This window comes from Colobus angolensis, unplaced genomic scaffold (assembly GCF_000951035.1).
Source record: "Colobus angolensis palliatus isolate OR3802 unplaced genomic scaffold, Cang.pa_1.0 Scaffold447, whole genome shotgun sequence".
Classification (NCBI taxonomy): Eukaryota; Metazoa; Chordata; class Mammalia; order Primates; family Cercopithecidae; genus Colobus; species Colobus angolensis.
Window position 1 is genome coordinate 804,936 of NW_012117899.1, and position 52,783 is coordinate 857,718.

A 52,783-nucleotide genomic window follows, 5' to 3' on the forward strand; every position below is an offset into this window, starting at 1 on the left:
ATGCTCATCATGAGCTCCATGTGGCCAGGTGATCTGGCCTTAGTGGCCCTTCTCTGTGGGGTCAGTTCATTCTATAGGGGACCTCTGGTCAGAGGAATTCTGTATTTTCATTTTGGTTTTGCAGGTTTTTTTTTTTTTTTTTTTTTTCTTATCCAGATAAATATGCTCATCATGAGCTCCATGTGGCCAGGTGATCTGGCCTTAGTGGCCCTTCTCTGTGGGGTCAGTTCATTCTATAGGGGACCTCTGGTCAGAGGCTATGATGATGATGACCATTGGCTGGGAAGCCAAGACACTCAGGAACAGTCCAGCCCAGACACTGTCAGGCAGGTGATATTGGCACCCATAGCCATAGTGTCAGGAGAGAGAGTGGCAAGTCTTAGGGACACATTTAAGAGTATAAGAGGTAGGAGATGTCTTCGATGGATAACCCATTTGAGGTTTTTGGGGGAAGGCTATTTTCCACAGAAAAGTAGTCCTCCTCACTCTCAGGGTGGGGCTCTGCATCGCCAAAGGGAAAGAATGGTGCTGAGCCACAGACATGGGAGGCTAGGACAGGAAACAGTGCTCACCTAGGATTCTCCTATTGCCCACGCTGTGGCCTGTGCCAGAAGGAATGTTTCACAGATAATGAGCCATTGGCCTACACGAGCCTGAAGACTGGCTAAGATTCTTGCTCGGTATAATGCAAGTGGTATGGTGAATGTATAGAGCACAGACTCTAGAGTCAGATAATCCAGGGTTTGAATCCAACTCTTGCTTTTTTTGGCTCTGAGCCATTGAGCCATTGAGCAAGTTATTTGGCAGCACTATACTTCAATTTGTAAAATGAGGATAATTATTCCTGCTTCTTACTGCTACCAAGATTAATGAAATAACACATGTGGAAACCCCAGGCATCCAGGGAGTTCAATTAGCAAGCTTTCCTTCCTCCTTATCCTCTTGAGTATTCATGGTGATAAATACTCACCAGGAAAAAGGAAAGAGCTCTGATCAGTGTCAGGATTCCTAAGTTTGGTCCAGATCCTGCCTTACAAATGCCACTAGCTCCTTAGTAGGGCTGTTAGGAGGATCAAATAAGGCCGTGAATGTGAAGGCTTTTGAAAACGACTTTGTAACTACAAGGCACTATCATCTGTGTATCTTCTGTTGTTGGTCTATTGACATCTGCTCTTAATAGCTGAAGGAAGCAGCTCAGTATACTAGATGTACTAACTGCAAATCTCTGGTCAGTCACATTGTCCCTCAGATCCTGTATTAGTTTCCTGTGACTGCTGTAACAAATTATCACAAACCTGATGACTTAAAACAACAGAAATTCATTCTCCTACCATTCTGTAGGCCCAAGATCTAAAAATAACATATTGGCAGGGCATGGCTCCTTCTGAAAGCTCCAGGGGAGAATCTTTCTGTGCCTCTTCCAGCGTCTGGTTGTCTCTGGTGTTCCTTGGATTGTGGCTGCATAGGTCTAGTCTCTGTTCTGTCTTTTCACATGGCCATCTTCTTTGTGTCTCTGTGTGTCCTTTTTCTATTTCTTATAAAGATGCACTACTCTCACTGGATTTGGGGGTCACTCTAATTCACCCAACATAATCTCATCTCAATTCTTTCCTTAATTACATCTGAAAGATCCTTATTCCAAATAAGGCCACATTCAGACGTTCCAGGTGAAGAAGAATTTGGGGGCAGGGAGGACTCTATAGAATCCACTCTAGAATCTCAGAACCTTCAGCTAAACCATTTCTGACCCTCATTCAATGTATGTTTTTATTGAGTTCTAGATTGCACCAAACAGGAAAACTCTTCAGATAGTGCTTAGCATTAGCTCAGTTTTCTGTGCAGAGGGGATCCCGGAGGTCAGAGTGAAGATGCCTCATGGTGAGGCTGGAGTAGGGCCAATTCTGGAAATGAGAGGAAGGGCAAAGTAAACAAGAGAATAAGTGTCTGTCTTTGAGAGGGAATGGTTTGAAATGAATAGACAGCAGGCATTCCAGGAGCCGTGCAGCTTGAGGAGAGAACACCAGTCTTGAAATCAGATCTGGATCATTAGTTTCCCATTTTTACAGGATCCTAGTATTCTCACATCATTTAGTTATTTCAACTGATATTTTATGAATATGTAGACAGTATGCCATTCACTATTTGGATTCTCAGTTATTGTAACAGTGGTGCGTTGGTAAATGGTTAACTATAATGAAAAATAATGTATGCATATATGTAAATGAGTTTGTTATAAATTTTGCTTATATGAAGAATGTGTAACATGCAATTTATAAAGTACAATTTATTGTATTTTAGTAAAATGTACAATCCCCTTTATTGTAAATTCTATATAGCCACTGATTTCACAGGCTGCTTGCTTTCATATTGGCTTAATTCATATCCACAGCCGAACTGTGGTTACAATTGACAAAGGAATGTAGTTCCAAGATGAATGTTGGTTAATGTCTTTTTTGAAGTTAAAGAAATGTGAAACAACAAAAATATATGTTGGAACATCACTTGCTCATCAGTGACACTAGTGACTTTTTGCTGAATCAGATGATAGTTTCTGAATACTGGAAAAATGTTTCCTCAATTTTTTATGCTAATCCCAATGTAAGGGCCACAGTCATAGCACACATTTAAGTGTACTCTGCATCATTATGTTTTCTCTATTATTTCTTACATTTAGACAATCAACAAAACAATAAAGTTCTGATTTATATTGCTTGCTGATTTCCGTGGCACAAACTCTCATCATGGCCAGTTTCAAGTTCCCAACATAACGCCGTTGAATGCAGAGTGGGGAAGACAGGTCCAGAAGCACCAATGATCCAGTGTTTAATTTCCACTCTAGACACATAAGAGATGTCAATTACCTCAACAACATAGATATCAGTAATGTCATAAAATAATTAAGAAACAATGAGCTTTGAGATTTTATTCCCTCTGTTTAGTATAATTTATTTAGTTGTAAAGTTTCTTTTAAAGTCAGGGTTTTGCTCTGTTGCCCAGGCTGGAGTGCAGTGGCTATTCACAGGTGTATTAGTCCATTCTCACACTGCTCTAAAGATACTATCCAAGACTGGGTAATTTATAAAGGAAAAAGGTTTAATTGACTCACAGTTCCACATGGCTAAGGAGGTCCCAGGAAACTTACAATCATGGCAGAAGGCAAAGGAGAGCAAGGACTTTCTTCACATCACAGTAGGAGAGAGAAGTGCAGCCAAGAGCAGAAAATATTGCCTTCTAAAACCATTCGATCTTGTGAGAACCCACTCACTGTCTTAAGACCAGCATGGAGAGGAAACTGCCCCCATGATCCAAAACCTCCCACCTTGTCCCTTTCTCAACACTTGGGGATTATGGGGATTACAATTCGAGATAAGATTTGGGTGGGGATACAGCGGCAAACCACGCCAACAGGCATGATCATGATAGTCCATTCTCACACTGCTGTAAAGATGCTACAGCCTCAAACTCTTGGACTCAAGGGATCCTCATGCTTCAGTCTCCCAACTAGCTGGGACTACAGGCATGTACCACCACACCCAGCTTAACTGTAAGTTTATATAATTTAATTTAATTTTATATGTTTAATAATGGCCATGTTCATCAAGCACCTCACAAGCTTTCTGAAAATCTATTTTTTTATTTTTATTTTAAAAATATTTTTGTAGACATGAGGTCTCACTATATTGCCCAGACTGTTTTCAAACTCTTGGCCTCAAAGGTTCTCCCACCTAGGCCTCCACAAGTGGTGGGGTTACAGGCATGCCACTGTGCCCATCCAGATTCCTGAAAATGTAACAGTTCTATTAATTGGTACATGCTGGTTCAAGCACACACCACTGGGAATAGTTGTGAGGAGGACAGTTGAGTGCTGGGGAAAGGAAGGAAGAAAAGAGTGAGGATAAAGAACAAGTTCACATATCCCACCAACTTTTATTACCTGATCCCCATGGGGAGGCCCATCAGAGAGTGCCTATGACCTGTTACAATGAACTCTAAAAACACTTCCCTACTCTTTCAAGTCTCCCTGTGAGCATTGGTTACACTTCCAGTATCCCATTCTTATAGTTTAACTCATGAAAGAGGGCGGGATCTTCCTTCTGCCAATACGAGTTCCTTCTCCTCAATGAAAAGTTAGACACAAACTCTAAAATAAAGGCAACTCCCAGAATACAACATAGCCCCAGTTAAATTAAAAAGGCTTTTATCCAAAAGACAGGCAATAACAAATGCTGACAAGGATGTGGAGACAAGGGAACCCTTGTACACTGTTGGTGGGACTATAAGTTAGTACGACCACTGCGGAGAATGGTTTGAAGGTTCCTCAAAAAACTAAAAATAGAGCTACCATATGATCCACAATCTCACTGCTCGGTGTACACCTAAAAGAAAAGAAATCAGTATGTTGAAGAGATATCTGTATTCTCATGTTTATTACAGCACTATTCACAATAGCCAAGGTTGGAAACAACCTAAGTGTCTATCACAGATGAGTGAATAAAGAAAATGTGGTACATATACACAATGGAGTACTATTCAGCTAAAAAAGAATTAGATCCTGTCATTTGCAACGACGTGGATGGAACTGAAGATCATTATGTTAAGTGAAATAAGGCAGGCACAGACAGACAAACTTCACACGTTCCCACTTGCTTGTGGGAGATAAAAATTAAAACAATTGAACTTGTGGACATAGAGAGTAGAAGGATGGTAACCAGAGGCTGAAGGGTAGTAGGGGTTGGTGAAGAAGTGGGGATGGTTAATGGGTACAAAAACATAGAAAGAATGAATAAGAACTAGTATTTGATAACATGACTGTGTGACTATAGTCAATAATAATTTAATTGCACATTTAAAAATAACTAAAAGTATAATTGCATTGTTTGTAACACAAAGGATAAATGTTTGAGGTGATGGATACCCCGCTTACCCTATGTGTCTAATAATCACACATTGTAATAATACCCAATGTGTGATTATTACACATTGCATGCCTCTATCAACATATCTCATATACCCCATACATCTATACATATATACCTACAATGTACACACAGACGTTAAAAATTAGGAAAAAACAAACACAACAATGAGACTGAGCCGGAAGGATGGAGCTCTGGGATAGATTTGTCCTACATCCCTGCCTGGGAGGGAATCCACACACATGCGAGAAGACAAACTAGGAGCACGGGACACTAAATTATACCACATTGCACTCACTGGGGTCACAGGGTTTCTTCCAAGTGACCCGCACTTGCCCATCCCATCTCTCTGTGACAGTGGCACCCGCACCAGACTACATGTTGAGGTGTTATCTGAAATTATGAAATAAAACAGAAGTAAGAGGTCTATGAGCTCATCAAAATGCAGTCATTTAGGTTCAGCTGTGAACTGTCAAATTTGAGGAGTGATCTGACAAAACATCTTTTCTTTGCAATCCAAGAAGACTTACCGGAGAGAAGTGCTCAGATAATCTGCAACATCCGGTTCCTGGGGACAGCTAAGGAAAGAAGCAGGGGTGCACGTTTCTGCCCAAAGCTGGGGTTTGGCCAAGATGACTACACACCCCCTTTCCTGACTCCCATAGGCTAAGTGCCTGGCTTCTTGAGAAGCCTGCTTCTTGGGAACAAAAAAGTGATTTAAAGCCTCATGGGAGATGAGCAATCCTCAAGACACAAGCAGAAAAAGTCCCGGTGATACAGGAAGCGGGTTCAGGAACCTGCTGGTTCCTGATACATAAATTAGACAGCAGAGGCAGCACTGCATGACACGAAGCTTGCTTCTGCCTAGCATCTGTGAGCAGCTGCCAGGCTCTGACCAGGACCCTTTCCTTCTCATCACTGGCTGATGGATCCCAAGGGGCTCCTCACCTTGACCTTCGTGCTATTTCTCTCCCTGGCTTTTGGGGCAAGCTACGGAACAGGTGAGTGTTCATCTGCCTGATGGTTTGAGTCCCACATTAGCTGCCTGGAATCAGCATATCTTTGTGGATGGAGAGAAGGTGCAGGGCTGGGGATTGTGTTTGGTCATTCTTCCTTAGGGACTGGCTGTCAGTTTCAACTGCCTCTTTCAAAGAGGAAGGAACATTATGAGTTCCTGGGCCCTTGGGTTTCCAAGACTCAACCCCACCAACCCCAGTTTCCAAGGAAATGAGGAGCTCTAAGCCAAAGGCTCCAGTCACTTTTCTGACCAGTCTTAGGGTGACAGGCTCTGGTAGAAGTCCTGGTTGAGTGGTTGGTTTTACATGGGCATTCTTCTGACAAAGATCCAGCCTAGAGAGACTGAGCTGGATGGAGTGAGCTCTGGGAGATGATTTACTCTACATCCCTGCCCTAGGAGGGAATCTGTGCCCATGCAGGCTGACAGACCAGGAGCATAGGTCAACAGAAAGCATTGGCTAGAGTTGGAAGAGAGAGTAGAAGTGAAAACTACAGGCTTTTGGCTAATAACCAGCAGTGACCACAGTGCGGTCATACTGGTGTGTATTTTCTTGGAAGAGAAGGTCCAAGAAAGCAAGAGGGAAGAAGTTGGGATTTCTGGAGCCTAGGGCTGGTTACAGTATGTGGGAAATGCAAATTGGGGACCCTCAGAGAGTAGCTCCAGCAGGAAGGCCAGATAAGGGCTACCTTTGGATCTGGACTCTGTTCCTGTCTTTCTGGATATCTTCTTCCCAAGGCAGGCTCTTGCTTTCTGTTTAGAAGTATCAGGGCTATGAGAAAAGGTATTTGAGAAAGAAAAAGCCAAGCAAGAAGTGGACTTTGGACTGCCTGTGTGAGTGGGGTGAGAATCTCTTTCTGCTTATTTGTTTAGACTGTGGGAGGTAGCCTGGAGTAGAAGAGGTGGCATTACGGACAGGGGGGGAAATCCTGAGGCCCAGGGTGTTTTAAGCTTGGGGTTTTCAAGACCGCAAATCCAATATGGACTTTTCCAGGAAAAGCACCGAGATATACCAGGGATGTGGGGGTGCTGCACAATGGATGTGTCTTTTACCAGACAGCCAGAGGAACAGGGCTTGCTCAGCCACTTTCTTTTGGAATCTGCAGACCCATGGGTCATACTTCCCAAGGTCTAGGAGAGACAGAACTGAGCTCAGGGCTCAGAAAACCAAACTGAACCACTTTAAGTGGTCACAGGGAAAGCCAAGCTTCCCTTGTTGCAACCAATTTGTGACTGCACCATTTTTGGAGCACTTCTTGGTGACTGTAAGGAGTGATGGTGCTGAACTGTGAGCTGGACTATTCCATCTCTGTGCTTGCTAGCCTCTTGGCCAGCCTGGCCCATAGCATCTTAGGCACTGCTGACCAATAGCTGGTCCTACTGAGGCTTTGGAAGTCACTGGTCAGGGAGAAGCAGCCCAGCCTCACAAGGCAAGTCTATCCAATCGGAGGCTGCTCACTTCATTGCATGTTTTCTTCTTTGAATCTTCACAAAAGCTTTTCAGTGATTTTATTTTTAAATACACACCCTTTTGTGAAGCCCCAATAAAACCCAGGCAGAAATGCTTTGCAAATGGGGCAGGTTAGTCATGACAGATTTGCCCAAGCAAGAAGCTTGATACTTGTAAAACTGGCACCCACTCCCATTCTCATTTCTACTCAGCTCAACTTCTAATTCCCAGTCAGAATTGTAAAAATCAAAAAGTCCACATGTCCCTTCCCCAAGTAAAGTGAATTTTTCATTTTCCCCAATGAGATTTGTTTTAATAGACTTTACTTTTTAGAGCAGTTTTAGGTTCACAGCAAAGTTGTGCAGAAAGAACAGAGATTTCCCATATACCCTCTGCCCCATACATGCATAGCCTCCCCTGTTATCAATATCCCCCCCCAGGGTGGTACATTTGTTATAATTGATGACCTTACCTCAGTGAGTTTTTTTATTCCTCCATGCAGGTCCTCCACACCCCCTTCACACACTTTGGGGGAAGGTGAGGGACAAGTGCTTGGGTTCTAGACTTGGCCTAACCTTGTATGTTCAGTGGCCCATTCTATCCCAAGATGTCAATCTAGGCACTTCTATTTCTCAAAAATGTTAATACTGTGATGCGATGCGATGCTGTCACTTTCATTGTCTCCCTCACTGGACTGGAAATCAGAGTATCAGGGCTAATTGTTTTTATCCATAGATTGACTTTGAATGATCCCATTCAGCAGCTATTAAGGACAAATTATGTGGCAGCCACATCATTTGTTAAGGGTGCAAGGGTGCATGGTGTGGGGAAAACAAAATGAACAACAGCCACTGCGCAGCACCTGACACTGTTTCTGTACTGAAAGCCTGTACACAAATGTTTGTTGAGTGAATAATATTAGCATATACTGCATACTTGCTTTATACCAGGCACTGTTCTAAATGCTTTATGTGTGTCAGTCATTTCATTTTCACACCAACCCTATAAGATATGTATGTATTATTGGTACCATTAAAACTTTATAAATGAGGAAAGGGGCACAGAGTAGTTTAGCAATTTCTCTGTGCTCACATAGCCATCTGACTCCAGAGGCCTCAATGAGTGAAACCGGACAAGCCCATGTTCGGGAAGCAGGGTGGGGAGAATGCCACAATTTGTATCCAGATCCCATGGTAAAAATTAGAATGTGCTATCTATAATTGAAAAATATGAGTGGAATTGAATTGAAATAAATTGAAGTATAGAAATGTTCAAAAGGTGAGAGACTGATAAAAATCATAGAAGAATGTAGAGGGCATATAAGAAGTATTTGACCTGTAATTTGGAAAATGAAAACGTTTTTTCATCATGCAAACATTCATTTAATTTTTTTGTTAACTAGTTTGTTTATTGATTATCACATCTGTAAAACATGTCATGTCTATGAAACTTCAACAGTACACAAGAGTATTTAGTGAAGACTAATCTGCCTTCCATACCTCATGCTGGAGGCAACCACTGTGACCAGTTTCTTGTGTGTCTTTCCAAATGTATAGGTCTTCGTGTTTGATAGATCAGTAGGGTGACTATAGTTAACAATAATCTATTGTACATATCAAAATAACTGGAAGAGAATAATTCAAATGTTCTTAGCATAAAGGAAAGAGAAATACTCTAGGTGATACATATCCCAATTACCCCGATTTGATCTTTACACAACATGTGAATGTATCAGACAGCACATGTAAATATGTACATCTATTATGTATCAATTTTTTGAGAGAAGAAATCAGAGACTTAAGGATAAAGGGGGTGGGGAAATAAAACTTTTCTGGACTTTTCAGTGTCCTGGTGAAGAACACTAGCTTCCTGACACTTTTTTCATACCATGAGAATTAAATCCATAGTCATTTGTGTAGGTAATTGCTCTGATCCAAATGAATAATAAAACTTTTCCCGAGAGGACCAAATGGTTACAGCCTGAACAACATCCCTAGGTAGAGCACCCAAGGTGCCATGAAGCCTGGAGTCGCTATCTTCCTAAGCAGGCTAGCATAAGCTTGTGCCTTCATTTTGCAATATGCAAGAAGGAATGAGCCCCAGAACTTGGAGACAAGTCCCAGGACTTGCCATAAAAGCCAAGACATGTAAGGGACTATCTGGCTCCTGGAGAGATTTATTTACCTATCAAAGTGTTGGAATAAGGTGCAGACCTTTAAGAAGGGCAGGGGGGATAACTGTCTCCTTCCCCTTTTATAGGTAGAGAAAATAATTTGTCCTTGTTTCTTACCTATGGAGTGTCTGGTTACTCACATAAAACTCTTATCACATCATCCTAGGGGGAAGCAGGGGCCAAAGCATTTACTATTTACTGTGAGTCATTTAATAAGAAATTTGAATCTAATCCAGAATATCTCATGTGCACATTTGGGATAAAGTTAATAAAAATGAATATTAAAAACTTAGCTCCAAATAAATAGGTCTGATGGGTTTGATTTTTATGGAACTTGAGAAGGAGTATTCCAGAAGGAGGCACAAATGCAGAGGTAAAGGGTTTCAAGTGTTCAGGGGAAATGGCAAGTTGTCTGTTGTACCTGAAACCTAGGGTTTATATTTAAGGCACTTCCGTGTCCTCAGCTGGCAAGTGGGAAAAAGGGTCCCCACCACTTTCCTCCATAACATACCTCTTAGGGATGTTATAAAGGCAAATCAGAGTACATTACAATTTTGGTGGGAGGAGGACTTGGACTCTGTGTTGTCATTTGCTCATTCGTTCATTCATCCATTTTTTTTATTAATTCACTTGGGCAACAAGGATTTACTGAGCCCCTACTATGTCCCAGGTGGGTGTTAGGGATACTGCAGTGAATAAAACAGACACGGTCCGTATTCTTGGAAGCTTATAAGAGTAAGGGATTACAGGCATTGAACCAGAGTGGAACACATGATGAATGATATGAAGGAGTGCATTCATCGTCCATTGGAAGCCTGTGGCTGGACAACCCAACCTAAGTCAGGAGTCAGGAAAGTCTTCCCTATGAAAGAGATGTCAAAATGGAGACCAGAAAGATGGAAGTTGTTAGCTAGGCAAATAAAGAGTGGTTCTAGGCTCTAAGGCTAGGGAAGGTACATGCTAATAGTATACGATAGAATGACCCAGAAGTGCCAAAGAATAAAAATAGGACTTCGACTGATGGGGATACAGTTTAAAAAGCAAACACAGACAAGTTGTCTTTTTTTTCTGAGCCTAAATTTACCAAAACAACTGTGGAGTCCATAAGTTCTGTTCCTTCTGTTCCTGAAAGAATGCTGTAGTAAGGTGCTAAAAGCACATATGAAAGTATCAGGGCTAGGCAAAAAAATATGATACAATAAAACAAAAAGGGTTATCATTAGGTAGAAGCCCATGTTGTGAGAGGGTTGGCTAAATCATACTATTAATAATTTTTGACCAAACTCCATAGGCCCATGTGAATCACTCATTTTTCGAAGTAGAATTGCCCGCGAAGGAAAGTGAGTTGGTGTTAACAGCTACAAATGTTTCCTCCCAGACTCTTTTAGCAAACAAGGGCTGGCTGAATCACAGACACACTGGAAAACACTCATCAGGCAGCAGGATGTTTCAGGAGCAGGGACGCCACTTGAGGGGTTTTATGAACCACTTTAAAGCCCCCACTTATTTTTCCACCTTATGCTTAGGTGAGGGTGATCTCAAGTACCCCCTCCAGACCCCGACACACACACATTCAGGTGTTGCGTCATCATTCTTTATGTGGGTTGTGGGGTATAAGGGTCTCTTCCTGATGAAGTTTTGGTTCCACTCCTCATGACTGAGTGTGCATAAGCCACTCAGTCTCTCTCATCTACCCCTTCCCCTTTCCTCTTCCTCTTTCTCCTTCTATTTTCTTTCTTTGATTTTTTCTTTGATTTCTTTGATTTTTTTGGTTATTCACTACCTCTCTTATATCCCTCTTTCTCCTCCCCCAACCAACTCCAAGTTCTGAAAGCAATCATGGTGCAAAGAGTGTGCAGGGTTACGGGGGAAGGGGTGTGTGGGAGCCATTTTGGGGAGTGGTGGCGATGGGTTATGGTCTGAAAATGGAATTTTTAAATTCTTTTTTTCTCCCCTATCAAAGTTGGTCTTTAAAAATCAACACTATGCTAGCAATTCTTAATCTTGTTTTGAATCTCAGATCCCTTTAAGAGATGGCATTTATGGATGAGCTCCCAGAAAAATATACATATGCTCATCTACACAACTTTTTATACAGAAGTTTGGAAGTTCATTCTTGCACATATGGCTCTAAATTTTTTCCCATTTCTTTATACTTAGAAGTTTAGGTTCAGGACTCAAGTTACTCTCTTAAGTACTGTGCCTACAATTCAGGTATGCGGCCACCAAAGGGGTCACATTATCTAGACAGTCAGGCATCCACAAGTGTGGTTGGAAGAAAATCCAACATGCTTCCCAGTTTATTGATGTAAAAACAACCACCACCACAATAACTATAATGTTCCTCATGTCATCAAGCAGCAGGGGAGAGCACTCTGTTTTAAGCTTAATATATTAGCAATATTTTAAAGAACAAGTGCCTAATTGCCTTTCTCACTTTTCCTCAACAATTATGAATTTCAATCACTCTAATCCAGATTTTAGCCCAGATAGACTACTTTTTCTTCTTCCCCAGTCACTGAATCTCCAGTCCAATATTAGCTGAGCCCTTTACTGAATGACATTGGGATTTCAGGGTATTTTGGTAACAAGAATATTTGGGCCAGTGTGTCCAATTTTCCAATATCTCATCTTAGCCACAAGTCAGTTGTGAAAGAGTCTCTTCTAGGTAGCTGCATTACTTAAGCTGATGGTTCTATTTTACTCTCTGACTTTCTTATCAGCTAGAACAATCTATGCTCTCTGAGTCATGGACTCCTTCTTTTACGAACACTAGCTTATGGTTAAGTTCAGATATATATATATATCTGAACTTATAAACTTATATGTATCTGAACCTAAATAAGAGGCTTTGGTCAGGTAATACGGTTTTCAGCATTCATAAATTGAACAGATATTTATTAAATGCCTCCTATGTGCTAAGCACATAGTACCTGTTTTTAGGTCCTGGGGTCAAAATAGTGAACAAAATAAAGTTCCTCCTCTTGAGGCTTTTGCATTCTAGTGGGAGAGACAAAAATAAAACAAAAAAATATATACAGTATCATATAACGCAGTGATAAGTGCAGAAAGAAACAGAAAGCTATTTTAGATATATGGTCAGAGGAGGCCTCTCGGAGGAGAAACTGTTTGGAGCAGATACCTAAAATAAAGTGAAATAATGAGCTATCCAGGTATGGAAGGGAAGAAATTCTCCAGCGAGAGGAACAGCAAAAGCAAAAGTTCTGAGACAGGAATGTTTTTGGTGGGTTTAAGAAACAGCCAGGAGCCAGCGTGACCGTAGCACAGTGAGCAAAGAGGAGGGCAGGAAATGGAGTTGGAACAGTGCCAGGGACTGGGTATGCAGGGCCTTTGAAGCCATATCAATAGTGGACTATGGTTTTATTCTATCAGTGCTAGAAAGCCATAGAAATTTAAAAGCAGGAGAGAGACAAAATAGGACATGGGTTTTAAAGATTACTGTATCAGGGAGATCAGCTGGAAGAAGATGGCAGTACCAGGCCTGGGATGATGGTGGTGGAAATGCAGGAGGTGCAAAGGGTTCAGATACCAGACATATTTTGAAGTCAGAGCCAGGAGGATTTGCTGATAAATTGAATGTGGAGTATGGCTGGGCACAGTGGCTCATGCCTGTAATCCTAGCACTTTGGGAGACGGAGGCGGGCAGATCACTTGAGGTCAGGAGTTCGAAATCAGCCTGGCCAACATGGTGAAACCCCATCTCTACTAAAATTACAAAAAAATTAGCCGGGCGGTGGCAGGCGCCTGTAATCCCAGCTACGCAGGAGGCTGAGGCAGGAGACTTGCTTGAGCCTGGGAGGCAGAGGTTGCAGTGAGCCAAGATTGCAACATTGTACTCCAGCCTGGGCGACAGAGCAAGACTTGGACTCAAAGAAAAAAAAATTGAGTTTGGAGTATGCAAGAACGAAAGGAGTCAAGGATGTTTCCAATGTTTTGGCCTGAGAAATTGGCTGAATTATAATGTTTGCAGAAGGTGTTTTGGAACCAAGAGTTTGTTTGCTAAGTTTGAAATGTCCTTTAGACCTCCAAGTCCTATCTTGTGTAGGCAGTTGGGAGTGCAGTGAAGTGTTTGGTTGGGAGATATAATTCTGTAGCATTCCAGAAATATGTCAGACTGTGCAATTGGGTGAGAAACTGGATTGGTGTGGATAAGAATGAGAACTCTGAGAACTGGGATGCTCCAGTATTTAGAGGTCCAGAAGAACAGAAGGCTCCTGCCAAGAAGACTGAGCAGAGGCAGCTTATAGGATAGGTGAAAAATCGGGAGAGTATGGTGTTCCCTGAGCCAAATGATGACAGTGTTTCAAGGAGGGATGGATGTCAAGTACCCCTGAGAAAGCAAGTAAGATAAGAACCTTTGACTTGGCTTAGTGGAGTAGACAGTGACCTTGACAAAGGTGGTTCCAGCGAGCGGTAGGAAAGAACACCTGTTTATAGTGGGTCCAAGGAAAAATGGGTCTGGAAATGGGAAAATAAACTATAAACACACATTAAAGCACTTTACTGAAAAGGAAAATGGAGAAATGGAGAGGTAGCTGGGGATGGACCTGGGATCAGGGAAGATATTTTTAATATAAAGGAAACTACAAGTTTATATGTTGTGTATTGATGGAAATAACCTAGTAAAAAAAACCTGATAATGTGAGGGATGGAGGCAATTGCCGAAACAAAGCCTTGAAGTAGGTGAGTGCTCCATGGAGGAAGAGGCTCCACTTGCGTGGGAATGTAGACCATCCATCCAAGTAGGTAAGTTGAGTTAGTGGTGGTAATAAATGGAAGTTCTCTTTTCGTTTCTTCATTTTATTTTTCAGTGAAACAAAAAGCAAAGTCGTCACATGAGAGAGGAGGGGGAAAGGCAGGTTGTGGGTTTGAGGAGAGAGGAGGTGTGAAATAATCAGCAGTAGGATCCCTTATAGTGGTTTGAAGGGCTCTTTTTTTTTTTTTTTAATCTTGTTGGCTCAGCTTTTTTGAAAAAGAAAAATACAGTAATAACTCACTGTCGACATTATTAACTATCTCAGGGTGCTTTAGAGAGAGAGGATTCCACAGTTTGAACACTGGGCTTACCCCTTCTTGACTCCACATTCCTCAGATTTTTCTGTTTTCCTCATGATCCGAAATGGTTCCTGGGCTCATGAGCTCAGATTCACTTTCATTCGCTTTCCGTCCTTCATCCTGTATATTCAATGCTGGAATAAAACCCTGGTAGAGGAATTAACAGACCTGAATTCTAGTCCTGACTCTCACTGACTAGTCAGGGAAGTCGTTTAACTTCTCTGTGCTTTTTGGATGCCTGAACCTTAAATCTGAGTTGATAAAGACCCAGTGCTCTAGTTACTCTATACAACTCTATCCTAAGTAATTTTAAGAAGTCTACTGACAGTTTTGAAATATTGAGAATATAGTGGGGATCCTCATGGCAGTCCTCATAGACCATGAAGGACTTGGCAGCCCCAGGGATAGCCCAAGAGGAAGGGGGAGAGCCTCCAGTCTGTCCTTCCTGTTCTGCTGACACGATGTTATCTAAAGGCCTTAATAATAAGGGACTCTCTTCTCCTCCCTCCCACAGGTGGGCGCATGATGAACTGCCCAAAGATTCTCCGGCAGTTGGGAAGCAAAGTGCTGCTGCCCCTGACACATGAAAGGATAAATAAGAGCATGAACAAAAGCATCCACATTGTCGTCACAATGGCAAAATCACTGGAGAACAGTGTCGAGAACAAAATAGTGTCTCTTGATCCATCTGAAGCAGGCCCTCCACGTTACCTAGGAGATCGCTACAAGTTTTATCTGGAGAATCTCACCCTGGGGATCCGGGAAAGCAGGAAGGAGGATGAGGGATGGTACCTTATGACCCTGGAGAAAAATGTTTCAGTTCAGCGCTTTTGCTTGCAGTTGAGGCTTTATGGTAATAATGGCGGCTTCCCCAGTCCACACTAAAGGGCCAAGGTGCTCCTTTGACCAGTAATTCAGGTCTCTCTTAAAAGCAAAGGTGCTCAGAATTGGAAGTAACTATAATGATCTTCTAGTTCGGGGGTATGTAAACCTGCTGCATGGAAGACGTTTTAAAGGTTGAAATTGTTTTTTTTTTTTCCAAATTGCACATTGATGATAGCTGATTAAGCATTAGTTACTCTTACTCCCATTTCCCAAAGGAAAGGGGCCCAGCTACCTGTGGGCTGGAGGGCCTATAGCCCCAAGAATCTTGATTTGCAAGTAATATTTTATTTGAAAACAGAATTTTTTTCTGATTAAAAGAAATTGGATACCACAGATCAAACCCAGTCTCTCATACATGAGGACAGTGAAATCTAACCAGAAGCGGTTAGCCCATTTACACACATTTGCGTAGGTGTTTCACTGCCCTGGGGGTTCTGGATAAAGAAGGCTAAAATTCAGCCCACATACCACTTGTTAAGCCCTGCCTTCTGGCACCAGATCACACCTACCTGGTGGAAGAAGTGCCTTTTGGCATTTAAACAAAGGCTTTGGTTATAAAGTCTCTTAGTTGCTGTACTTAAACTAGGAACCAAGTCCACCTGAATCCAAGGCCAGTGCTTTTTTGAGCCTCTTTAACTACCAGTCCCTCTTGAGTGCACCCAGGGATTGCATCTCTTAGGCCCAGAGGCTCATCTGAATTCCCAGGGATCCTGATAGCCACATGAGGCTTTCCTGCTTCTTCAAAATGACTTCCTTATCTCTGGGGATGGGACAGGAATTCCCAGCTAACCAACATTTCTTTGAAATTCTCAAATTTCTAGAGGGAAGGCAGCAATACTTTCACCAATCCTCCCTCGCCCCAGCATTCCCTTTCCTTCAGACAGTGCCTGTGGAATTCCCATGGCCCTCCCCCAGGTACCTGAGAGTCACTTCCAGCAGTGACTCCAGGGTGAGACTGCCATGAGCGTGGAGGCTGCACAGGATGCATTTTCCAAAACGGTGTGGATTCCAGACATTCCATCCTTTGGTTCCTATGTTACCTGTTTTTGTCACATTTTGTGATCAAATTCTTACTTTGGAAAATGTGGTCTCTGCAACCATGGCATTGTTCTCAAGCCAAAGGAAGAGTTTGGGTTTTGAAGTCAGATAGACCTAGGTTCAGATCTTAACTGGGCCACTTAGAAGCTGTGAGATGTAAGACATTCCACCTCCCTGGGACTTGGCTTTCTCATCTATAAAATGGGAATAATTACAACTAGAGTTATAATTGTTGAGAAGACTAAAAAAGATCATGAATGTGAAAACCAGCACTGCGCTTGTCCTATAATAGTTGCTAAATAAGCAAGAGTTTACCTTTTATCTGGCCTATTTCATGGCCTTAGAGTGGGATAGGTTGATGAGGCCTATGGTTATACTTGAGGACCTATCCCTATCTCAGACACACAAAAGCACTTACTACACACCCACGCACTCACTCACCCATGCGCATGTGTGCGAGCACACACACACACACACACACCCTCCCACACACATCAGTATAGATGAAATCCCACCACTAAAAAGTCATTCTTTTAGGTCTAGGAAGTAACAACATAAGCCAACTAAAAACCATGGTGGATTAGTTGACAGCAAACTCCACTGATAGGAGACAGGAGAATAGCAACCTAGGTCAAGAACAGCAGGAAGGGCGAGTGAAGCCCTAACAATATTGGTAGAAGGGGCCTAAAAAGCAGATTCTTATTTTATCCCAAGGTGGTCTTAGAAAGGATGTAGTGGTGCATGATGGACAGTGTGAAGCAGTAGATTCCCCACTAGAAATAAATCACACTGAGGGGGAGGGAAAATGCCATTAGGCTGTACTTTGTTCTAACAAAAAGGTCAAGTGAGAATTCCCAGGGGTTCATTTCAGTGATGGCTCCCTTCCTCCCACTCCTGACAGAGCAGGTCTCTACTCCAGAAATTAAAGTGTTAAACAAGACCCAGGAGAACGGGACCTGCACCTTGATACTGGGCTGCACAGCGGAGAAGGGGGACCATGTGGCTTACAGCTGGAGTGAAAAGGCAGGCACCCACCCGCTGCACCCAGCCAACAGCTCCCACCTCCTGTCCCTCACCCTCGGCCCCCAGCATGCTGACAATATCTATATCTGCACTGTGAGCAACGCCATCAGCAACAATTCCCAGACCTTCAGCCCGTGGCCCAGATGCAGGACAGACCACTCAGGTGAGTACACTGGTGGCAGCCTATGTGCCACCTTAATGAGCATGGGCTCAGTCTTCACCTGACCCAATTGCTCCCCAGTCATGGCATTCACCTTAGTAATAATACTTCACATTTTCTTTATAGTTTGCAAAAGTTTACCATGTGCATTTAGTGAGCTCACTCTCATATTGACTAGGGTGGCATTATTATGCTCATTTCACAGTTGATGAAACCAACAGGAGGTGATAGAGCCAGACCCAGCGCCTAAGTCTCCAAGGCGTTGCCTTCTCTGCCTCTTGCCTTGGCTCCAACCTGCAAGGTTGGCTGGGTGAGGGAGTGCAGGTGGGCGGGCCTGGCTCCCAAGTCTATGCTCCACTAATGCTGGGGCAGTTCTACACCATCAATTAGTATTTATTGATCACCTACCTAGTTAGAAATTGTGAATAAATATGATATGTGATCTCTCCTCTCTAACAATTCATTGTAAAGATAAGATGTAGAACATGTGCTTAATAATGAAACACAGGATATAGTGAAGGGCCTCGTTTTATGGAATGGACTGTGAATCCCATAGCAGGATCAGGGGAGTCAGAAAGAGAGACTAAGACCTGGACTGTGAAGTTTGAAGAATAATGATAAGTTGCATAGCGCTTCATCATTAGCAAAACACTTTCAACTGTATAATCTCTTTTTATCCTCACAATAACCTTGCCAGATAGGTGTTATTCTACTTTCATTTTGCAGATAAGGAAAGTGACATTCATAGCATTTAAGTACCCTCTTCAAGTTTCTTTGGCTTGTAAATAGTGCAGTTAACCCCTAAACCTACATCTTCTGACTGTTCTTTCTCTAGAAAGAAAAGCATCATTATTCTGTCAGCAAAAGGAAGACAGAACTTATTAAGTAAGCCCATTTAACCACTTGGACACAGAACAGAACACAGGCCCTTTTTACTAACAGATCTTGTGTCCCTGCCTCAGGCAGGTTCAGGGACTGTAGGACCTAGGACCAGGGTGCTTGCTCTGCAAGGCATTTCTTAAACCCTGACATTCTCCGCTCTGCAGCCACTGGGAGGTACATGGGAATCGTTCCAATGGGTCTTCTGTCTACAGTAGCCGTGGCGTCCATGTGGAGGGCTTTCCCAGGTGGTCGTGGTCTAGGGACAGGGGAATTCAGCCAAGTAATGCCCTTCCACATAGCACTGCCTGTCACAGAGACTCCCCCGGAGTATTTCCAGATGGGCTGCTGGGAAAATCTCACCTGGCCTCCAGTGTGCCCCTGGGAGTTCTTGAATGAGTCTAACCCCCTGCATGTTTCCTCTCCAGACATTTCATAGCCAGAGTCCCCCGTCTGCTCACTTACTGGCTATGTCTGGCTGCTTGCCCACCTTGCATACAAACCACATTCAGAGGCTACCCCCCAGTTCAGAGCACTCAGCCCACCCACAGTCATTTAGAAGGTGCTGGCAGGACAAGCAAGCAGTGCAGCATAGTGGGTAACTTACAGAATGTGGGCCTGGAAGTCCTAGAGCCAATGCTGCCCTTTCTACTTACAAGATCAAGTCCCCTTACCCTTCAGAGATTTAGATTCTTCATCTCTAAATAACAACAACTGGTGGGTCATTGCGGTTTACTATGTGCCAGTTATGTGGCATTTCAGTTAATCCTCACAGCAACAAAATAATATAGATAGTATTAGTATCCCCACTTCACAGATGAGGAAACAAAGCTATAACATGGTCAAGTAAGGTCACACAGAGAGCAAGTGATGGAGCTAGACTTTCCAATTCTGGAAGCCTCATAGGCATTAGTGAAAGAGATAATGCACTTAAAATGCCTTATAAACCATAATGAAATGTAATTTTTATTTTAAAAACTACATAAATATAAAGTATTTTTTAATGTTAAATGAGGAAGCAGTAACCCTTACCTCAGCACAGCCATCTCTGGGTATAGCTGCCCTATTAGAGTACAAAGACAGGGCACTGAGTATTTTACCCTGGCCTATCCCAAAAAAGGGGCAGAACTTTCTTCATGCTCCTCAATGTAGTTTAAAAAGAATTTAATTAGTGCATACCAAAGTGTTGGTGGACCATAAAGCTTACACTAAGGGCACTCAGCTCAGGACGTTCTAAGAAAACACGTGAAGATGGACCTACCCATCTAAGCCACTCTGAGGACCAAGAATCTACCAGCAGGAACCAGATTTACTGAGTAGGAAGCAGGTTCTTGTCAGGAGTGGAGGGACAGGAAGCAGTAGAAACCTGGCACCATAGGAAGGGCCCTGTCAGGATCTTGGCTCAGTTTGTAAGAGAACTATCTAGCCGTTTCCCTCTCTTGGGTTTCTGTTTCATCCTCAGTAAAATGAAAAGGGCGAACAAGTGAAGTCCCTCCCAGAGTCAACAGTCCTTGATTCAGTGTGTGTGTGTCAATAAGAACTGCAAATAGAGGCTTGCCACTGTGTATGAGTTTGCTAAGGCTGCTGTAACAAAGGACCACACACTGAGTGGCTTAAACAATCAAAATGTGTTGGCTCTCAGTTCTGGAGACTAGAAGTCTAAAGTCAAGGTGTCAGCAGGATTGTTTTTCTCTGAGGGCTGTGAGAGAAAGAGCTCTCCCAGGCCCCTCTCCTTGGCTTGTAAATGACTGTCTTCCCTTATCTCTTCATATCATCTTCCCTCTATGTGTATTTCTGTGTCCAAATTTTCTCTTCTTATAAGGACACCAGTCATATTGGATTAGGGCCCACCTCTCTCAGTTTGCTAGGGCTGCCATAATAAAGTACAAGAGATTGGGTGGTTTAAATAACAGAAATTTATTTTTCTCCCAGTTCTGGAGGCTGGAAGTTTGAGGTCAAGGTGTTGGCAGGTTTGGGGTCCTCTGAGGCCTCTCTCCTAAGCTTGCATATGGCTACCTTCTCACTGTGTCCTCACCTGGTCTTTCCTTTGTGTGCTCACACCCCGGTCTCTCTCTCTTTTTCCTGGTGTCTCTTTGTGTGTCCAGATTTCCTCTTCTTATGAGGACACCGGTCAAGTTAGATTAGGGACCACCCTAATGACCTCATTTTAACTTAATAACCTTTAAAGACCCTGCCTCTGAGGTCTTTGGGATTAGAGCTTCAACATAGAAATTTGGGGGAGGGGAGACGCAATTCAGCACATAACATCACCCTAATGACCTCAGTTTTACTCAATTAACTCTGTGAAAACCCTATGTCCAAATAAGGCCGTAGTTTAAGGAAATCAACATATGAATTTGGGGAAACACAATTCAACATGTAATACAAGTAGAGATGCCTCCTCCCCGCCCTGCCAGCCTACAGGGATAGGTGACCAGACCTTCCCTGCCTCAGAACCAGATCACACAGCTGGTTTGTGGCCTGCCCTTCGCAGTATACCAGGTTGCCTAAATACTGAAAACACAATTTTATTAGTATGTTGATTTGTGTTTGCAAATGAACAGTGGATACTACCAATTCTTAAAACACTGCACTTAGTTTGACAAAACATTTACTGAGGCTCTACTATATTCCAGCATTGTGCTAGAGGCCGAGTACACAAAGATAAAAAAGACATGATCCTTGCCTTAAGGCAGAAGACAGCTGTATAAGTAAACAATGATCCTAGATTAGACAGTGTGACCTATGTAAAATGGAAATATATGCAAGGCAACAAAGAGGAGGGAATTATTAACACTGTCTCGGGGGATTAGAGAGAGCATCCCAGAGGATGTGACATAAACTAGGTTTTAAAAATAAGTAGAAATTACCCAAGCTGATGAAAGACATTCCAGGCAGAGGCAGGAGCAGATACAGCTGGGTCTTGCTCTGTATTATCTCGTAGGTGATAGGAACTAATAAAGAGTTTTAGAGGAGTGACACCATCAGTCTTGCTTTTCAAAGGGAAACTCCAGTAGTATTGAGAACAGACGGGGGCAGGGAAGAAGGGGAAGAAAGAGAAACTAGTTCCTGGGGGCCATTATTGCAGTCATCCATCAAAATGATGAGACCCGAGCCAAAGCAGCAACTGTCAGTTAACAAAGACTTTTTTCCTAGGGCATACAAAGGGAAACCCCAATCTTGGGATGAAAGGGTGAGGTCTGAGGGTTTATTAGAGGTTGCTTCACCATCTGTCATCAGGACAGTGATATTAAGACATTTTTCATTTTCATTAATGAAAATCTCGCAGCAGTTAATGATGTGATGAGACGGAATGCAATGTGATGTGAGCACTGTCTCTTGACAGGACTCACTTAAGTGAAACCATGCAAAAAGTTGTATGTTCCATGAAATCTTTTTCTTTAAGTGACATTTGTTCAGGTCATGCATTCATCCTTATTCCAATTGCCATTCCAGTGTTTTAATGTCTATCATGATGAAGCATCTTTATTGCAAAGTCCAAATCCTAGGGTGCTATGAAGTACTCTGGCTAGGTCATGTGAAGCCAGTGGATGTGGGTCAGCTCTGGACAGTGTGACTTGCTGCCATCCTCAATGACTGTATTCTGAAATAGATATGGCTGTGCTAGAATGAAGGAATCTAAAAAGGAATGCCCCTGGAAGCTCATCTTGAAGGGAGGATCTTTTTCAGTAGATCAGCAAAACGCTGGCTCAGCACGTCTGAGTTAGCTCGGTGAAAGAAAAGGCTGACGCCTGCCAGTGAGCTCGGGAGGCTTCCCCTTTCTAGCAAGGTCATTTCTTCAAATAGGGAGTTCCCATTGTTTCCGAGTCACTTAGATGTTCCAAGCACAAAGACAGGTCTCTCTCTAGGGTCTTCCCAATTTAGCGAGCGTAGCAACAATGGTGGAAAGAAAAAACCGGGAAACTTCACACAGCCCAGAGCCTGGTAATGGGGCCACACCCGCTACAAGGGAAGCTGAGACACATAGCTCCTAGCTGAGCAGCTACATGCCCAGAAAAGACTCATATTACCACGAAAGCATGAGCGAAATCGCACTGGAGCTAGTAGCCTCTGCAATACTGGTTATGAGGGATTTTTCTGGAAGCTGTGAACTCTGTAAAATGTTCACTTGGATGGCCCCAGAACTTAAATTAGTATATGGTTCACGAGCGTCCTTCCCCACCCCCAGTTCTGAATGGAAACTGCCACGAACAAGAATGTATCTCTTGAAGATGGCAGCCTTTGCTGACAGAACCACATGAAAGGCAGGAAGGAGATCCGGCATGCTCCCGTCGTTAGGCTAACATCGCAGTATCTCTTGGGTGAACTACATTTGTTTCTCAGATTCTTTTTAGTTTTCTTCTTCATCTTTCCTAAAAAAAAAAAAACAAAAAATAAGATTTGGGGACTTGAGAAGAGAGAGAGAGAGAGAGAGAAACGCTTTTGTGTTTCTGTGACAACAGACTTAGAGACAAGAAAAAAAAAAAGCCCTCTGGCTTCTTCCTTGGAGGTGTGACTGTCTGCCAAGTTATCACATTTAAACCACAGCCAATAGGTGGGGAGGGCCCAGGGTGGAGACTCGAGCAAAGTACTCTTCCCAAATGGCATGTGAGTTCTTGACCAGCCTGCTCAGTTGCCTCTAAGAGCCTCGGGAGTAGGGGGAGTTCCAAACCTCTGGTTCAGAAATGTTCAGGTAGCATTACTTTGTGAATGAAGGAGACAGGAGCTTGTGGACCCCAGGACAACTTTGATTTCTCAGCATCACCATCCATAGAGGCCTCACTACATGACTGATCAAAGAGAAGAAGAGCTGGAGCTTCTGCCACAGGAAATGGTGGTTTGAAAATGGGAGCACAGGTGAAGCGCCGATGGCACAGACACACACTTGCCTCCTGGCTCCATCTTGTCACTGTAAAGTATAAGCCAAGTGGGTCACTGCTCCTTCCCTTTGATTCCTGCCTTGGGCCATTCAGCAGGTGACCCTGCATTCCTTCTGGTAATTTTTAAACAGAAAGGCACATGACAGTCTTTTTCCAGATCCATTTTTGTGGACTCTAATTTAATTTAACTTAGTTCATTGAGTGCATATTGAGTTCCTTCTTGCCCTATATTGTTTCAGGTGGAATGGAGGATACAAATAAAGAATAAGGTATAGGACCTACTTTCATGGAATTTGCAATCAAAGTGGGACTTCTACATCTTACTAGGTAGAAAAATATAATATTTAAAGAAACACATTATAATCAAGGAACTGCTACTAGAATTCCTCTTCGAAAAGGAATCATATTTGTTTAGGATAGTACCTTAATAAATGGTAGAAGGCAGGTGGAGACCCCCCGAGGAATCTGGGTGTGGGTTGGATGGTTCTGTATCAGAATGGAGGAAGATGATGCTTGTGCAGAAATGGGAAGAGAAAGAGAGGGTCTGAGCCTGCTGGGTGGTGAAAGCTGCCTGGTTCACAATGGAATTTGCTTCCTGGGAGCCCTCAATCTTCAGTAGAGAACTTAAGCCCACAAAATTACTGGTGTAGGTTTTTTAAAAAAAAGTTTTTTGGTTTGTTTGTGGAAACTGATCATATTAGTCTGTTCTCATCCTGCCAATAAAGACATAGCTGAGACTGCAGGATTTATAAATGAAAGAGGTTTAATTGGCTCACAGTTCCACACGGCTGGGGAGTCCTCACAATCACAGTTGAAGGCGAATGAGGAGCAAAATCACGTCTTACATGGCAGCAGGCAAGATAACTTGTGCAGGGGAGCTCCATTTATAAAACTATCAGATCGTGTGAGACTTATTCACTACCGTGAGAACAACACAGAAGAACCACCCCATGATTCAATTATCTCCACCTGGCCCCATCCTTGACACATGGGGATTATTACAATTCAAGGTGAGATTTGGGTGGGGGCATGGCCAAATCATATCACTGATGAAAGGACTAAACTTTGCACCCAAGGAAGCACAGAGTAGAGCAAGCAGAGTTATATGAGCAAAGACTTAGAGAACCACAAGGAAATTACTTCCAGAAATTACAGAAATCACGTGCGGCTTGACCTGAACAAACTGTAATAGTAGCACTTTTTTCATATTTATCCAAATTCCTAAGAGCATGGAGTCTCTGACATTTGATTTCCATGTAAATATAATTAGAAAATAGCAACAAATGGATGAGCATCAAGTGTAAAAATACTTGGGCCTACTATACAGATAGGGAAACTAAGTCATAAGTAAAGAACAGATGGGACTGAAGCATCTCTGGACACCGGTGAAGAGACTCCTTTGTACTTGAGATCAAACTCATTTTCTTGTCTTTCCAATCAATCAACAAGAATTTACCGAGACTCTATTACCTACTGAGTACTAAGAGAGCTGTTAAAGTAGTGTAAGAGATGTTCTCTGGCCTCCTAGAACCTAGCAACTATTTGGAGAATTGAGGCTAGCAGAAGTAATTGACACTTACTGACCACATGATGGATTCCAGACCATGATGGGCCCATTCCATGATGGGCACTTTCCATACATTACTGTATTGTTTCTCAGAACAACACTGTGAACTTATTGTTATGCTCATTTTACAGATGAGGAAGTTGAAGCCACAGAGGGTATGAGTAGCTTATCTGTAGTCACAGAGCTATCAAGTGGTAGACCCACAATATGAACCTATCTATCTGGCTCCAAATAACATCACTGAAAATGGTCTCCATGGTAAAGATGATGTTGCCAAAACTCAGGTTCTAGAATACATGACATAAACCACTGGTGCTGCAGGAGTCCAAGGGAGAGGGAAGAACAAGAGCTGGGATGGTCAGGAAAGGTGACAGAAAGAAAGGAAGATTGGCCTGGGCATCAAGGCTGGGCAGGCAGAGTGAACAGCTTAGGGTGCAGCAGGAAGGAGAGTATGGGGTGTAGCCTCGGGCCAGGAATGAGCATGCACTGCATGGAGGATGATGAAGGATGGGTTGGCTGCTCAGAGGGCTTTTGACTCAAAAGGTTTGAGTCAAAAGAGCTTTAACATCACATCACTACTGCCTTATTTATGGGGACCCCATCTCCAGAGGCTAAAGCACAAACCACAAAATCTGTAGTTCCCATCTTATCCAGCTCTGCTACTGACTTTTTCTATGATTCTAGATACTCCTGTCTGAGTCTCAGTGTCCTCAAAATAAAATTAGTGGATTGGGTGAAATAAGCACTATACTATAGTTCCCTTAAGGTTAAAAAAGTCTATTTTTCTTATTTGTATCCAAAGATTATGAAAAAAACTAGAATTTATAAAATATTTTTCAGGACCATGGCCAACTTGTCTCTCAGATCTAGATGGACTGGCAGATGCATGTCATAGGACAAAGGTAGCAGATTGCTTTCATCCTCTTGAGACCCTAGAAAAGATAGAGAGGGCTGGCGTTCTCATCCTGAAGCCTTGGTGCCGCGCCCAGTCATTGTTAGTTCCTGTGAGTTGGTGGGCAGCAGAGGGACAGGAGGCTGACTCGCCAGGCATTACTGATGCAGTTTTGTCATATTATTTTCCAGTTCAGAGGTACTACTTTGTCTGTTGGTTTTATTTTTTTAATCTCAAGTGAAATTGGAGAGAAATATTATATTTTAAAATGATATAAATGGTGCGGGTGTTTCTTCTCAAATCAACTGTTGTATTGGAAGTTCCCAAAATATCTATGATAGAAGAAGAAAGAGGAACTAGTCAAAATAGTAAGTGCTGGCCTGGCGCGGTGGCTCAAGCCTGTAATCCCAGCACTTTGGGAGGCCGAGACGGGCGGATCATGAGGTCAGGAGATCGAGACTATCCTGGCTAAGATGGTGAAACCCCGTCTCTACTAAAAAATACAAAAAACTAGCCGGGCAAGGTGGCGGGCGCCTGTAGTCCCAGCTACACGGGAGGGTGAGGCAGGAGAATGGCGTGAACCCGGGAGGCGGAGCTTGCAGTGAGCTGAGATCCGGCCACTGCACTCCAGCCGGGGCGAAAGACCGTGACTCCGTCTCAAAAAAAAAAAAAAAAAAGTAAGTGCTACTATAATGATTTGCTGAATCAGTTCCATAGGCTGACGAAACACAAAGTTCATGCTATTGGCTTTCCTTCTTATCCTAGTATTAGAGTGATTTCTCCAGTGGTTCCTGGTGTCAATATCATAAACCTTGAATGGATCAATCTCTCTCAAACACACACACACACACACACACACACACACACACTCCTGTGCAGAGGGTTCTCAGTGACCATAAGTCACTCAGAGTGGAGCTGCTCCTTCCTCCAGCATCAACAATGATTCCAAATGTCATGCTTTATACAAATTCAGAACTCTCTGCCTGTCCCCTAACTTTTTTTTTAATCAGAGCATATGACTGTTGAAGTTGGTATCTGGCAAAATTAAAACATTTAATTTAGGGGATAGAACCTATAACCAAGGTGTTTGCAAAGTCAATTCAGTAAGATTCCTTGAGCTAACTTGATGTATGAAAGGCCCAAGGAGAAAAAGAATCTTTTCAAACCCAAAAGGCAACTTCTGGTGAGCTATCAGGCTGGAGGCCCCTTTGGATCTTGTGGGATGCATTTTATGAATTCATTGAGACTGTCTATATCTTTGGTCGACTCTGTAAATATCTGATTGTGTTTGACACTTACTGACCACATGATGGATTCCAGACATTGCTCTGGGCACTTTCCATACATTACTGTATTGGTTTCTCAGAACAACACTGTGAACTTACTGTTATGCTCATTTTACAGATGAGGAAGTTGAAGCCACAGAGGGTATGAGTAGCTTATCTGTAGTCACAGAGCTATCAAGTGGTAGACCCACAATATGAACCTATCTATCTGGCTCCAAATAACATCACTGAAATGGTCTCCGTGGTAAAGATGATGTTGCCAAAACTCAGGTTCTAGGATACATGACATAAACCACTGGTGCTGTAGGAGTCCAAGGGAGAGGGAAGAACAAGAGCTGGGATGGTCAGGAAAGGTGACAGAAAGAAAGGAAGATTGGCCTGGGCATCAAGGCTGGGCAGGCATGGTGGACAGCTTAGGGTGCAGCAGGAAGGAGAGTATGGGGTGTAGCCTGGGGCCACCATGAATCAGTTCCATAGGCTGATGAAACACAAAGTTCAGGCTATTGGCCACCATGATTCTGTTCCTTTGGAACCCAACGATTTTTCTTTCAATTTCTGCCCCACAAATTCATCACAGGTTCAACAACAAGCAGGCTTATTCCACAATCATCCTCATAAGTTTCCCTTACACATTAATGTTAGCATCTGGTGTTACTCTAGAACCTTAGTGCGAATATTCTACTTAGAACTCTAGTGCTTCAGCTTGGTCCCCACTGTTTCATTACCCTGGTGTAACTTTTCCCAAGCCCATAAGTCTCTCTGACTCTCCAAGAATTCTGTCTTTAGTATTCAGCCACATTTCTACTCCTAAATCAAGCTCTAGTTCTTGAGGTTCTCCAGGCTGTTTTCCTTCTCCATAAAATGGGAGTAATGAGTGCACCTACCTTGTAAGATTATTGTGAGGGTTAAATATGTCAGTACACGTGATGCACTAAAAATATGTGGCCCGTTGCAAATGTTCAATAATTGTTCATTATTATCTTATTGAGCTACATGTCTTGTTTACTGGGGGCAATAGTTCTCATTCACTGTTTTTCAAAGTGTTGCTCCTAGTTCAAAAGAATTTGATAAAGTGGGTAAAGGAGAGAAAGCAATACAAGTTTTCTTTCTGATTTTCAGCCTTGATGATTAGTTCTCAGGCTAATTTTAAACATGAAGATGATTTAGAGGAAAGACTAAATACTTTCCATTCAGTTCAGGTCTGCTGGGTTTAACACAGTTATTTTCATGAAAGGACAGCAATAGCACTATTATGTTTATTTTTAAAATAGATAAGTAAATCTTTCTTCCTCCCAGTGTCTCATGAGAATAGTGTGAGTTCAGTGGGACGGCACATGGAACCATTATGTTCTCTTTACCCAAAATGGATACAGGACACATTAGCAATCTTAAGATGGAGAAACTGGGCAGAGAGATTGACTTAGGAGAGATGAAGATAATTTAATTTTAGATATGTGGTAGTTGAGTTAAATATAAAGCATTTGGATAGAAAAATCTTTATGAAATTAAGAATGTGAAAGTATAGTGAAAGAAATTAGAACAAGAAAACAGATACAAAAATTTTCAGTGGTCTAAAGCTGATCTCTAAAACCATGAAAACAAACATCTCCCTTGGGAGAGAATGCAGAAATAGAACATGAGGCTCCGTTATCCCACTTTCATGTAGGATGTTTTTAAGCTCAGAATACTTTTGAGATTGCTCTTTGACTTCTTTTTTTTTTTCCAGAAACAAAGCCATGGGCAATGTATGCTGGGCTGTTAGGGGGTGCCATCATGATTCTCATCATGGTGGTAATACTACAGTTGAGAAAAAGAGGTAGGTGTCTGGCAATAAAGAGATTCTTATCACACTCTCTGTGGTAAGCAGGGGACCTCTCCCCACAGGCTCGGACTTGCTCTCACCACTTCGGTTTTCTGCATGGGGCCACCTTTGCAAAAATAGTAGATAAACATATCCTGGGACCTTGCTTATTTCAGTCTAATTCAACATGTCTTGATCCCCTCTACTAGGCTATAGAGAGAAATAGAAGAGCCACAGGTTTCTAATGTGAGAGACATTATTCATATAATTTCAGTTTAGTGTGACTAGCACTGCTGTCAAGGTAAATACAGGATGCTGAAGAAATGTACAAGAGGTTTAAGAGTATTCATTGGGAACAGAATTCAGAAAATTCTTGGATCTCATCCAAAAAGTCACCAAAGTTAGAATGAAACCAATAAGGCACAATTATTCCCTTGCAGTTTAAGTGCCTAGAGGTACCATCCCCTGTCCTCTCTTCCAAATGTCCCTGTGATTCAATATCTCAGGGCATTGTGCTCCCTTCAGCCACCTTGACTACTACCAACCAATACTGGAGTCAAAATGTCCTGACCCAAGACCAGGACAGATGCCCTGGCTGCCTTCCAATGGTAAAATAGAACTTGGTCCTCAGAACACTGAGCTGATGACTGATTTCATTCTCAAGTAGATCAATGTCACCTACATGCCACCTTAGAAAAGCCCTTACCTCAGCACTCTGATGTTGGTTTTGCTTATATAAAAAATCTAGATCGGCACAGCGACCTACTTGTGTCTCATTTCCTCCATCTAAGAGTTAGCCTGGCAGGAGGGATGCGTGATTCAGATAGAAATTAGGTTGACAGCTTATCAGGTTGGGGGTAGGGCAATTACATTTAGCTTGTACTATAAGAAAATAGTGAGATTTCTGGATGTTCAGGATGAGAAAACTAAACTGAACTTATCCACATTACCTACCTAGCAAAATTGCTGGGATCCTACGCCATACTCTTTCCTCAACTACACTTGGCTTATCACATGGTTATGCTCTAAGGGAATAGTTCTCCCCATCCCACAATTCCCCACTACCTTCCCCAACACACATACCCATCCTCACCTCATCTCCATTCACCATTTGTCCCTTGTAAGTTAGCAACACACAAAACTCTGCCTCCAACTTGTGGTAAAATTTATATTTAGTTGCTGTACCTTTCACAAAACCTTGCTAAAGAAATTCTATTGGCAGCTTCTAATGATATAATCGTCAGAATGCAGCCTGATGCTGAAGGCTTTTCAATGGACTCTTTGGCAATTTCATGTCCAGGAGAATACATTGATTAAGAATGTGGGTATAGGCATTAGATAAACTTACTTTCAGATGTAGATTTTGCTACTGACAAGCTGTGTGATCAAATGACTTCTCATCTGCAAAATGGGGGTAATATTAAGTACTTCATGGTATTGTGGTGAAGATTGGTATCAATACACGGAAAACACTGAACACAGTGGTTCCCATTGATAGGAGATAGATAGATAGATAGATAGATAGATAGATAGATAGATAGATAGATAGATAGATAGATAGATAGATGACAGACAAATCTCTTAGAGTAGATGAGTTTAAATGGCAATGTTTAAGTGCTATGGCCAGGAGAGGCTGCACTGGAAGCATCTGGAAACAATACCTAGAACAGATTTAAAACATTTTAAATCATGGTAACATAAGCCTTTATGCTTCAGGTAAGAGCTGAAAAGGATATTAGACACTCTACACCCTCATTTTATAGTTATGGTAAGAGAAAAGACCCACTGAGATGACATGATTTGTCCAATGCCACGCAGCTTATGATGGCTACAATGTAGATGTCCTAATTTTAAGGCCAAGACTTTTTCATTAGAGCCTAAGACCTTGGTGACTTGTAGTTGAGTTGAGCTTACTCCTAAAAATCTATTCTTGCACTGGGAAAAATAACCTGAGACTAAATTATCTTGGTCCAATGATACTTTTAAGCAGCAACAATCAACCTCACCTCTTCCATCTTTCTGACCGTTTAGGACTGTCCTCCCAGTTCTGCATTTGAGTCTGAGCTGACCTGCAAGACTGAAATTCTTTGAGGACTGTAGTCTGTTCTCTACTCTATTTGTAGCCACTACAGCACCTAGGAGAGTGCTGGGCAGGCATGTCTTACTTTGCAGACACTTGAAAGGACTAATTTGCACCTCCTCTGCTACCTCCAACTGCTTCTTGAGTCCTCCCCTCCATTTTACACACACACACACACACGCACACACTCTCCTCAGTCAGAATCAACTCAGACCAAAAAGTGAAGTTGAAACCACTAGGCATACCGTACTCATACCCATGCAAAAAAAATCCCATGTTGACTTTCCTTGAATTCCTGGAACTTCATCAGTGGCTGCCCCACATTTCCTCCCCAAGACTCACACCCTCACGCAGCACATTCCACCGTGCTCACCACATACACACTGGGCCTTTCCCTTCCAAAGAAAAATGTGCCTCTCCTAAAAACGCTATTTCCTCAAAGACGTGCCCTTTTTTTTTTTTTTTTTTTTTGAGACAGATTCTTGCTCTGTCACTCAGGCTGGAGTGCAATGGCATGATCTCGGCTCACTGCAACCTCCGTCTCCTGGGCTCAAGCAGTTCTTCTGTGTCAGCCTCCTGAGTAGCTGGAATTATAGGTGCGTGCCACACGCCTGGCTAATTTTTGTATTTTTAGTAGAGACAGGGTTTCCCCATGTTGGCCAGGCTGGTCTTGAACTCCTGACCTCGTGATCTGCCCACCTCAGCCTCCTATAGTGCTGGGATTACAGGCATGAACCACTGTGCCTAGCCCAGTTTTTTTAAGAGAATAAATTAACTGGTGTTAAAATAAGTCTATCCTAAAGGCTGTGATTTCCTCTGGGTCTAGCCTCCATTGCTTCTGCCTGCACTTTGCCTGTAATAAACCTCCATGCTTCAGTTTGCCACTTTCTCATCATCCTTACTGCTGCATGATGTATACAAAGGATACTGTGCAACTTTAGAAAGAATGAGATAGGTCTACTGTGCCAGCATGAAAAGTGTCAAGACATTTTTTTTGGTTTGTTTTTTGTTTTTGTTTTTTGAGACAGAGTCTCACTGTTGCCCAGGCTGGAGTGCCGTGGCGCGATCTCGGCTCACTGCAAGCTGCACCTCCCGGGCTCATGCCATTCTCCTGCTTCAGCCTCCCAAGTAACTGGGACTACAGGCACCCGCCACCACACCTGGCTAATTTTTTATATTTTTAGTAGAGACGGGGTTTCACCATGTTAGCCAGGATGGTCTCGATCTCCTGACCTCGTGATCCGCCTGCCTTGGCCTCCCAAAGTGCTGGGATTACAGGAGTGAGCCACCGCGCCTGGCCTAGCGTCAAGACATTTTAAGTGCAAAGATCAAGTTACAGAGAAGTGTGTGCAGAATGACACCATTTGTGTGAAAAAAAAAAAAAAGCCTATATAAGTATAGCAAATATCTAGAACTGCATTGTCTAATATGGTAGTCACTTGCCACATGTGGCTTTTTAAATTTAAATTAATTTGAATTAAATAAAATTTAAAATTCAGTGGCATTAGTCACAGTTCCGGTGCTCCATAGCCCCATGTCTGTAACATGTATTAGACATTGCAGATATGGAACATTTCCATCATCTCAGAAAATTCTGTTGCACAGAGCTGACCTACAGGGATATACATCAAACGTTTAAAAATGGTTTCTTCTCTTTTTTCCCCACTTCTTTTCACAAGTATTGAAAAATATGGTTTCTTTTGGGAATGAAATTGGGTTGGTTAATGGGGGAAGGGGATTTATACTTTTTATATATTTCTTCACAATTTTTATTTTATGATGAGAATAAATTACTCCTATAATTTAAAAAGAAAACTTTTTAAAATTGGCTAACAATTAAGATGTTCTGCAACTTATTAACTTCCAGATACCCTAGGCCCTGAGCAAAATTTCCAGAGGCTGGGCAACAGAATGACATTGTTGCTTTATTTCCTAAATAGTCCCAGTTGGAACATCCCTCTTACATGTCCCCCCACCCTTACCTCCCACACATCAGTTCCCCCAGAAATAGGGAGGTGAGAAAGCTGTGAGTGAAGCAACATACTACCAGCTGGAACATACAAAACAGGTGTAAACAACTAGCCCTGCCCTCAAAGAACTTAGAATCCTATTAGGAGACCAGATATGCACATTGAACAGCAGAGATTAAAGTAATTGAATGGGACACCAATGAGAAAAACACCTAATGCATATTGGGCATTTGTTATGCATCAGGCAATGTTCTAAACACTTTACAAGTGGTAGCTCATTTAATTATCACAACAGCCCCGCGAGGCAGGTATTTCAAATCCCATTTCACAGATAGGCCGAGAGTGATCAAGTAACTAACCTAAGACCATATGACAAATGTGCAGGCAGGTTGGGACTCAGGGCTTTGTTTCTATTGCACCCTTGGGGAAAGTGGGTATGTAAAGGACAGTAAAGACCAGACAGGTCTGAGTAAGGAGCTCCTGCTGGGGACCAGAGGGAGATAACCATTATGGTTTCTTTTCACCAGGTAAAACGGACCATTACCAGACAACAATGGAAAAAAAAAGCCTTACGATCTACGCCCAAGTCCAGAAACCAAGTGTAAGTTCTATATTTTGTTTGAGATGAACCTGTCATGTTTCCTACAGGATTCCTGGCCAGTCTACCTTGCCTGTTGGACATTCACAGTTTTCCATCCAGAGCAGAGGAAAGTAGGGAACAGGAGTCAAGAACAAGAGTTCTCCTAAAGGTCACTAATAATGGGTAATACTGGGTAATTTTCTGGTCATGTTTCTTCATAGCAAAAAAATGAAGAAACTGGAAATAAATACTGTATGTATGTATCATTCCAGCTCTGGCATTCTAGGAGCCTAGTGTTCCATGTTACTCAATTATTTCCTTTTTCAGGGAAAACAGTGCAGGCTTGAGGAGAGAGGAGAAGGTTTGGAAAAGCTATTGTGTGACATGTTGTACTGATCGAAGTTTAGGCATTTATAAAGTGCAAAAGTGACAAGGAAGGTAGGATCTTCAAAATTCTAGCTAGAGTGTGGTTAAAGAGATGAAAGATGATATATAGACTGGAGATGGAAGAAAGCATTGTTGATAGAGTGATCATCGGACTAAGAAGTGAAGGATGGAAAAACTGGATACATGGTGAAGTTGAGAAGCAGATATGCTAGAAGGAAGGGATAGAGACACTAAAAGCTTCATGGTTACATGTAGAGACACTGTTGTATTTCAACATGAAGGCAATTCTTGGTATTGCATAGGCCAGAATCTGGCCATTTGGGGTGTAAGAAGAGGCAAATTTTGAGTAAAGGATGTGAAGGTAAAGACGGTTTTGATTAGCACCTTAGAAAATTGCATCAAAAGATAGCAAAGGCACTTCTGAGAACCAGGAGATGGACTCTTGAACAAAGTTCTTATTTCTACTGTCCCCTAGTGGCCTGGAGGGTTTATTACACAACCCAGCTCCATCCTTTCCTCAATTAAACTCCATTTACATAGATGAGAATCCCAAGAGTAACCCTTTCAGCCTATGCTGTCATCTGCATATTTAGGTAACCAGGTTCATCTTTACCATAGTGTCTTCCCTCACTACTCTATCCTATGCTGCTAGCATCCCTCTTTTTTACTGTTAAGCATGACATATGGTAGTCACTAGCCACATGTAGCTTTCTAAATTTAAATTAATTTGAATTAAATAAAATTTAAAATTCAGTGACGTTCATCAGTTCAGGACTGTCCTCCAGTTCTACATTTGAGTCTGAGCTGACCTGCAAGACTGAAAGTCTTTGAGGACTGGAGTCTGTTCTCTCCTCTATTTGTAGCCACTATAGCACCTAGGAGAGTGCTGGGCAGGCATGTCTTACTTTGCAAACACTCGAGGGGACTAACTTGCACCTCCTCTGCTACCTCCAACTGCTTCTAATCACACTTTGAGTCCTCTCCTCCATTTCACACACACACACACACACACACACACACACACTCACGCATACGCACTCCTCAGTCAGGATCAACTCTGACCAAAAAAGTACACAACACATTAATGTCAGCCCACTGAATTACCCTTAAGTGCATATCTCGATATTTGATAAAGCAAGTCTTCCTAATTTGTTTTTCTGCAAAAGTTTTTGGCTATTCTTGTTCTTTTGTACTTTCATATGTATTTTAGAATCAACTTATTAAGTACCATAAAAAGAAAAAATGTATTAGAATGGTATTGAGTCTACAGATCTATATGAGGAGAAATTACATTTTTCAGTATTGCCTGTTTTTTTGTTTTGTTTTGCTTTGTTTGTTTGTTTGTTTTACAGAGTCTTGCTTTATCAGCCAGGCTGGAGTGCGGTGGTGTGATTTGGGCTCACTGCAACCTCCGCCTCCTGGGTTCAAGCGATTCTCCTGCCTCAGCCTCCTGAGCAGCTGAGATTACAGGCACCTGCCACCACTCCCGGCTCATTTTTATATCTTTAGTAGAGATGGGGTTTCCCCATGTTGGCCAGGCTGGTCTCAAACTCCTGACCTCAAGTGATCCGCCCACCTCAGCCTCCCAAAGTGCTGGGATTACTGATGTGAGCCACTGTGCCTGGCCTCAGTATTGAGTCTTCTGATACCATGAAACTGCCACTCAGATCAAAGACTAGAACATTGCCCATACTTCCTGAAGGCCTCCTGTGCCACTTCCCAATCATTACTTCCTCTCTCCTCCCCAAAGTAACCACTATCCTGACTTCTAGAAATATAGTTTAGCTTTTTCCTTTTTTATCTTCGACCTTTATAAAAATTGAATTCTTTATTCTTTTTTCTCTCATGTCTGATTTATTTTGCTCAATATTATCTTTATGAGATTCACACATGTCTTTGAATTTAGATATAATGCATGCTTTTTCATTGCTTCATAGAATATAAATGTATGAGTATACTAGAGTTTATTTATCCAGTTGACTATTGATGGACATGCGGGTTATTTCCAGGTTGAGGCTATTATGAAAGTTGCAGGTGTGAACATTCATATGCAAGCCGTTAAGTGGATATGTGCAAATATTTTTGTTGAATATATACCTAGATATACCTAGAAGTCGAATTACTGAATCATAGAGTATGCATATCTCCAAATTGACTAGATAAGGCCGAGCTGTTTTTCAAAGTGGGTGTATCCATTTACTTTTCTATCAGCTACATATGAGAGTCTCAACTGCTACGCTTTATTTATTTATTTATTTATTTATTTTTGCATCAGAGTTTCACTCTGTTGCCTAGGCTGGAGTGCAGTGGCATGATCTTGGCTCACTGCAACCTCTGCCTCCTGGGTTCAAGCCATTCTCCTGCCTCAGCCCCCCAAGTAGCTGGGATTACAGGTGCGTGCCACCACACCCATTTTTGTATTTTTAGTAGAGACACGGTTTCACCATGTTGGCCAGGGTGGTCTGGAACTCCTGATCTCAGGTGATCTGACCGCCTCGGCATCCCAAAGTGCTGGGATTACAGGCATGAGCCACTGCTCCCGGCCTCAATTGCTCTGCATTCTAATGAAAACTTGGTATTAACAGTCTAATTTTAGTCCTATTGTTGGATGTGTCTTATTATGCTTTTATTCCACATCTCTCTAATTATTAAGGAAGTTGAGCAACTTTTCATATGTTTATTGGCCATATTAAACTTTTTTCTTAAAGTGCACATTTAATCCCTTGCCCATTTTCCTTTGAAGTTTAGTCTTTCTTCTATGGACTAGCATACGCTTTTCATATATTTTGGATATGCGCCCTTTGGCAGATATGTCAGCAAATACCTTCACCTATCTGTGGCTTGCCTTTGAAATTTCTCAGAGATAACTGTTGACAAAGAGAAGGTCTTAATTTTGTTGCAGACCAATTTAGTCTAGTCCTTTTCAAGCATTACTGGATTTTATTTGCTAATATTTTGTGGAGTTTTGTTTTCCACTTATGTTTCTGAGTGAAATTGGCCTGTAATTCTCTTGTGTAATGCCTTTTTTTTTAAGAAGGCACTGCAGTGGCTGGTATATAGCATTCTTGTGAATATATCTAACTGGGATACATGTTGAGGTAGAAATATTTCAAATATCCTTAAAAAATAAGTAACAGAGTTCTTCCTGGGCTCTTCTTTAATCACAAGCCTCAGATTGATCTCAAAATGACAAAGAGCTACTCTACTTAATACCCACATCATGGTAGAGTCGGTCACTCTCCTGTTAAAAATTCAGACTTTAAGAACTGGAAGGGACCTGGGGAGTCATGCCTAACGAGTAGGGTTTTGATATAAAGATTTATGCTAATTCACATAATGAGTTGGAGTATGTGTTAGTTTCCTAGGGCTGCCGTAACAGATTACTAGAAACTTGGTGGCTTAAAACAACAGAAATTTATTCTCTAACAGTTCTGGAGATCAGAAGTCCAAAATAAGGAGCCACATCCTCAGGGCCACACTCCCTCTGGAGGAGAAAATCCTCTTTGCCTTTTCCAGCATCTGGTGGCTCCAGGCTATCCGTGGCATTTGTTAGCTTCTAGTTGTTTATCTGCAATTTTTGCCTTCATCTTCACAAGACCTCCCTCTCTGTGTCTTCTTTTTTTCCATCGCTTATAAGGACATTCATCGTCAGACTTAGGATCTATTCTAATCCAGGATGACCTCATTTTGAAATCCTTATCTCGACATCTGTGAAGACCTTTATTCAAATAAAATCACATTTTGAGATTCTGGGTGGACATACATTTTGGGGCCACAGTTCAACCCACTACAGGGTGCATTTCCTTTCTATCGTTCTCTGGGATTTTGGGGGTAGAATTGGTCTTATTTCTCTCCTTAAATATTTGGTAGAAATTGCTAGTAAAGCTCTCTGAGACTGGGGTTTCTTTGGTGAAAATTTTTTTAAGTTATATTTTTATTATTCAATTTTCTCCTCTACATATTAGTGAATAAGTTTTTTCTGTCTTTTTAGTGGCTACCCTAGAAATTGTAAAATATGTCTTTGACTTACCAAAGTCTAATGTTTACTTTTCTCCTGCATAATACATTAAGTCCACAATAATTTCACCTCTTGATTTATGTGGCTGTTTTGTCATTATTTGAATTTCATATATATTTTAAACACACAAGACATAATTATTATTGTTTTACATACAAAATATATAATTAGACTTACCCACATTCTCACAATTTTGTTTGTTCATATTTGCAATGTCTTTATTATGTCATTATAAAGACTGTAATAATGTAGACAATTATTTAAAAACTAACAATGCCTTTAGTCTTTTTGGAATGGTTATAAAATAATCTTATAAAGAATATAATAACATGAAAATCGCGTAACAGATGTTTACTGTGTGCTAGGAACTCTTCTAGGACTTATCAGAGCTACTGTCTTGCAGAATTAATTCCAGGGGCCACCATTCACAAAAGTTATGTGAAAATAATGCCCCTGGAGTTGCTTATAAATGATGTTCCCTAAAGATATACAAATCAGTGATCCTAACAGACGATGACAAGATACAAAAATATACGAACTCATTATAATTATGTTTAAAATAATCCCCTATGCTTGGATAAAGATCCTGAAGCCAACATTTAAGCACACACATGGTCTTAATAGGACTATGGGTGATTTCTTCTACATATTTTTCTCCTTTCTAAAACTTCCGAATTAATGTTAAAAATGTAACTTGATTTGCCTTCCTCCTTCTGCCTCTAAGTCAGGTCATGCTAAAGTTCTCCCAAACAGGAAGACCAGCAGAGGTTGCATGTGTTGATAAAGGTCTCTTAATAAACTGTTTTCATAGCCTCTTAATCTATCTCATTACTGCAAGAAATTCTTTCTTAAACTCAAAATTTCTTCAAAATGTATTTAAGAATTATATGGGATCTTGAAAGTCATCTATTTGAACCACCCAATCACTGCTTGAATTATCTGCTACAACATTACTTCCAAAGTGTTGCCTAGCTCCTTTTTACTGAAATATAGTTTGTGAACAAGCAGCATTTGCATCACCTGGGACTTCATTAGAAATGCAGAATCAGGCCCTGCCCCAGATCTTCTGAAATAGAATCAACCCTTTAGCAAGATCCCCAAGTAATTCATATGCATAATAAAAGTCAGCAGCGCTGGTTTAGACCATGCCCAAGCACTTAAAACTATAGGAGTTCATTGCCTGTCAAGGCAATTTATCCCTCATTTGAGCATCTTTTACTATCAGAAAGATCTTCATTATATTGAACCAAAGTATTTCCCCCAAATCCTAATCTTTGTTTAAACCTGAAACACTTTACAGGCAAATCAAACTCCTTTTCTATATGGCAATTCATCAAATATATGAAGAGAAAAATTATGTCCCATCCCTTTTTCCTCCAATAAACTTTCCTAATTCTTTAACCCTTCCATCACATAACAAAATTTCAAGCTTTCTCGCATCAAAACACATGTGGTGTGGCTTCAAGTCTGGCTCTATACCCAGGGAGAGTGGACAGCAGCATTATCCCATAACCAGTGTCCCCGAGAAGTGTTGAATTAATGACTTCCCTATTATAAGTGATGGCATCCGCATCTTACAAGGATGTGGTCTCAATTTACTTTGAGGTCTTTGTCCAGGTATTGTGGATTTTAATTTGTTCAAGGTAACATCAACAAATATCAAATATGAAGGGTTTATTTTTATGTGTCCAACACTGTTCTGTGGGGAATACAAAACTATATAGCTTACTTCTCAAGGAATGTGTAGACTGGAGAAACAACACATAAATATATCAGAATGTTTTAAATATAGCATAGAGTGCCATAATGTATAAATTAGACTTTAAATACCTGACGAATGTAGGTAAGGGATAGGTCATTATAAGTTGAGGAGACCGAAGAAGAATAGTGATAGGACATGTACCTTAAGTTAAAAGAGCTTAAGGTGGGGGACTCCTGGCTTTGACACTTCTTGCATGTACACATTAGGAAAACATTTGATCTTTCTGAGCTGTAGCTTCATCCTCGGTGAAGTGTGAGTAACAGTATTTAACACATAGAGTGGTTGTGAGGCAAATGAGAAGACATATGTGAGGAGGAGGAAGAGTAGGAATGGCAGTGTGGGATGCAAGAACTCCGCATGTAGCCGGTGATGAGTGAGATGGACTAAATGCTGTTGCTATTCTGTCCCCTCCAGCTGCCCCTGTAAGAGCCACACCAATTTCAGTTTCTTTTGAGGAAGACATTTAAAACATCTGGGAAGCATTAACAATGGATGAGGCTGCCTTGGGAGGTTGTGCACTCCAAGACGCCACTTGGGGAGTCCAAGCAAAGCCTGGCGAATTGAGTTCCAGAGAATTTGAGGGAGAATTCCCACCTGAGAAGGAGGTTGAACCAAATGACTCAAAGGAACGTTCTGCCTCAAGGCTTCTTGAGTCTGTGCTTCTCCATCAGAGAGATGGGTGAGAACTAGCTCTTGCTGTTCAGCTAATCTGCTTTCTTTGCTTCTCTTGTAGCCTCTTCAGAAGAAACTTGACCCCTTCCCAGCTCAGGACCCTTGCACCACCATATATGTTGCTGCCACAGAGCCTGTCCCAGAGTCTGTCCAGGTGAGGCATCTCTCTGCCTACTCTCTGTAGAGGGGGAATATATGGAGGAGGGAAAAGGAGGAATTTTTTTTTTTTTTTTTTAAAGATGGGAGGAGGGAGAGGATCAGGAAAAAGTAGCTATTGGGCAATAGGCTTAATACCTGGGTGACAAAATAATGTGTACAACAAATCCCCACGACACAAGTTTACCTATGTAACAAATCTGCACATGTACACCTGAACTTAAAAGTAAAAAAAAAAATTAAAAAACTAAAAAAAAACAAATTAAATGAAACATATTGATGAATCCTGGACCAGGGAAGGTAGGCCACAGCATGCAGGCAAAAAAGAGTCTCTGTGGCCTTGGTTTTCCATTTCCATGAAACCCCCAACACCTGTTCACATGGGGCCACTGCTCACTCCCTGCTGGCCAGTGTTTCTCTGAGAGTTGTCCAAGGACCACATCAGAATCAGCTGGCATACTTGTTAAAAATAAAGATTCCTAGGGCCTTCCATCTAGGATTCTGTTAAATGAAAATGTCTATGGAGAGTAGCCAGGGACCTACATATTTAAAAACCCACACCCCAGGTAATTCTAATGCACACTCAAGTTTAGGAACAGCAGCTGGAGTCCAGGAGTTCTCAACTCCAGCTACAAAGCAGAATCACCAGGGAAGCGCTGTAAAAATGCTCATGCCTAGACTCTGTCCAGCCCCATTTAATCAGAATATTTAGGAGTGGAGCTCTGCATAGGTGTTAAACCTAGAAGAGAATATGAGGTGCAGCTCAAAATGAGACTTGCCTGTTCTACCCTATCGCAAGATCAGCAGGGACTAAGTTTACTTGTGACAGGAATCTTTCCTTTGCTGAATGAACAGAAATAAATTCTGGGCTGAAAGCTTTGGTCCACTTGGGCTGTTTCAGAAGAGAGCCCAGGATTATAGAGGCACAAAGGTCACACAAATGCCTGCATCCACCTTATTTTTCAAAGCTTCTACCGCCCACACACCCACCCAGAAATACCTGGGTAGGTGCCCTATTTCAAGATGAAATCCATCTTCAACTTGAGATCCATTCTCAGTACACTGTCATATCTAAGAGGGAAGTAAAAATATAAACCTGACTTCAAAAGCTTCAAAAAATATATAGATTTTTAATGAAATTTACTTAAGGACAAAAACAATATGCTATAGTTAACACTTTATGGAAAAAACCCCTTAGATTCCCATTCTCTTTTATTTGTTTCTTTGACATGAGAGATCTTTGCGCATAACCCTCTTCTCCCCTTCTTCTCTCCTACCAATACCACTTTTCTCTTCTCCCTTTGAGTCCCTCTAGACTTTTTAAAAACTCAATAATTTACAACTCTCTTGGCTTCCCCAGATTGTGATCCATGCCTAACAGCAAAACAAATGGTTTGCCTTACAAGGGGATGGAAGGGGAGAGGGCAAAGGGAGAGACAGGGCATTGAGTGCTGGTCCTCAGATCATGCTCCCCATAATGGCATGCTTATGCTTGGAAGGGAGCTGTGGCCCTTGTTGCAGGTGGAGAAGCAGTGTGAGTACCCAAGTGCTGCCCCAACAAGGCCCTGTCTGTGACAGACCCCGCACAAGCCATGATCTCTAAGACCCTTTCCTTTTCCTCAGCAGCGCTGTTTTCATTTGCATCCTATGAAGTAAGTATCCAGTCCCTCCACTCACAGACTTCTGCTTTGTCCCCAGGAAACAAATTCCATCACAGTCTATGCTAGTGTGACACTTCCAGAGAGCTGATACCAAAGACCCAACAAAGGGACTTTCTGAAGGAAAATGGAAAAAACAAAATGAACACTGAACTTGGCCCCAGGCCCCAGGTTTCCTCTGACAGACACGCTACACATTTGTACCCTTCTCGGATCAACTCTCTGGTGATGTTTCTTCCACATACATCTGTGAAATGAACAAGGAAGTGAGGCTTCCCAAGAATTTAGCTTGCTCTGCCGTGGCTGCAGGCGCAGGACAGAGCGTTACTTGATAACAGCGTTCCATCTTTGTGTTGTGGCAGATGAAATGGATAGCAATGTGAGTTCAGACTGGGCATCTTGCTCTTGGCTGGAACTGGATAATAAAAAGCAAAGACTGAAAGCCAGGACATCTGAGTACCTATCTCACACAGTGGACCACCAGTCACAAAGTCTGGAAACGTTTACATTTTGGCCATCTTTACTTTGTTCTGGGAGCTGATCATGATAACCTGCAGACCTGATCAAGCCTCTGTGCCTCAGTTTCTCTCTCAGGATAAAGATTGAATAGAGGCTGAAGGGTGAATTTCTTATTATACATAAAACACTCTGATATTATTGTATAAAAGAAGCTAAGAATATCATTATTTTATTTGCAAAACCCAGAAGCTAAACAGTCAATAAACAGAAAGAACGATTTTGAGATCTCTGAGTTTTGAACAGTGGACTGGAAACCATGTAAGAGTCTTAAAAGTACACTTCTGTGCAAATGGCGTTCAGTTTTAAAGAAAAAAGTAGCAAATGTTTGATGGTGCTGTTACAAAGGAGCTTGGAATACTAAGAGGAACTTGTCCCATGGTGATTTTTTCACTTCTCAAAATGATGTTTAAATCCCAGTTCTCTGTTGATTCCCTTGAACAAACCTGGACCTCAGCTAAGACTCTCTGTGACCAGATTCTGAACGTATTTTATATCCAGGGCTTCAAGGGGGTGTTGCAGGTTAAGGTCTTTCCTAGGCACTTTCTACTCCCTGCGTACCTCTCCTCACACTAAATTTATCTTCTAGTAGAAAATTAAGTTATTTTGGTCTAACAGCTTCAAATCATTGAATGCTCAATAACTTATTTTGCAAGCTGCAGGCACAAAGAGCCTTTTTTTGGTAAAGTCCTATGTTTTTTCCTATTCTTTGCTTTCAGACACGCTGTCTTCAATTTAAGCCCTTCTTGTTCTTATTGGTTCTTATATAAACCTGGCAAGTACTGTAAGAAACAGCTACTATCATACAATTGCATAATAAGGGGCACCAACTTCCCAGCTCAAAACTCAGGTCCTTATTGCCTTGTATCTTACCTCCTTTGTGTGGTCAATTCACATTGTAAGCCTGTTGCTTAGTGCATCTCGTTTCTTGGTACCAGCTTCTTTAATAGAGTTCTTGGCTGCAATCAACAGAAGCTGGCTTTGGCTTTTTAATGTAGAAAAGGAACCTACTGAAAAGATACTGATTGGTTCCAATAACTGCTAGAAGGTTCTGCAAAACCATGCTTTGAAAGTGAGCAGGAAAAGAGGAGACTAGGCTTTGGGGGCACAGCCAAAATTACAAAACTAGCCCAGGGATGACCATCCTGTTCATGCACAGCCACTGTCCCCAGCGCTAGGCACAGACTGTACCACTGCCTCGCTGTCTCTGCTGGACTTGGAAACTTGAAATTACTGTTACTGCTGCACTGTCTGCCATGAAAATGAATTCTCCAGGATCCCTTCTTCATCCTTTCAGCTTTAGCTTATAATTCAAAGTCTGGAATTGAGTGGTCAATCTTAGGTCACATGTCCATGTCCTATCTCCGAGGGAGGCTGGTAATTGAATATCTGGCATTTTCCACTTTCACTTCTTATGAATTAACGAATTCTACAAATAATAGAAGTGGGATTCAGGTGGTAGGCAGACAAAAATGCCTCACAATTATCCACTGTGCCACCCTTGTATAACCTTACCCTCATTCACTGTCTACTCTCAAAACTGTGGAGCTACTAATGAAGATTTGTAAACCCTGGGCTTATGAGCACCCATTCCTTTACTACAACTCAGATTGTCCTAGAAGCTCAGTTCCCAGCACTTGGGTTTTTCCAGTAGCTGAATTCTACCTGATGGAAGGACAGAAACAAAGGATGAAGAAGAGGCTTTCACTTCTAAGTATCCTGAACCCCTGGGCTCAAGACCTCACTGGGGAGGGAGTCTTTTGGGCTACCCACCAAACATCACTGGCATTATGCCTCTCACCCTAGACCATGTTTACAAGTAAACAACCCCTTCTGGTGATACATTCACCACTCTCTAGTTTCCCCCAAATGGGAAACTATGGGGAGCGGGAGCTTGCATTTTCCTCAGGCTTAAAACAATAAGTTTTCCCCGTGTTTCCCCTCTAATGCTGTTTTCTTTTGACCAAGCATGTCTGAATTCTAGAGAAGTCAGGGGGAACACACCCATTCTCAGTTTGAAGGGACTGATGTTCTGAAGCACAACTGGGCATAGTCCCAGGCTCTTCAGGACGCTTCCTCCATTCACACAGCAGGGCTGTGATTGTTACAGGGGGTGGTGTGTGCTGGCTGAGAAGCCACTGTGAATTGATTCTTCTTCCAAAGTTTATGTTTCTACTTTTCGGAAATGAATAAATTACAACCAGTCCATCAAGGAAATTGCACTTTTGTCTTGTGTTTCCTAAAGGATTTATAACACAGTAGCATGGCATGATGTATTTCCTGGCTTTATGTCTCCATGTCATAGTTATGAAATGCTGAAGGAGGCAGATTTGATCAGATAGGATGTGAGGTTGTCCCTTTCCTGGAGGTGGACAAGGGTTAGCTTGGCATCCCTTTCACTAAAGGTCAGGAAACACCCTCCACATGGAGAACTGTGTTGAAAGGATTGTTTAATTTTTGTCACTGCCAGAGTAATTCCCTTCCCTGAACTCCACCAAATTCCCCTTGTGGACAAAATCTAGAGCAAGGTTTCTCAACTGCCACACTAATGACATTTGGGGCTGGATAATTTTTTTGTCATGGGGCTGTCCTGTGCACTGTAGGGTGTTTAACAGCATCCTTGGCCTCTGCCTACTGGGTTTATAGCACATGCCCTGTCCTTGGTTGTGACAATCAAGTGTCTCCAAACACTACCAAATGTCCCCTGCTTGGCAAAATCTCCCCAAGTTGAGAGCCACTGATCTAGAGATATGCTGGCCCCCTGGTGAGCTTTGAGAAAACTAAATACACTTCTATATACCAAGAAGCAGTCTGTCAAAGGTGGCCACCTGGTCACTTAAGCATGGCCCAAACCTGCCAATAACAACCAAAGCTACCTAAATATTAGAATTACCTGGGTAACTTTTAAAAAATAGTGATGACCAAATCTAACCTGAAACCAAAATGAGATCTGAGTTGAGGTTTATAGAACTACCACCTTAGAGATTATACCACAGAAAGGATTTTGTGACGAGTTTCACACACCAGCCACAAGAGGGTGATATAGCAACACAATCTACCCAACCTTAGCATCCCCACCACTTCCTTGTATCTAAAGGACTCCGTTCTTTTTTTTTTTTTTTTTTTGGGGCAGAGTCTCGCTCTGTCGCCCGGGCTGGAGTACTGTGGCCGGACCTCAGCTCACTGCAAGCTCCGCCTTCCGGGTTCACGCCATTCTCCTGCCTCAGCCTCCCCAGTAGCTGGGACTACAGGCGCCTGCCACCTCGCCCGGCTAGTTTTTTGTATTTTTTAGTAGAGACGGGGTTTCACTGTGTTAGCCAGGATGGTCTCGATCTCCTGACCTCGTGATCCGCCCGTCTTGGCCTCCCAAAGTGCTGGGATTACAGGCTTGAGCCACCGCGCCCGGCATGGTTTCTCAGTTCTTACAGGCTGAAAGGAGATAAGGAGGCCAAGGTGGATTGATGACAGGCTCTAAAAAGTTAACTGTACTAAGTTTATTTCACAGAGGACTTCTAGTTCTTCTCAATGCTTCACTTATTCACAAAGTTATTAAGTTCCTACTAAGTGTTTGAGCTTGTCATCCAGCAGGAGATGCAGAGAACACAGGCAACTGAAATATTATGACAGACAGATCACTATGTGATCTATTGAGACCCATTGGAATATGAAAGAAGATGCTATTAATAATTACCCTGGGGCAGGAGATGGCAGCTAGGAGGCAGGACTAACTTGCAACTCTCACTCAGACGAACATGTGTGAAGACTCACATCATGAACTTTTGCTCCAAGAGCCGTTGCAGGAATATAGCAGGAAAACTGAAAGAATTCACAGACCCTTTGAAAGAAGTGGCTTGCCACCATGAACTCAGTGAAATAGCTGAAAAACTGTGAGTGCCTAAAGTGTGAGGGGGGAAAGTCCACCTCTGAACACACATCTTCACTAGGGAAACCTGAAAATCCAAATAACAGGAAAAGGATTTAACTTTACCTAGAGCTGAAATGAGTTTAGAGAACCAAGCAAAATATAATAGTAGAGGAAGCAGTGGGAAGAGCCCTGCAGGCACTCCTGGTCCCCTGGGAAGTCCAGGGAAGTCATTTCTAACTTTATCTCACAGGGTCCCTTGGGGACGGCTGCCAGTGGAATTGGGGAAGGGCCACAGGGAGAAGGAAACTTCCAGCTGAACTTTGTAATAACTTTGACTGAGTATGAATTGTCCTGGCAGGATCTGTGGAGATGAACAGAAAGTGCAGATACGAGCACAGAAGCCACAGTATGCAGGGAGGGGTGAGGCCTGAAAGCCCTGCCTGCCTTCTCAGCAGAGAGGATAGTATCCCAGGACAACATCCCAGCCCTGCTTTCCAGAGGCCTGGATATAAATTTGACTCTGTTGGTTATTGGAGGAGCATGGCGGGAGTGAGACTGGCCTTGCTGGCTCTGTGGGAGTGGGGTGAGGCCTATCACCACTGGCTTTCCCCCACTTCCTTGGCTACCTGTACAAAGCAGCAGAGGCAGCCATAATCCCCCTGGGAACATAACTCCACTGGCCTGAGAACCACACCCTCATACTCCACAGTTGCCACAGTAAGCCCTGCCCAAGGATAGTCTGAGCTCAAACATGCCCAACTCTGCCCCTACCTGATGGTCTTTCTCTGCCCGCCCTGGTAGCTGAAGACAAAAGACATAATCTTGTGGGAGTCCAGTGGCCCTGCCCATCATCTGAGAAAACCAAATACTTATCCAGGTGACCTTAGAGCAAGTTTGTATTCTCCCTATACTGCTGCAGCTGATGCTCTCTTGAAATTGCCACCTTCGGCTCAAGCCTGTAATCCCAGCACTTTGGGAGGCCGAGACGGGCGGATCACGAGGTCAGGAGATCGAGACCATCCTGGCTAACACGGTGAAACCCCGTCTCTACTAAAAAATACAAAAACTAGCTGGGCGAGATGGCGGGCACCTGTAGTCCCAGCTACTGGGGAGGCTGAGGCAGGAGAATGGCGTAAACCCGGGAGGCGGAGCTTGCAGTGAGCCGAGATCGCGCCACTGCACTCCAGCCTGGGCGACAGAGCTAGACTCCGTCTCCAAAAAAAAAAAAAAGAAAAAAGAAATTGCCACCTTTACAGCAACTCATAACAAAGCAGCCCTGCTCCAAGGAAGGAGAAAACAACAGCTAATTCCACCACTTGTAACATCCTGGCTAACCAGAGGTCCTGAGTCTGTCCACATGACAACTTCACTGTGAGCATAACCAGCATTTGAGAAATCCCACGCACTAAACAAAACTACAACCAAAGACTCTCACAAAATCTGCTTCACTCCCCTGCTACCTCCACTGGAGTAGGTGCTGGTATTCATGGTTGAGAGACCTGAAAATAGATCACAACACAGGACTTTTTGCAGACACTCCCCAGTACCAGCCTGGAGCCTGGTAGGTCCACTAGGTGGCTAGACCCAGAAGAGCAATAACAATCACTGCAGTTCAGCTCTCAGGAAGCCCTATCTCTAGGGGAAAGGGGAGAGCACCACATCAAAGGATCACTCTGTTGGACAAAAGAATCTGAACAGCAGCCCTTGAGTCCCAGACCTTTCCTCTGACATAATTGACCCAAATGAGAAAGAACCAGAAAAACAATTCTGGCAATATAATAGAACAGAGTTCTCTAACACCATCAAAAGATTACACTAGTTCACCAGTAATAGATCCAAACCAAGAAAAAATCTCTGAATTGCCAGAAAAAGAATTCAGAGGTTGATTATTAAGCTACTCAAGTAGGCACCAGAGAAAGCTGAAAACCAACTTAAAGAAATTTTAAAAATAACACAATATATGGACAAAAATACTTCAGAGAAATAGATATTATAAATAAAAAACAATAAGAACTTCTGGAAATAAAAGACATGCTTAAAGAAATGCAAAATATACTGAAAAGGTTTAGCAATAGAATTGAACAAGTAGAAGAAAGAACCTCAGAGCTCAAAGACAATGCTATTGAATTAACTCAATCCAACACAGACAAAGAAAAAAAAAATTTTTTTAATGAACAAAGCCTCCAACCAATTTGGGATTATGTTAAACGACCAAACATTAGAATAATTTGTGTTCCTGAGGAAGAAGAGAAATCTAAATTTTGGAAAGCTAATTTGAGGAAATAATTGAGGAAAACTTCCCTGGCTTTGCTAGAGATCTAGACATCCAAATACAAGAAACTCAAAGAACACCCAGGTAATTCATTGCAAAAAGATAATTACCTAAACACACAGTCATCAGGTTATCTAAAGTCAAGATGAAGGAATGAATCTTAAGAGCTGTGAGGCAAAAGCATCAGCTAACCTATAAAGGAAAGCCCATAAGATTAACAGCAGATTCCTCAGCAGAAACCCTACAAGTTAGAGGGGATTGGAGTCCTATCTTTCATCTCCTTAAATGAAGTAATTATCCTTACTTTAGCCTCCTTAAAAGAATAATTATCAGCCAAGAATTTTGTACCCAGGAAAACTAAGCTTCATATACAAAGGGAAGACAAAGTCTTTTTCAGGCAAGCAAATGCTGAATTTATCACTACCAAGAGAATTTGCCACTACAAAGTCAGCACTACAAGAAATGCTAAAAGGAGTTCTAAATCTTGAAACAAAACCTCAAAATACACCAAAATAGAACCTTCTTAAAACATAAATCTCACAGGACCTATGAAATAATACCACAATGAAAAACAAACAAACAAGATATTCAGGCAACAACTAGCACAATGAATACAATAGTACATCATATCTCAACACTAACAGTAAATGTAAATGGTCTAAATGCTCCACTTTCAAGATCCAGAATATCAGAATTAATAAGAATTCACCAGCCAAGTATCTGCTGTCTTCGAGAGACTCGCCTAACACATAAGGACTAACATAAACTTAAGGTAAAGGGGTGGAAAAATATATTGCATGTAAATGGACATAAAAATGAGTGGGAGTAACTATTCTTACATCAGACAAAACAGACGTTAAAGCAAGAATAGTTTTAAAAGACAAAGAAGGACATTACATAACAATAAAAGGACTAGTCCAGCAGGAAAATATTACAATCCTAAATATATATGCACCTAACACTGGAGTTCCCAAATTTATAAAAAAATCACTACTAGATGTAAGAAATGAGACAGACAGGCAGTGGTGGTTCCAAGATGGCCGAATAGGAACAGCTCCAGGCTACAGTTCCCAGCATGAGTGACACAGAAGATGGGTGATTTCTGCATTTCCAACTGGGGTACCGGTTTCATCTCACTGGGGCATGTCGGACAGTGGGTGCAGCCCACCGAGCGAGAGCCAAAGCAGAGTGAGGCATTGCATCACCCAGGAAGCACAAGGGGTAAGGGAATTCCCTTTCCTAGCCAAGGGAAACCATGACACACAGCACCTGGAAAATCTTGTCATTCCCACCCTAACACTGTGCTTTTCCAAGGGTCTTAGCAAATGGCACAACAGGATATTATATCCCATGACAGGCTCAGAGGGTGCCACGCCCACGGAGCCTCACTCATTGCTAGCACAGGAGTCTGAGATCTAACTGCAAGGCAGCAGTGAGGCTGGGGGAAGGGTGCCCGCCATTGCTGAGGCTTGAGTAGGTAAACAAAGTGGCCAGGAAGCTCAAACTGGGTGCAGCCCACCACAGCTCAAGGAGGCCTGCCTGCCTCTGTAGACTCCACCTCTGGGGACAGGGCATAGCCAAACAAAAGGCAGCAGAAACCTCTGCAGATTTAAATGTCCCTGTCTGACAGCTTTGAAGGGAGTAGTGGTTCTCCCAGCACGGAGGTTGAGATCTGAGAACAGACAGACTGCCTCCTCAAGTGGGTCCCAGACCCCTGAGTAGCCTAACTGGGAGGCAACCCCCAGTAGGGGCAGACGGACAACTCACACAGCCGAGTGCACCTCTGAGAGGAAGCTTCCAGAGGAACAATTAGGCAGCAACATTTGCTGTTCAGTAATATCCACTCTTCTGCAGCCTCTACTGCTGATACCCAGGTAAACAGGGTCGGGAGTGGACCTCAAACAAACTCCAACAGACCTGCAACTGAGGGTCCTGACTGTTAGAAGGAAAACTAACAAGCAGAAAGGACATCCACACCAAAACCCCATCTGTACGTCACCATCATCAAAGACCAGTGGTAGATAAAACCAAAAAGATGAGGAAAAAACGGAGCAGAAAAGCTGAAAATTCTAAAAATAAGAGCACCTCTCCCCCTCCAAAGTAATGCAGCTCCTCACCAGCAATGGAACAAAGCTGGACGGAGAATAACTGACGAGTTGAGAGAAGAAGGCTTCAGATGATCAAACTTCTCCAAGCTAAAGGAGGAAGTTCTAACCCACTGCAAAGACGCTAAAAACCTTGAAAAAAGATTAGATGAATGGCTAACTCGAATAACCAATGTAGAGAAGTCCTTAAATGACCTGATAGAGCTGAAAACCATGGCACGAGAACTACATGACAACTGCACAAGCTTCAGTAACCGATTCGATCAACTGGAAGAAAGGGTATCAGTGATTGAAGATCAAATGAATGAAATGAAGTGAGAAGAGAAGTTTAGAGAAAAAAGAATAAAAAGAAATGAACAAAGCCTCCAAGAAGTATGGGACTATATGGAAAGACCAAATCTACATCTGATTGGTGTACCTGAAAGTGATGGGGAGAATGGAACCAAGTTGGAAAACACTCTGCAGGATATCATCCAGGATAACTTTCCCAACCTAGCAAGGCAGGCCAACATTCAAATTCAGGAAATAGAGAGAACGCCACAGAGATACTCCTCGAGAAGAGCAACTCCAAGACACATAATGGTCAGATTCACCAAAGTTGAAATGAAGTTGAAATGTTATGGGCAGCCAGAGGGAAAGGTCAGGTTACTCACAAAGGGAAGCCCATCAGACTAGCAGCAGATCTCTCGGCAGAAACTCTACAAGCCAGAAGAGAGTAGGGGCCAGTATTCAAAATTCTTAAAAGAAAAGAATTTTCAACCCAGAATTTCATATCCAGCCAAAGTAAGTCTCCTAAGTGAAGGAGAAATAAAATCCTTTACAGACAAGCAAATGCTGAGAGATTTTGTCACCACCAGGCCTTCCCTACAGGAGCTCCTGAAGGAAGCACTAAACTTGGAAAGGAACAACCGGTACCAGTCACTGCAAAAAAATGACAAAATGTAAAGACCATTGATGCTAGGAAGAAACTGCATCAACTAATGAGCAAAATAACCAGCTAACATCATAATGACAGGATGAAATTCACACATAACAATATTAACCTTAAATGTAAATGGGCTAAAGGCTCCAATTAAAAGACACAGACTCACAAATTGGATAAAGAGTCAAGACCCATCAGTGTGCTGTATTCAGGAGACCCATGTCATGTACAGAGACACACACAGGATCAAAATAAAGGGATGGAGAAAGTTCTACCAGGCAAATGAAAATTTAAAAAAAGGCAGGGGTTGCAATCCTAGTCTCTGATAAAACAGACTTTAAACCAACAAAGATCAAAACAGACAAAGAAGGCCATTACATAATGGTAAAGGGATCAATTCAACAAGAAGAGCTAACTATCCTAAATATATATGCACTCAATACAGGAGTACCCAGATTCATAAAGAAAGTCCTTAGAGACGTACAAACAGACTTAGACTCCCACACAATAATAATGGGAGACTTTAAAACCCCACTGTCAACATTAGACAGATCCACAAGACAGAAAGTTAACAAAGATATACAGGACTTGAACTCAGCTCTGCACTAAGCAGACCTAATAGACATCTACAGAACTCTCCACCCCAAATCAACGGAATATACATTCTTCTCAGCACCACATCACACTTATTCAAAATTGAGCACATAGTTGGAAGTAAAGCACTCCTCAGCAAATGTAAAAGAACAGAAATTATAACAAACTGTCTCTCAGACCACAGT

General features: G+C 42.2%; 1 protein-coding gene across 3 annotated transcripts; it reads left to right on the plus strand.

The window, feature by feature from the left end:
• The first annotated feature begins 5,250 nt into the window (after positions 1-5,250).
• SLAMF1 (signaling lymphocytic activation molecule family member 1) lies at positions 5,251-43,066 on the plus strand. 3 transcript variants are annotated; one of them, XM_011957626.1, is made up of 8 exons: positions 5,251-5,917; positions 15,145-15,483; positions 17,455-17,739; positions 28,967-29,056; positions 29,567-29,649; positions 33,619-33,692; positions 40,572-40,664; positions 42,365-43,066. In XM_011957626.1, exons 1-8 carry the CDS (start codon positions 5,842-5,844, stop codon positions 42,396-42,398), a joined length of 1,074 nt encoding a protein of 357 aa, XP_011813016.1. In that variant the 5' UTR covers positions 5,251-5,841; the 3' UTR covers positions 42,399-43,066. The 3 variants fall into 3 exon arrangements, 2 of the variants coding, with proteins under 2 accessions (XP_011813016.1, XP_011813018.1); XM_011957628.1 differs by lacking the exon at positions 29,567-29,649; XR_001003515.1 differs by lacking the exons at positions 29,567-29,649; positions 33,619-33,692.
• The last annotated feature ends 9,717 nt before the right edge of the window (positions 43,067-52,783 follow it).

Excerpts from the sequence above, each read along its gene's own strand:
- SLAMF1 (XM_011957626.1), top strand. The coding sequence starts at position 5,842 with ATGGATCCCAAGGGGCTCCTCACCTTGACCTTCGTGCTATTTCTCTCC. Across the intron at positions 17,740-28,966 it reads ATGCAGGACAGACCACTCAG|AAACAAAGCCATGGGCAATG; the intron begins GTGAGTACACTG and ends TTTTTTTTCCAG. Across the intron at positions 29,057-29,566 it reads ACTACAGTTGAGAAAAAGAG|CCACCTTGACTACTACCAAC; the intron begins GTAGGTGTCTGG and ends TGCTCCCTTCAG.